This window comes from Capricornis sumatraensis, chromosome 3, assembly GCF_032405125.1.
Source record: "Capricornis sumatraensis isolate serow.1 chromosome 3, serow.2, whole genome shotgun sequence".
Taxonomy (NCBI): Eukaryota; Metazoa; Chordata; class Mammalia; order Artiodactyla; family Bovidae; genus Capricornis; species Capricornis sumatraensis.
In genome coordinates, this window is record NC_091071.1 from 22131909 (window position 1) to 22196593 (window position 64685).

Below are 64685 nucleotides of genomic sequence, written 5' to 3' on the forward strand. Positions count from 1 at the left end.
ATTCTTCAGCATTTTTATTCTTTTGTTTCACTTCCTGGGAAATTTCCTCTACTTCATTTTCCAGACCTTCTATTAAGTTACTCATTTCTGTACGTTATATTCCGTTTACAAGAACTCTTTTACTGTGTGAGTTCTTAGAATCCCATCTTGTTCTTTTTGCATGGATGCAATATTTTACTAAGGATATTGATAGTTTTTTTATTAAAGTTTTCTTCTCTAGGCATATTGTTTCCTCAAAGATGCTGTTTTCTGTTGGTTCTGTTTGTTGTATGAAATACCTTCTGTATATATGGATCTTTGGGTGGCTGTTCAGGTTTAAGAATGGGGCTCTAATATGTTGTCTGGGAATTTCTGTCTGTGTGGTTGTGGGTGGGACTTGATGGGTGAGACTTTTTTTGTGAGGTGCTCTGGCCAGCCTGTTTTGTTAGAGGGAAGTACTTTAAGTCTTTTATCTTAGGCTGCTAAGATTTACAGAAAAATTTTCCAGTTGTCTGCCCTCCACGAGGAGGGACAGGGTCAGCTGGCAGTGTGCCTGGGAGCACAGGGGCAAAGAAGGCTGGTGGACACTCTACAACAATACACAAACTTCCACAACCCTCCTTTCAGGACAGCAGCGTTGATAGGGCCAGAGTAGATGGACAAAAGTAGGTAATTAAATAGTTAATCCCACTAGAGAATTGTAAGTAAAGAAAAAGTTTGGGGAGACCCCTGTAAGTTGATGATTACTCAAGAAAGTAGGTGTGCTTAACCACAAAACCAAGCAGGCTTGCTTAGCAACAGAATCATGCAGAAGTATGAGACACGCCCCAAAACAATGAAACAACGGGTGCATGGGACCAACATCCTGCCCACTGGAGCTCAGACATGCTCTCTACACACATAAAAAATGTTTGGGCCTTCCCTGGTGGTCTAGTGGTTGAGAGTGCCTGCCAGTGCAGGGTACACAGGTTTGATCCCTGGTCAGGGAAGATATGACACGCCATGGAGGAACTAAGCCCAAACACAACTACTGAGCCAACGGTCTAGAGCCCATGAGCCGAGCCCATATGCCCCAACTATTGAAGGCTGCGTACCTACGCTCTGCAACAAAAGAAGTCAGGACAATGAGAACCTGGCGTACCACAAAGAAGAGTAGCCCCTGCTCATCACAACTAGAGAAAGCCTGCATGCAGCAACAAAAACCCAGCATAGTTAAAAAGAAATAAATCTTAAAAAAAAAAAAGCCAATAATTTATGGAAAGGTGACATTTCAAAGTAAAGACCCTCATTGTGCTGAGACCTGAAATAATTTTTCCATAATGCTATGATAGTGAGTCTGAGTGAACTCCGGGAGTTGGTGATGGACAGGGAAGTCTGGTGTGCTGCGATTCATGGGGTCACAAAGTTGGACACGACTGAGCGACTGAACTGAACTGAACTGAATGATAGTCCCAGCTTGACCACGTAGGGATAAGAAAACTCCTCTGCCCAACCTGACAGGGGCTGATGATGGAAGAATGAGGAAGAAGGTGGTCTTTTTTCCTTCCCCGCTTTTTCTTTTGATTATAAACTGTAGCCCACTAAATTCTCAGGGTGGCACTCTCTTGCCTGCCTGGTTATCAGCCTCACAGGCATCCTATTTTAATGTCACTTTCTATCACTTTGCCTCTCACTGAATTCTTTCTGTGCTGAGACACAAAGGACTGGAGCTCCTCGGAGCCCCCTCAAAGTGCCACCTAGCAGTTCAGCCTCTCTACTCTAGCTGGTGTCCTAGGCTTCTGCAGGGTGATGAAGGAGCAGATGACTGGCTACACAGGGGAGATGAGAGGGTCTAGAGGTCTGATGCTTGAAGTCTTTCAACTGAACCTACATTTTTAGCACCATTTCCCTCCCACCTTCCAGAGGCTCCTGGTGCCTATTGCTTATCGTTTTGGAGGTGTCTTCAGTAATGAAAATGTGGTTCTCAGATTTCTCTACAGCTGACCTAGGATCCAGCTTTCTTGGGTCTGCTAATTCACAGTCCATCTCCCTTCCAGCATCCAGTGTTTTGTTGTTGATGATGTCTCCTCTTCATCCTCATGGGCTTACGCCATTAAGAAAATTTCTTTCCTGTCATTTTAGTTGGAACTTAAGAGCAAATGGACCAAAACATGTGTGCTCAATATACCATGTAGAGTTATGCTAATGTTCAAATTTCTTAATATTCTTAAAATTTTAAAATAAATTCTCATTGAATTTCTTAAAAAGCAATTAGCTTGAAACCAAATGATCATGCAAATAAGCAACATTTTTTTCAAGTTTTAGATCACAAAACATCTATCACATGCATTTTCTTTGAAACTGATGACAACTCTATTGGTAAAAATTATTGTTTTCTAAGTCAGAAAAATAAAAAAAAAGAGAGGGGTACATCCTTTATATAAAGCAAATGGAAAACATGTGCCAAATCTGGAAGCTTTTTGGTAAGAATTTATTAGAAATATTAAAAATTGAGAAAATGTGCATTTAAAAATCCAATTATCAGCAACTTGAAAACCTGGAAAACGGGGCAACATTGAGCCCACAATCTCCATGGAGACAACCATCTGAAGCTGAATCTGAGCTGCTCCTTTCAGGTGGGACTAAGGCCTCCAATCCACTCTGTCTCCACTCAGCTCCTTCACTCATCTGTTACCAGAAGACACTTGAATTTGAGACCAGAAAGAAAGAAATCACTTTATTTGGAACAGCAAAATTGAACTTAATACATATGCAAAAATAGATCTATAATACAAGCCACTTCTCTGGGTCCCACCCAGTGTCCACCTTGTCTGGGTTAAATGGTTACCTCAAAGATTAGAAAAAATGAGTAACAGGCACAATTGCAGAGAATATGCATATTCTCTCTCCTTCCCCCTGCCCCAATCTGCACATACTCGTGTAAACATTTTGTTGATTTGTAAAACATGTCTAGTACTGCAGGCAAATGTGCTGGGATGAAAGGAAAGGAAGTCATTAAAATAGCAACAACAGGAAGTTACCTGGCTTGATTCAGCAAGGTTGCATTTGATGATAAATTCCCACAGGGCCTGAGGTGAGGAGGGAATAAGGACATCCAGCTGCACTGGGGCTTAGGGATTTTTTTTTCCTACTTCCATCCATAAAGCCTACTTTTTTTTTTCTTTTTAAACCTATAGCAAAACTGAGAGACATTACACTCCAGTTCATTCCAGTCTAATTTTAAATTTTATTCCCAGGATTCTCTAACTAAGAGTAGCTCTCAGATCCTGGCTTCAGCTTAGCTTCTACCCAGCAGGTTATTTGGAAAGAGTCTACCTTTCAGAATCTTGGATTTTCCATCTGTGATTGAAGATACTGATTATATCCTTGACTCTCTTCATCTCCTGGACCTCCACCTGCTTCTTGTACTTGAAGATAGTCTCTGATGTCTTCCCAGTTGGGCTGGAATGTCCTGAGGTTTTTTGCTTTTTGGATGCCCAGCATTTGTGGAAAAAGAAAATGCCCTAGCTAATTTTAGAAGGCAATTTTGAAGGTGGAGTAAGTTCTGTTGGTTCAGAAGGATTTGTGTCTTGCAGATCACTTCGCTCTCACTGGTCCTTAAAGAAGCATTTGATTAGCTGTAGTACATCCAGGCCATTCCAGTCTCCTACAGGAGAAGGGGACCACCTGCTGACATTAAAGCCATATGGATGGGTGGAACTGCACAGGTAACCAAGCCATTCCAGACAGGCTGGAGGAACCAGAGCCACAAACACTCCATTTTTTATGAATTTACTGAGTGCTTACTTGGTGCCAAGGCACTGTGTTTTTAAGCATTAGAGATTGAAGAAAAACTGAGGTGACGCTCAGCTTCAGGGTTTAATATAGTAACTCTTAGTCAGGATTAGAGCAGGGGCTGGGAAACTATAGCCCAGGCAGGCTGTTTCTGTCAATAAAGTTTTATTGGAACACCAGCTACACTCATTCCTTTAGGTATCATTCACCAATGTTTCTGCACTACAACAGCAAGTCTGCGTAGTTGCAACAGAGACCATAAGGCCCACAAAGCCTAAAATATTTACTATCTGGCCCTTTAGAAAAAAGTTGCCAATCCCTGTGTTACAGAAAAGCACTGACATGTAACTAAGAAATGAGACAGGTGGTCAGGGAACGCAAGTGATTTGCCTAATAAAATCTCAGAGAGCGAGGAGATTGGTTGAACTAACAACAGCAACAACAAAAGCATCAGTTAATGAGGTCTGATAACTTTGAAAAGTCAAAGTTGCTTCTAGCTTACATTTAACAAATGCAAATTAACTATACGCACTGGTTTAAAACACACAAACAACTTAAGGCAAGCCAACTACTTGATTTGTGCAAACGGCAAAGGGTAATTAAGTTCCAGCTTTTGGAGGAAACTGGTTATGGTGAATCCAAATACAAAAACAGGGGTACCCGTCATTTATAGGTGATCCAAAGGACTTTTCAAGGGTAATTTTGACTCTGCTTGATTTTTCCTTTAGGGCACACTCTTAACTTTGGAACCAAATACATGCAGAGGGTCATGACTCCACAGTACTTAACACTAACATGCTGAAGGACCTGTCTTAATGAACTGGTTTGTATGTTACGCTCTGTTGTTGTTTTTTTTTTCATGTTTTGATTTTTAAACAAAGAGATGTTGCTTTAGCACTTGGGGTTGATCAAAGCAGTCTGTTTTCTTTGCTATTTGAAACATCAGTTGAAATCACACTGATGTTAAATCTGCAATCCTTCTAAAAAGAACACTCATTAAATACAGATAGCCATAGCCTGGCCCTGGGGAAACCACTGGAATTAACGAGTGTTTATAGTTCTTGCCCTCTCATTCTCCAACAGCTTAAACAAATCTCAAGGGACTGCTGCTGAAAGCATCCTACTGCAAACGACAGGAAAATCAGCCAAGCTTCAAGCAGAAAATGCTGAGGATGGGGGTTGGGAGTAGATTTTTCATAAGAACGTCAGATGCTAAGAAAATACAGAGGAATACTGTACAAGGGGTACTTCAGTCATATTGTGGATGCTGCCACTGAGATGCAGAGTACATGTCTGCTTGGAGGAAAGGCTTCAACCTTCCAAGCCGCAGCCCTTACACATAAAAGCTTTGAGGTGCACCCACTTCCACACGAGCTGAGGCAGGAATTAGAGGTAGTAAAAGTGTGCATATAGAAATCAAACCTGTTTTGTAAAGCCCATTGTGGAAAACACACTTCAGAATGTAATTTGGCTGTATTCCACAAAATCAGTTGCATTTCAGGAAGGAAATTAAAAGATAAGAGGACAGTGTGTGGGCCCTCCCCCATGGCAGAAGGGGGCCTGGGAGATGTACAGTCTCAAACACACCAAAAAATGCCACACACATTCTTCCAAATGCTCTCAGAAAGACGGCTTTGCTCTAAGACATGACAATACACACCTCATGGAAAGTTAACACGCAGCTCTGCTCTTTCCTACCTCATCCTGACTCAGGAAACACAGGCTCTGTGGGCCTGAGATTTCAGCCCAGCCTGAAAAGGCTTGACGAGCAAAGCTTTAATATTTTCCATCCTGGGCAGAAAAGATACATTTTCTTACATCTCATGACAAACAACAACAACAATAACCACAACAAAATACAGAAAAAGAACCTCAGAAAGATACATTGGTTCATTAGGCTGCTTTTTCAATCCCCAGTGCCCTAGGGGACAGCTGCAGTCTCCACTGGTAGCAAAGACATTTTCAAGAGTTAAAAAATAACATACAAAAGTTGATTTACTAAAAACATCTGCCCGCTCCAGCCCTCAAACAACCCTAAATAAGAAGTCTTTTTCTTTCCCCCTCTCCTAGCCCTGTAACTTGGGGCTGGCTGGCAGTGGCTTTTTCCAGCAAGTTATTCCTCCATCTGGGCCCAGGCCTCCTCCGCTTTCTCGTAGTACTGGTTGGCCAGCCGGCCCTTCATGGCTTCTATCGCTGCCTCGGCTGCCTGGGTGTACAAGTCACCTGAAAGAAAGCAAAGGAGGGCACAGAGAGGTGAAGAGCCTGTTGTTTTTGCTGCCCGGTATCCCCGACCCTGCTCCAGGAAGATCACACTGAGGTTACTCCTTCTGGCCTATCCCTGCACATAACCTGGGTGAGGCTCTGAGTGTGCATGCGATCCAAGCCGGGTCAATCAAAGTACCTTCCCTGTTCTTCACCAGGCCACAGGGATTGGTCAGGACCTAGGCACAGCCACCCAGAGTGAGCCACCCAGTAAGCACAGTGATTGGTTTAGGGGCCATGGGTGATTCCAACTGAGTCACTGAGAATCAGGCTGAGGACTTCTATTGGACAAACTGGGGCTATATGAAAGTGGCAGGGATAAAGTATCTAGATGGGTTTGGCCACCAAATGAATTTGTGGAGAACATATAAAAACACTTGGTTTTCAGTGCTTTTGGATTTAGAGTTTCAAATAAAAGATTATAGAATTACAGTATTAGTTGCTTGATTTTGTTATACTACCTTAAAAATACTTTTAAACTTAGCCTCACCCTATACCTGCAAAACCAGGAGTTCAGCATGTCTATCATGTTATTTAATATATGTAATGTGCATTAACTGATGAGTGAATGAACAAAATGTAGTATCTATAAAATGGAATATTATTCAGCAGTAACAAGGAATGAAGTACTGACGCATGCTACAACATGAATGAACCCTGAAAGAAGGAAAACACAAAAGGCCACATACTGTGATCCCAGTTATATGAAATGACCAGAACAGGTAAATCTATACTTTAGGTTAGTGGTCGCCAGGGACAGCAGGAAGGGGAAATGGGGAGACACTGCTAATAGGTACCAGGTTTCTTTCTGGCATGATGGAAATGTTCTGGAATTAGGTAGTGGTGATGATGGCGTAACACTGTGAACATACTAAAAACCACAGAAGTATACACTTTAAAATGGTGAATTTTATGAAAATGTCAGCTCAACTTTTGCATTGCAAACAAACCTCCCAAATTTCTAACATGTGACTATCAAAAAGGTTCATCTGCATACCAACTTCATATAGAAACCCTTTCTAAGCATCATATGGGTAGCCAGCCTTGCACAATACAGGACCAGTATGAATCTTTCTCCCAGCCAGAATGGAAAGAAGAGACTCAGTCTTGCATCTTGTTGTGATTCCCAATGAGAGAGGAATCATGTCTCTTTCACTATCCAGCCCTGTCCCACCCCAGGGTCAGGTCTGCCAGGCGCTACCTGATCTCTGTGGGTCCTTCTCCAGCCCGCAGCCGCCTGTGAACAGCATCTCCGCCTCCCTGGCCAGCAGCATGTACCGGGGTTCGTCCTGCATCCCATCATACTCCCCACCCTCATCACAGTCAGTTGTCTCCAGGGCAGTGTTGTACCAGTGGAGAGCCTCTGGCCAGCTCTGGGACCTTGCCAGGAGATACAGAGGAAAAGAGGAAGTTACCATGGCAACAGGGCAGGACGGAGGAGGCCCATCAGCAGGAGAGGCAAGTCAGGGACCACAGTGCGGCCACCACCTATGCTTCAGGACCCATAGTATCCAACGCCACCACATCTAAGGGCTGTCATTCACATTGTAGATCTATATATTTATTACAACAGAGGTCAAGTAGTTTTCCCTAACAAAAGTGGTATAGTACAATAAGTTTCCAACAGATGGAAGTCGAGCATCTTGAGGAAGGCGAACATTTTTCTAGTCTGCATAAAATCACCCTGCAGGAATTCCCTGGCAGTCCCAGTTAGGACTTGGTGCTTTCACTCCCATGGCCTGGGTTCAATCCCTGGTTGGAGAACTAAGATCCCACAAACTGCACAGGGTGGCCAAAAAAAACACCCAAAAAACAAAACCAAAAAATACCCTATGGGTTTGCATTAGCAGTGGGTGGTGTCCCAACCAATTTGCCCTATAACTCATGCAGGAGAAGAGGTAGGTGGGGTACCCTTCACCAAAGCCCCCAGAACCTTCTGACAGCAGTCATTCAGCTCTTTCTTTCTCTGCCTCTGCTGGCCAGCTCTGGCTTTCCTCCAGAAAATGGAGGGCTTATTCCAGAACAGCTGACTTCCCCCTTCTGACTCTGCCCTTCACTCTCAATTATTTCTCCTACGGCCACACAGTGGTCTAACCCCCAAAGGCAGACACAAGTTCCAACCCAATCTGAGCAAAACAAAATAAAGAGTAAACAGGGCAGTGGGCTCTTTTCCTTGGGGTGTACTAATGCATATTACCAAACACGTGAGTAACTATAGGACATCAGGAAAGAGCAAAGAGAGACGCAGAAAGAAGGTCTACGTGCCCCATGAAATGTTCCTGGAGCTACAGCTGTGTATATATATACACACATATATGGACCTGGCTTCACCCTCCAGTCTTAGCTCCTGTCAGCCATGCCAGACTCGCTGGGTCACTTTCCCCTCCTCGAACTTGCCAGCTCCTGTCCGCCCTTGGGCTTTTGCACCTGCCGCTCCCTTTGCTTAGAACATCCTTCCTTTAACTCTTCCCATACCTGGCTCCTCATCTCTCCAACCTCAGCTCAGCTTCTTCAGAGACGCTGGCCCCAAATACTCCATTTCTTACCATTACCTCAAACTGTAATTCTCTTGTTTACTTATTCACTTGTTTATTACGTTTTTCCCAGGTAGAATGTAAGCTCTAGGAAGGCAGGGACCGTGTCTGTTTTATTCACTGCTGCATTCCCAGGGCCTAGCAAACAGCACAGACTCTGTAAATGTCTGCTGAAGTGGCTGGCTGGGATGGTGTCAGGAGATAATCTTGGCTCCATTTTATTTTATAAAGAAAGGAAGTTGTTTGAAAATTATTTGTGGCACATCCAGAAGACTGGGGTTTGAACAGTGGACTGGAAATCACTAAACTAGTTGATCTCAATTCTTTCAGCTTTGGCCCTCTCTGGTCTTGAAAGGCAAGGCAGAACTGCTTCCAACACATTAAATGTAAAAGAAGGGAAAAGGTCTACTCTCTCCCCACGCACCCCACCCAATTCCACACCCAGTGGTTAGTATGTCCACCCTGCCTTGAGATTTCCAATGACTTTTTCTTCTGCTATGAGATAGTAACTTCTGAGGGGGTCAAAACCCCTTAAATGCAAATAGCTGACTCTCATTTATGCTCCCTGAATGGAAGAGGCTGGGGCTGCTTGGAACGAGGAAGAAGAGTAAGAGAATGACTTTGGAAGATGTTATGGAAGAAAATCTTGATTGATTTAACCACACACATATTAAAAACCAGCAAGTTCCCAGACTCAATAGTCAGGGGCACTGTGTGGCACCTATTCTCCCTGCTGCCCCAAATCTATGGAAGCCATCTCTGAAAAAAGGTTTTAAGTCAACTCATTTACCAAAGAGCTAACAGCCTTAAAGAAATTTTTTTTACAGGGAATTCCCTGATGGTTCAACGGTCGGACTTTATGCTTCCACTGCAAAGGGCATGGGTTTGATCCCTGATTGGGGAACTAAGATCCCACATTCCACAAGGCCAAAATATATATATGTGCTGTGCGTAGTCCTCAGTTGTGTCCAACTCTTTGTGACCCTATGGACTGTAGCCCTTCAGGCTCCTCTTTCCCTGGGGATTTTCCAGGCAAGAATACTAGAGTGGATTGCCATACCCTTCTCCAGAGGATATTCCAGACCCAGGGACTGAACCCTGGTCTCTTGCATTGCAGGCAGATTCCTTACCATTTGAGCTACAGAGAAGTCTCAATGGGCATCATAGATGTTGGTATTTGATCTTGGACAAAATCATTTCCTGTTTGTTTTGTTTACCTCCCCTCCATGCCAGTGATTCTGAGCCCCTAAGAAGCAGGCTAATGTACAGTCCACTGGAGAAGAGATGAGAAGACCTAAGTTTTGGCCCTGCTACTTACTGGCTACTTAACTGCAGACAAGCCCCTTCACTTCTTAGAACCACACATCCGTAAAATAAGCCCCTAAATGCTGCCCAGTCTGTGTCAAAGAGATGTGTTGATTCTTTCATTCAAACAACTACTGAGCCAGGTCCTGTGCTAAGCACTGGCACTGAAGAGATGCAGGAAACCCAATTCTAGTTCTCAGTGAAATAAAATCACAGATATGAAAGCGCACTCAAATATAAGGAGTATTACAGTTACACAGCAGGTAGCTGACACACGTTTGCAGGATATGTAACTCAGACATTTTAGACCCTGAGAGCTTGACATGACAGAGCCACAGTCTTGACTTTGCTTCTAAACTCAGTGAGGGAGATGAAAACATGACCCACATAGGAGGCAAGTGCCACGCTGCCCCAATCCTGGAGGTTTGGACACTGTCCCTTCCAGAAAGCCACGGGTGCCTGAGAAGAAACGGGGAAGCTGAGATCCACTGGGAGCCAGTGAGCAACAGGTCCTACTAAGAACTGAATTCCCTCAACCGTTCTCTGCTCCTGGACTTCTGGGACCTCCCACCAGCCAAGCCAAAGACCCAAGATGAAGCTGCCATTCTCCTCTCTTGCCACCGGAGAATCCAATCCTGGCATCTCTGCCAGAGGCATAAGGGAAAAGCTATTAACACCTGTAGGGTTGTAGCTGTCAGAGATTTCAAAAAAGTGAGGAAAAAAAAAAAAAAGAGTCAAAGTGTTAGTTGCTCAGTCTTGTCTGACTCTTTGAGACCCCATGGACTGCAGTCCGCCAGGCTTCTCTGTCCATGGAATTCTCCAGGCAAGGATACTGGAGTGGGTAGCCATTCCCTTCTCCAGGGGATTTTCCTGACCCAGGGACCGAACCTGGGTCTCCTGCATTGCAGGCAGATTCTTTACCATCTGAGCCACCAGGGAAGCCCAAATCACTCTGGAAAACTCACACCAGGACTGAACTTCCCCTGGAGTTCAGTTCCCCTTCCCTCCACTCCCTCTTAGAAGTGAAAACACTAAAAACAAAAATAGGAAGAGTCAATTAAAATCACCCCTAATCCCATCATCTAGAGACAACTGGCTCTGGACCTGATGCTACACATCCCTTCAGACTCTTTCTCAGACAAATCTTTACATAAAATGGCTAAGATGCCATTTCTCTCTCTATGTGCCAGTGAAATTACAGGCATCATCTCATTTAACCCTCACACAAGCACACATTACCGCCCTAGGGTGCAGGTGCTATGGGTATTCTGATTTGACACGATGAAGAAACTGAGGTCAGGGAGGTAGGCCTACTTGCCCACGGTCACAGGGCTGGTACTCGGGGGAGGCACACCTGGAACCCGGGTCTGTTCTGATTCCAGAGGGGAGGCTCCCACCTGCACCCCAGGTTCCCACCAGCTCCACCTGAGCCACGGCCACAGTACCTGTCAGGGCTGAGGTTCTGGCCAGTGTCAAAGGCTCGCGCCACCAGAATCATGCACTGCCTGTCACCAGCTTCGGCTGCCTTCAGTAAGTAATCAAATCCTTTGGTTTTGTTCGCTTCTGTCTCCTGTTAATACAAACCAAAGAGGGGGAGAGAGAAAAGTGAGCTGTGAGGGGCTGCCAGAATCTCAATCTTTTGTCTGTTTCTTGAATTGAGAGCTTCAGGTTGGGGCTGCTGTAGAACTGCACATTGTGAGAAAGAGAATAGGGCTTACCCTGCTGCAAAGAGCTCTCTGGCAGTTCCCATCAGGCAGGGAGAAATGGAAGCTTAGTCCACTCCCACCTCTATCTGATGTGATTCTGCCAGAGACCACATCATCTATCCACTTCCAACAGGGGCGCCCAGCTTCCAATTCTTCTAAATTTTTTAGCAACTTTATTGAGATATAATTCATATAACAACTCATTCATTTAAAGTGTACAACCCTCGTAGCTCAGACGGTAGCTTTACCTGCCTACAATGCAGAAGACCCGGGTTCAATCCCTGGGTCAGAAAGATCCTCTGGAGAAGGAAATGGCACCCCACTCTAGTACTCTTGCCTGGAAAATCCCATGGACGGAGGAGCATGGTAGGCTACAGTCCATGGGGTCGCAAAGAGTCAGACACGACTGAGCGATGTCACTCACTCACAGATTGTGCAACCACCACCATAATCAATTTCAGAATATTTTCATTAAGTCAAAAAGAAATCAAAACACCATACCCTTTAACTATTACCTCCCAATTATTCCCCATCCACCCCTACCCAGCCCTGGACAACCACTAATCTACATTCTGCTTCTAGCGATTTCCCTATTCTGGGCATTTTATATAAATGCAATCATATAACAAGTAGTCTTTTGTGCCTGGCTTTTTTCACTTGGCATAAGGTTTTCAAAGTTCATTTCATACAGCTTCTATCAGTGTTTCATTCTCATTTATGGCCAAAAAACATTCCATTGTATGAAGATACCACGATTTGTTAATCTGTTCATAATTCATCAGGTGATGGGCATTTGGCTTGCTTTCATTTTATAGCTATTCTCTATGAACACTGTGTACAAACTTTTGTGTGGATGTATGTATCTATTTTGGGGGGTTATATACCCAGGAGTGGGCTTCCTGGTGGCTCAGTTGGTAAATAATCTGCCTGCAATGTGGGAGATCTGGGTTCAATCCCTGGGTTGGGAAGATCCCCTGGAGGAGGGTACGGCAACCCACTCCAGTATTCTTGCCTGGAGAATCTCTGTGGACAGAGGAGCCTGGCAGGCTACAGTCCGTGGGGTCGCAAAGAGTGGAACATGACTGAGCAACTAAGCACACACACCAAGGAGTGGGGAAGCCCAGGTGGCACAGAAGTAAAGAATCTGCCTGCCAATGTAGGAGCCACAAGGGATGCAGGTTTGATTCCTAGATTGGGAAGATCCCCTGGGGTAGTCAAATGCTTGGTATCTGACTCCAGTATTCTTGCCTAGAAAATGCCATGAACAGAGAAGCCTGGAAGGCTACAGACCAGAGGGTTGCAAAGAGTTGGACACAACTGAGCAAGTGAGCATGCATACACAGACCTAGGAGTAGAACTTCCGGGTCACATATGACTCTACGTTTAGCCTTTTGAGGAGCTGACCATTTCCCACAGTGGCTACACCAGTGTATATTCCCATCTGCTTTTATTATGTTTCTCCAAGATCTATCCAGAGAGAGAATTTAAGCTCAAGTTGGTCATATTATGCTATCAAAGCTGCTCTAGGACTTCTTATCTCACTTGGAGACAAATACAAAGCTCTCATATCAGTCTATGAGGCCCTTCTCAACCTTCAGGCTTCAGGAAGTGTGGCAGGGACTACCAGTTGTCTCCCATATCCATTGAAAGTGAAAGTGAAGTCACTCAGTCGTGTCCGACTCTTTGCGACCCCATGGACTGTAGCCTATCAGGCTCATCTGTCCATGGGATTTTCCAGGCAAGAGTGCTGGAGTGGATTGCCATTTCCTTCTCCAGGGGATCTTCCCGACCCAGGAATTGAACTCAGGTCTCCTGCATTGCAGGCAGCTGCTTTACCATCTGAGCCACCAGGGAAGCCCCTTATCCCCTGCCATATTTTTGCTGGCACATGGCTGACCAGCTAAAAACTACATTTCCCAGCCTCCCTTGCACCTGGAATCAGTCTCTTAATAACAAGTGGCCTATCCATAGGGACTTCCCTGGCAGTCTGGTGGTTAAGACTGTGCTTTCACTGCAGGGGGGACAGGTTCAGTCAGGGAGTCAGTCAGTTCAGTTGCTCAGTCGTGTCCCCATGGACTTCAGCATGTCAGGCTTTCCTGCCCATCACCAGCTCCCGGAGCTTGCTCAAACTCATGTCCATAGAGTCAGTGATGCCAGGATGTTCAGTCAGGGAACTAACATCCAAGAAAGGAGGCCTATCCACTTACTCATTCCCTGTCAAATTATCCCATCTCTCACTTAAGAACAATGCTTGGCACAGGAAGTACTCAATAAAGGTCAGTTATTTTTACTTCTGTTGGAAATATTTTCATTTGTTAATTATGACCTGTATTTACACTCTTTTCCATCTGAAAGGTTGGCTGTTGTCAAAAATAACCTAGGACACTGCCCAGAGTATAGGAGCGCTCAAAAGTATGTGCTGGATGAGTGGGCTTTCCAGGTGGTGCTAGTGGTAAAGAACCCTCCCGCCACCACAGGTAGACATAAGAGTCAAGGGTTCGATCCCTGGGTCGGGAAGATCTCCTGGAGGAGGGAATGGCAACCACTCCGGTATTCTTGCCTGGAGAATCCTATGGACAGAGGAGCCTGGCAGGCTGCAGTACATAAGGTCACACAGAGATGGACATGACTGAAGCAACTTAGCATGCACTTAGCATGGATGAGTGAATGTCTTAGCAAGATAATACGAAAAGGTCCAATGGGGGCTGTCGGGAAAGTGGGAGACGGGCTAGCAGCTTTTCAGGGCACTTGGCCATGTTTTTTTGGCTGCCAGAGCCGGTCCTAGAGAGAAAGGCCTTTGAGATGGCTTCAGATAAGAAAACTGAAATAGCTTCTACATCCCTTTACGAAGGGGCTTGGGTGTGACTGGTGTAAACAGCCTGAGATCATAAGAAGAGTTACCAGGGGGTCTCAGAGAGAAGGTCTCCCCAGTCCTGGCCCCTCACCACTCATTCTGGGCCTCGGCATTCCTTTATTTAGACCTCAGACACTTCTAAGTGTCCTCTCTGAGCCAGATGCTGGCAGAACAGGCGACTAGAGCTGGCTCTACAAGCTCGTGAAAAATGATGAAAGCAAACCAGTCATAAAACACAGGGCTGCTGCTGCTGCTGCTAAATTGCTTCAGTCATGTCCGACTCTTTGCAACCCCATGGACTGTAGCCCACCAGGCTCCTCCGTCTATGGGATTTTCCAGGCAAGAGTATTGGAGTGTGTTCATAAAACACAGACTTTATTAAAAATTAAATTATGTTAATTTACAGTTAAATGAAAGGTGACAAACACCCAAAGCTCATCACTTCCTAATTATTTTACTCTGCTTTACTGTTATCTATGCTCTTGAGGTTATTAATATCCATTGCAGGGCTTCCCAAACTCAGCACTAATAACATTTTAGACGGGATAATTCTGTTGTGTGGGGACTGGCCTGTGTGCTGTAGATATTTGGTGGCATCCCTGGTCTCTGTCCACTAGAAGCCAGCTGAACTTCCAGAGTTGTGACAACCAAACTATCTCCTGACACTGCTAAGCATTCCATGGAAAAGCAGGAAGCAAAGATGCCTGATTGAGAGCCACTGGCCTATGGAATCTGCATAGTGGAAATGCTATATAATGGGAATGCCATGCATTCCTTCCAACTCCGTGCTCAGTGATGTCATGTTAGTACCTGGACATTGGCCACAGTGGGAGCATTTACACCAAGAGATGGCAAAAATATTAATAGTGCAGATTTATTTAAAAGTATGCTGTGTCTGTAGCCATTACATTGAGATGAGTGCAAGAAACTGGAGTGTCTTCGATATTTAAACTATCATCTGATTCAGCAAAGGAGTCTTGCTCATGTCAGCAGCAAATAAATGAAGCTCCAACTCTGACAAAGAGCTTGCTTATTTCACTTCCATTTTACTCATGAAAGTAAGTGAAATTATCAACCAGTATCCACGTCACAACTTTACTCCTTCATCAACCACAACCAGAGGGAGGCTACAGATATGAGCACCACAAAAATTAGCGAAAGAATTCTGTGAGGATAAATTGACCATATGGAATTCACAATAGAATATTTTTATTATTGTTTGTAAACTGTATGCTCCACTTTCTTTTATCACTAACTGTCTAATAAGCTTATATACATATATGAACAAACATTCCCTCCCTACCTGCAAGAACCAGTCATTAAGCATTTGCCAGCATACCACTGGCTAAATGAGATACGTTCAATCCAGCCCTCAGGGAGCATGGAGACTAGAGAATGAGGGACAATTCACCTACCTGTCAAAACCCCCTCCCCTCAACCAAACTTGCTCTTTCACCATCTAAAACAGGAAATAAAAATGGGTGTAGGGGCTTCCCTGGCGGTCCAGTAGTTAAGAATCTGCCTTGCAATGGAAGGGACACTCGTTCCATCTCTGGTCAAGGAAGATTCCACATGCCGCAGAGCCACTAAGCCTGCAACCCACAAGTACTGAGCCCATGTGCCGTAACTACTGCAGCTCGCACACCCTAGAGCCTGTGCTCCACAAGAGAAGCCACCACAATGAGAAGCCTGCACACCCCAAAGAAGAGTAGCCCCCGCTCACTGCAGGTAGAGAAAGCCTGCGTGCAGCAATGAAGATCCACCATGGCCAAAAAATAAAACAAAGAAATAATAAATGTATCTTTTAAAAAGGCTTTGAGTTATATCTGTGCATGCATGCTCAGTTGCTTAGTCGTGACCAACTCTTTGCAACTCTCTGGACTGCAGCATACAGGGTCTTTCCAAATAGACAGATTTAATTAGTTAAGATGAGGTCATACTGGAGTAGGGTGGGCCCTAAACTCCACAGGACTGTCTTCATAAGAAAAGAGACACAGAGACACAGACACACAGACAAAAGGCCATGTGAAGATGGAAACAGACTGGAGTGATGCGCCCACAGACCAAGGAGGACCCCAGATCGCCTCTCCCCACCAGAAGCTAGAAAATCATGGGTATGTCAACACCTGATTTTGGACTTTGGCATCTAGAACCGTGAGAGAATGAATTTTTGCTGTTTCAGGCCACCTAGTCGGTGGTTATCCCTTATGAGAGTTCTAGGAAATGAATACCCTCTTGGAATTACATGTGAGGATGAAAAGATGGAGGAAAAGGTAGGAGGGGGCTTTTTCACTGTAAACTTTTCTATATTAAAAAACAATTTTAGCCACAGGGCTGTCTTCCCATACCCTCTTCCAGTCTGAGACCCACGACCCTCTGGGCCATGGTCAGGCCCACAGAGAGGGCCTGGTACCCTGTGCCCATGACAAGCCCAGGCTCATGCAGCCACAAGCCCACCCTACATGACCGAGAGGACGGGGACAGATAGCTGGAAGCACACGCACACCAAGGGCCTCTCACCTTCTCCAAGGACAGAATCACACTCCCTAGGCCTGGTCAGGTCCTGTCCACTGTGCTCACAGAGCAGGGGGGCCAAGGGGGAGAAGACACCCTCATGATTCCTATCACACCTGTCCTGTCTGGGCCCCCTCTCTGGCCTCATCTGTTCACCTCCTCCTCACACCCCATGCTCCAGCTACACTGATGGCCTCCTGTCCTCCAAACCCCACCCTGGCTGTCTCCCCAGGACCTAGACCCACGCTGTTCCCTCTGCACACACTGCACCTCCCGCCCTGTGCCTGGCTGACTCCACTGGGTCTTCAGGTCTACCTTAGGGATCACTTCTTTCATTCGTTCCACAAATGAGTGCTGAATATGGAGTCTGTGCCAGGTCTGTTCTAGCCACTAGGGCATAACAATCAGGAAACCCCAGCTAAGGCCCTTCCCTCATTTGTTTGGAGCAGCATCTTCTGTTTCTCCCATCGCACCAGGTTGCAACTGCCTGGGAACATGACTGTCATCTTTACTCAGTCCCCAAGGCCAGAGACCAATTCTATCGGTGTCAGCTAACTTGGAAGTACCGGGGCCCAAAGTGATGCTCAGGAAATTTCCCGGGCATAAACCCAGGGAGGGAAGGGTGATGGGTTGACTTGACTCCTCTGTCCATGGGATTCTCCAGGGAAGAATACTGGAGTGGGTTGCCATTTCCTTCTCCAGTGGATCTTCCTGACTCGGGGATCGAACCTGGATCTCCTGCACTGAAGGCAGATTCTTTATCATCTGAGCCACCAGGGAAGCTCACAAACCCAGAGAAGGAAGGGTGACGGGTTGACTGAGCCCCCACCCGCTCACCTTCAGAGAGACATCTGCCAGGATGTGGTGGGGCAGCTGCGAGTACATGAGTCCCAGGCCCACAATGGCCTCCAGCTCGCCCAGGTCGGCTGCATGCTCCAGGTGGAAGACTGCCGACTCCCGGTCCCACTCCTCGTCCTTCTCACAGAAGCGGCCGGCCTCGTGGTAGCGCACCATGGCCAGATGGACCTGCCATACAGACGGCGGGTGGGCCTGGCTGCCTGCAGGTCGCAGCCACAGCCCAGGGCCCCCTGCCAGCTGGGGAAGCTCCGGGTTAGTGCAGAGACAGCATCACCATACCTTCCCCAAAATGGACTTCCCGATTTTCTTCTCGAGGTCCAGAGCGTTGAGCCTCTGCACTTCCAGGGCCACAGCTGAAGGTCTCGGCAGGTGGAGGCGGGAGGAGTTGAAGAGATTCCACTTCTCCACACAGACCTGGGGAGGAGCGGGCACTTACAGGCCAGAGAAGTGAGGGGCTGGGGATGGACGCACCCTCCCAGCGATGAAAGCCGGCCTGGCAAGTTAGGGGGCATGGACCCATGTGGTATCAAGTTTTCTTGGACAAACGGGGCCTATTTCCACTCTCCCGAATGATGCCAGCTTGTGGGCACTGAGGCAAAGCTGAAGCAACAGGACGCAGAGGCTAGCACCACACACAGGCAGTTTGGAGAAGGGTCCCCTCACTTAACCATCTGAGTCGGTCGGGGAGGTTCGACCCTGAGCTGCTCCCCACACAAGGCTCCAGAAGAGCCTGACTACAGAGCCGGCAGCAAATCCACTGGGCTTTCTCTGCACAAGCCCAGGGTGCCTCTGCTGCTGGGCTGAGAAAACACGCCATGTCTCCCAGCTAAAGACACCCTTGTCCCAAGCTCTCATAGGACAGAGCCAGGCTGCCTGGTGTGTGCATACGTGAGTGTGTGTGCACGCATGAGCTAAATATCATACAGTGCCCGGGGTAGCCCCCACAACAAAGAATTACCTAGCCCAGAGTATCAGCGGTGCTGTGGTTGAACAACCCTGACTCCACACCATGCTGCGGCCTTGACCTGATTGACAGGTACCTCGTGGTAAGTAAATATTGCATGTATCGCATGGGAAGTAAATGCCAAGTGATAAATAATCTGTGTTCTGGAAGCAGCAAGAGTCAAGCCTGCCCTGGTTATCAGGGAAGGCCTCTGGGGGAGGTGCCACGAGGGTCCAGCCCGGGAGAGCAGACAGGCTTTGAGGAGATATAACCACAGAGGAGGAAGGACCTTGCAGGTGGAAGAGACTTGCCTTAGTAAAGGCTGGAGGGCCAGAGGTTCAAAGTGTGGCTCAGAGTCAGCTAGAGAAGAAGGTTCCCAAAGCTGGTCTTCCCCACACTTCCCTGATGATAATCACCTGAGCTGCTGCTTAGAACTATTGGCCCGGTAACCTGGGGAGAGTTGCTTAAGACCCTCATTTTCTCATATGTCAAAAGGGGACGAATAGGGTTAGCCTGTCTCACTGGGTGGCTGCAAGAAGTGTTCATAAATTAATGTACACTGGAAGGAGCTGAGGGGCGTGGCCTCCAGGACAGGCCATCCTAATCTTTAATCCTCCCTGCAGATCCCTCAGCACCCCACCCAGGGCAGGAGCTCGAAAAGTATTTGCCAAAGGGATTGGCTCCTTTGCAAAATCTTCTTTTAGGAGACATATGAATTGCCCGGGCAGGCAGAAATGATGTGACACGAAGGGGGAGAAACAGAAAGAGAGCCTGGAAAAGATAAGCAGCAGCCACGATGAGGATTCCTGGGTGTGCATTACCCGTCCGGAGCTGCCCAGGCTGTCTTCATCCGACTCGTACCTCCGGTTACCGTTTGAGTGGCCCTGATGGAGGCAGAGATTAGACTGATCCAAACAGCGGCCCTTCCTTCCAAGAGCTGCTTCCTGGGGAACTGGCCCAGCCCTCCCAGGGGGCCCTCCTCAAGGAACTGGCTCAGCTTCCCCCCAAGGAAGCTGGCACATTTGTCAAGCAGAGAGGATGCTGGGAGACAGGCGGGACTGATGCGCTGGTCTCACATGCACATGGATGGAATGGATTCAAAGGCACAGGATCCTGGTAGGCAGGCACTGAAAAAACTGGGCCAAGTGCTTCTTCCCTTAGCCAAAGCTCCCATCACCAGTCTATATCCACAGTATCAAAGCTGAGACCAGAGGCTCCCAGCAAGGCTGCCTTGATGCCCATGTTCCATTCTGGCACTGGGCAAAACCTAAGCAGCTGATACTCCCTAAAATCGCCCTCACCTGAATGCTGCCGGGAAGACAGCTTAGGGCATTCTCCATTTTCCGGAGCCCTTCCGAGGGACTGCCGGAATCCTGTGCCTTTGAGCTGGGCCCGCCCACCTATACCAGCACCATTCTGGCCCACTGCCTAGCATCCTCTCTGCTTAGCAACCAGAGGTCCCAGCTTTACCATGCGATGTGTCCACCATTTTCAACCTTGTGTCTAATCCCCCATGCCTGTTCCCTTACTAAACTTACTAGTTCCCATTACCTGTTTTATCTTCTGCCCTGCATTTATCTGAAATGATTTATATATTAATTTACTGTATGCTCTTAAGACCCACTCACATTCCCCCCTAGTTCTCTATCCCTCTAGACAACTAGGCAACAGGGGACTCTGTTCTCATTTCCTGGGGGTTCCTTACATGTTCTCTGGGCTCTGGGTCATCCAGGTCACCCCGCTTCTCACTGGGGTATCCACTGTCCCCACTGTTCTCAGAGTCCTGTGGAGAGAAGATGGTCCTACGGTCTCAGAGGTCCTCTGAATATCTGGTGTTGATACCTTGAATCTCATCCATTTGCTCTCTCTCCTTTGCCCCATCTCCTCACTTAACATTCTCTTCCTCCTACTTGTGTTGGCTGGGTAACAAGGGAGCAGTAAGAAATAGTGGTGAAGAATGTGGGCTCTAGACGCAGACTCCCTAGGCTCAAATCCAAGCTTTGTGACTTGCCAGTTGTGACCCTGGACAGTTGCTCAGCCTCTCTTGAGCTTGGTTTCCTGAGCTGTGGGAATTCATGATAGCACCTATATCAAGGGGCTCTGAGGATGAAATGAGGTGTCACACTCAGAGTGTGGATCATATTAAGTGCTATTATTAAGTGACTCACCCATTTCACAGGCAGAAAAACAAACACTCGTTTAAAGGATAAGATCCAAGGATAAATCCAAAGAATGCTCAAACTACCGCACAATTGTACTCATCTCACACACTAGTAAAGTAATGCTTAAAATTCTCCAAGCCAGGCTTCAGCAATATGTGAACCGTGAACTTCCAGATGTTCAGGCTGGATTTTGAAAAGGCAGAGGAACCAGAGATCAAATTGCCAACATCCACTGGATCATGGAAAAAGCAAGGGAGTTCCAAAAAAACATCTATTTCTGCTTTACTGACTATGCCAAAGCCTTTGACTGTGTGGATCACAATAAACTGTGGAAAATTCTGAAAGAGATGGGAATATCAGACCACCTGACCTGCCTCTTGAGAAACCTATATGCAGGTCAGGAAGCAACAGTTAGAACTGGACATGGAACAACAGACTGGTTCCAAATAGGAAAAGGAGTATGTCAAGGCTGTATATTGTCACCCTGCTTATTTAACTTCTATGCAGAGTACATCATGAGACACGCTGGGCTGGAAGAAGCACAAGCTGGAATCAAGATCACCAGGAGAAATATCAATAACCTCAGCTATGCAGATGACACCATCCTTATGGCAGAAAGTGAAGAAGAACTAAAGAGCCTCTTGATGAAAGTGAAAGAGGAGAGTGAAAAAGTTGGCTTAAAGCTCAATATTCAGAAAACTAAGATCATGGCATCTGGTCCCATCACTTCATGGCAAATAGATGGGGAAACAGTGGAAAACAGTGGCTGACTTTATTTTGAGGGGCTCCAAAATCACGGCTGGAGAAGGAAATGGCAACCCACTTCAGTACTCTTGCCTAGAAAATCCCATGGATGTAGGAGCTTGGTGCAGGCTACTGTCCATGGGGTGGCAAAGAGTCGGGCACGACTGAGCAACTTCACTTCACTAAAATCACTGCAGATGGTGATTACAGCTATGAAATTAAAAGACGCTTACTCCTTGGAAGGAAGGAAAGTTGTTACCAACCTAGACAGCATATTAAAAAGCAGAGACATTACTTTGCCAACCAAGGTCCGTCTTGTCAAGGCTATGGTTTTTCCAGTGGTCATGTATGGATGTGAGAGTTGGACTATAAAGAAAGCTGAGTGCTGAAGAATTGATGCTTTTGAACTGTGGTGTTGGAAAAGACTCTTGAGAGTCCCTTGAACTGCAAGGAGATCCAACCAGTCCATCCTAAAGGAGATCAGTCCTGGGTGTTCATTGGAAGGACTGATGTTGAAGCTGAAACTCCAATACTTTGGCCACCTGATTGGAAGAGCTGACTCATCTGGAAAGACCCTGATGCTGGGAAAGATTGAGGGCAGAAGGAGAAGCGGGTGACAGAGGACGAGATGGTTGGATGGCATCACTGACTCAATGGACATGGGCTCCGGTGGACTCTGGGAGTTGGTGGACAGGGAGGCCTGGCGTGCTGCGGTTCATGGGTTCGTAAAGAGTCGGACACGACTGAGCGACTGAACTGAAAGCCCTCTGCCAAAACTGCACAGATCAGTTGGGCATATTTTTTATTCTTCTAGATCTGAATTCTGTTGTAAAAAGGAATCTGGTATAATTCAGAATTTCTAAAACCTCAGTCATCTGTCTATCACTGTTGAGTTGTGGTCATATCTGCACGTCACCTGCATCACTGTTCAGCTAAAACTTTTATTTTTTTCCTTCTTTATTCCACTTAGAGACATTTCAAGTGCACCTATAAGAATAGACATTCTAAAATGAACTCCTGTGCCCCTGTTGCTAAGTTCCAACAGCTCTTAACACTAGGCCTTAGTTACTTTAGATCTCTTATTTCTAAAAGGAATTGAAACTTTTCTGTTAAAATGTAGACTTCTTATGAGTTTCCTCCTGACTCTGTTCACTTCTTCCTTGAAATAATAAAACTCCTCTCAGGAATTCATACTTCTCTTTTATCATTCTTCCTTAAATAAACCGTTTTATTTTACTTAATATATTTTTAAAAGCAGCTTGGTATCACTACCATGAATGTGAACCTTGGATCAGTCTCCTAGACAGATGGGAGCCGTGGGACACACAGTGGAATCCTTGGCCTCTGGTTTGGCCAGGAATCTGCTCTACCCCAAGGAGCTGTGTTACCCTAAAAAGGCCTCTGCTCTGGTTTCCAAGCACACCCCAGGCTTCCCACTGCCCTCCCCCAGGCCTTGCTCTCTGTGAGTCAAATAGCTATTCTATTTTTTTTTTAACTATTTCAATTTTAAAAATTGAGATGTAACTTACAGACAGCTAAACTGAAGTGTTCAGTGTGCTGAATGAAAGGCTATTTTTGAAATCAGATCACAGGCTATACTCAAAAGCTGCAGGCAGCCCCTTCCTCACACCTACTCTCTGCAAGACCTTGGGCTATGTGTCCCATCCTTGGTAACCACCCCTAAGCCAGGCAACAGAGTGCCTTACTCAAACCCCAGCTCTGCACTTGCCAGCTCTGGGACCCTGGGCAAGGCAGCCAACCTCTCCAAAACACAGTGTTCTCATCTGAGAAATGGTGGAGAATAACATGAGGGACAGCAGTACGCAGAGGGTTCAAGGCCAGATGGCCTGGGTTTGAATGCTGGCTCCATCGCTGATTGACCAGGAGCAAGGAGCTTACCTTTCTGTGCCCCGGTTTCCCCATCACTAAATCAGGGATAATGAGAGCACTGCCCAAGCAGAGCTGGGGACAAGCAAGTGGCTGAGGCAACAGGTGGGAGGGAGTCTTTTTACCTTGCTAATCTTCTGAACCTTTTCCTTTCCAACCTACTCTGAATTTCTAAAATTCATCCTGATTCTAGAAAGAAAAGTGAAAGTCGCTCAGTCATGTCTGACTCTTTGCAACCCCATGGAATTCAGTCCCTGGAATTCTGCAGGCCAGAATACTGGAATGGGTAGCTGTTCCCTTCTCCAGGGGATCTTCCCAACCCAGCGATCAAATCCGGGTCTTCCACATTGCAGGTGGATTCTTTATCAGCTGAGCCCCAAGGGAAGCCCTAATCCTAATTCTAATTCTATAGTAAAACATAAAAGCTATTCTGAGAGAAGTAGCAACTATTATCTACCTCACAAGTTATGCGAGAATTAAATGATAATTATCTACCAGACTCTTAAAACTGTCTGCCTATAGTGACAATTCCATATGTGCAGCTCTTTCTGCTTTCTTCTGTCACTCAAGAACTCTGCAAAGCAGTCAGGAGTGAAGCTGAACCTTCGGAGCTGAGAGGGCAGCTTAAGGTGCTATTGGCCTGTGCAAGTGTGACATTTCTGCAAAGTCTGTTTTAAAAATTCTGATGAACTTCTTTTTTCACATAACTTCTTTTTTTCGTATGTCACATAACAACAGGCATATGTGAATCTACTCTTTCAACTGTAAATTCTATGAACTCCAAATGCAGAATAATTATTTCTGATGAAAATAAAGGGTTTTGACTGAGATATGCTGCTGCTGCTGCTGCTAAGTTGCTTCAGTCGTGTCTGACTCCCATAGATGGCAGCCCACCAGGCTCCCCCCGGGATTCTCCAGGCAAGAACACTGGAGTAGGTTGCCATTTCCTTCTCCAATGCAGAAAAGTGAAAAGTGAAAGTGAAGTCGCTCAGTCGTGTTTGACTCTTAGCGACCCCATGGACTGCAGCCCACCAGGCTCCTCCGTCCATGGGATTTTCCAGGCAAGAGTACTGGAGTGGGGTGCCACTGCCTTCTCCGTGAGATATGCTAGTCAGTGTAAATTATTCACTGGATTTCAAAGACTTAAAAAAAAAAAAAAAAAAACTTTTATTTCTTTATTTTGGCCCCATCATGCAACACATGGGGTCTTAGTTTCCCAACCAGGGATGGAACCCGTGTCCCCTATGGTAGCAGTGTGGAGTCTTAACTAACCACTGGACTGCCAGGGAAGCCCCTCTAATGAATTTTTAATTTGACACTATAACATATGTTCCTCTGAATGCAAATATGTCATCTACAGTGTCTTACAGCTGAATCACGAAGAGGCTGTAGGAAACCTGTTCTGCTCATCTGACCTGGGAGCGTCACGGCTGCCCGTGCTGTGCATTGCACACTGGACACCCAACATAGCTCCTTTCCCCCCAAGACACACACACATGGCAAATCAAACCCAGGCCCGAGCCCAGTGTGTACCAGAAGGTCTCACAGGAGCTGATTTGGATTCTCTGCTCTAACCACCTCCGGAAACTGAAATGGACCCTGCTCTTCCCAGAGGCTTCTGCCTGTGCCCTCCTGCCAGTGCCCCCAAGCAGACCTGGGCTGCCCACCTCTGAATCTGCCGACTCACCCTCAGTTCCCAGAGGAGGGCGTCCACTCCTACCCACCCCTGCTCCCCCAGCCCCTCCACTCACCCGGTGGTTGTCCAGAGGGTCCTGGTCTCGAGGTGCCATGTTATCGAGGTCGCTGAACACAGGCCAATCTGGGCAGGGAGAAGACAGAGCAAGGCAGCAGCTGCATGGCTGCAACAGTTCACAAAGTCCATCTAAGCCGTCTACAGCTGCCACCAAACCTTTCTTAGTTTAAATTTATATTTATTTTTGGGGCCACACCACATGGTTTGCAAGATCTTAGTTCCCAGCCCAGAGATGAAGCCCAGGCCCTTGGCAACGAAAGCACAGAACCCTACAGAAAGCACCATTGAAAGCACCACTGGACCCCTAGGGAGTTTCCAAGCCTTTTTTATTTGACATTTATAAAGTACAAAAACGGGAGAAGAATGTTGTTGGCACTTGAGAGGCCACAGTTCTCTGAGAATTTACCCGGACTCTCTACTTGCCAGCTGCCTGTACTTGTCCTGAGCAAGCAGCTTAGCTGCTGCGCTGCCTTGGGGTTTCCATAAGGCAAATAGTGATACAATTGTGTAACGTACTGATCAGCATCATGTGCTTGACCTATGGTCAGCTGTCAATGAGGTGTAGTTGTGAATGAAAAAAGAGGCATTTGTCCATTTGGGGTACAAATGGGAGAAGCCTTAGATGGTTTAAAACCCAACAGTTTCCTGGCAGATTCCAGTCTTTATCTCCTGTCCCAAACTCCCACTAACCAAATCTGGCTTGTCTGCTGTTTTTATGCTTTTTTTAAATAACCTTTTCTTTTTTTTTAACGTATTTATTTATGTTTGGCTGTGCTGGGTCTGTGGCCGTATGCGGGCTCTTTCTCTAGTTGCTACAAGCGGGGGCTACTCTCTGGCTGTGGAGGGAGGGCTTCTCCCTGCAGTGGTTTCTCTCGCTGTGGAGCATGACCTGTAGGGCAATCAGGCTTCGGGAGTTGTGGCGTGTGGGGCTCAGCAGTGGCGGCTAGCAGGCCCCCAGAGCACAGGCTCAGTAGCTGTGGTGCACAGGCTCAGCTGCCCCGGGGCATGTGGGATCTTCCCGGACAGGGATCACACTGGCTTCCCCGGCACTGCAAGGTGGGCTCTCAACCACGGGACCACCAGGGAAGCCCTCTTAGATAGTTTTTAAGAAAGGTTTTCATATTTTTAAATGGTTGAAAAAAATCAAACCTACTTTGTAACATGTGAAAATTACATGAAATTTAAAATTCAGCAACCATACAGTTTTTTGGAACACAGCCACACTGATTTGTTTTAAATATTGTCAATGGTCGTGTTTATGTTGCCCACATAGAATAAAATATTTACTCTCTGGCCTTTTAAGAAGGAGTCTGTCAACTCCTGCTCCAGACTATTCCCAAGGCCTTTTGTTGGTGATGTACGGGCTTCTTTAAAAGTTCGTCCTCTCCTGCTCCCCTGGGGCTTCTTTCAGCTGAATGACTGACCAGAGTCCTGCCAGTTCTTCAGCTCAGAACCATGGAGTCAGTCTTGCCTCTCCTCTTTCCTGCTGTTCCCACATCCATATCATAAGTAAAGTCTGTCCATAACATGAGTAAACTCTGTCACTTCAGCTTCAGAAATTATGATTGCTGTTTTTCTCCTGTGACCTAATCACATGATACTAATTGGTTTCTGAACCCTGAACAACCTTCAGATTCCTGCAAAAGCCTTCTTTGGCTGTGACAGACTTTAAGATACTAGTCTTTATTTGCTAATATTTTATTTAGAATTTTTGCCTTGTATATTTATAAGTGAGGTTGGGATAAAAGTTTTCTTTTTTGGTGTTTTGTCAAGTTTTGGTGTAAAACTTTTTGCAAATTTCAATCACTCTGAAAAATGTTACCTTGTTTTCTACAATACAGGTGGTTTTTACGGCATTTGGAGGGCTGTGTCTTGAAAGTTTATTAAAAGAACTTATCTATAAAGCCGTCTGGGCCATCAGTCTCTTTGGTTGGCATGTCTGATTTTCTAACAGAGGTGGAAGCCAGTTTAGCCCTGTTCTACCTGGTGCTTGCCTCCTCCAATCACAATGACCAGGGGGCAAACCATCACTTACGGAGGTGGTCCAGTTTCTGGCTCTGTGGCGTGGCTGAAGACGGCGAGGAAGGGAGAGAGTCAAAGGTCACGTCGCTCATGTTGTCATCTCCGGAGTTCTCTGAGAGGCGAAGGAGCAGTGGGGGCCGGCTCCCTGAGAGGGTCCTCACCCGGGGGCTCCCGCACTTTTCCTCTGTACCCCTTAAGATGGTCTTGGCTGACTGCTGGAAAATTAACAGGGACATGCACATCACATAGGCACCTTTTGGGAACAAGGGGTTCTTCCTGTTGCCTGTTGGTCCCTCAAAACCTGAGGCCCTTTCAGCCATAGAGACCTTAGGGACTGGCAGAAAACCTAAAAATAATCAGTGGGGGATTAATCTGAAGGCCTCTAAGAAGGGGCATCTGGAACAGGAGCTCAGAGGGCCAGCACTCCCAAAGCAATGGCCACCGTTCATGGCCCTGAGCTGGGGGATGTCCTGCAGAATCCCAAGCTGGTCTTTGCCAACATGGTCTTATATCTGGTCCACGTACTGGGGGTGGTAATGGGGGTACAACAGGGACACAGAGAGGTGCTCAGTGAGCCAAGTTCAAGTTTCATTTGTCAACACATCAGACAAACCACATACCACACACCCTACTCACTATCTGTACACACCTGGTCCCCTCACTGTGGGCAAAAATGGGCCTAAATCAAGCAGACCCCAATTCCTCTATTAGTGGGGCTACTTAGGAGGGCTGTGTACACTGGCTCAAAAGGGGTGAGGGACACAGATGGGACTAAGATTCTTCCAGCCACAATACTCTTCAATTAAGCACCGCAGGGCCTGGGCCACCAGCGCACAGGAAGCACACTTTTCTGGTCCTGCAGCAGAAGGGCCCTGCCAGTCCACACATGCTCATACTGGGTACCTACCAGCAGCTTGGTGTTCTGATTCACTGCATCCCTCTCTCTTGGGGACAGGTCAAAGGGAGCGAGGCCCATGCTCTTGCAAATCCGGTTGCAGGCATGCGAGTGGAAGAAGAGGGCCATCCCGCGGACACCTGAAGACACAGTGGGGGATCTGGAGCATTGCTCTGCTTTGGGATGGGGGCAGGGCAGCGCTGAGCACCCTAAATATGGCAAGGGCCAGACATCCCAGGCTCCCATCTCCACAGTCTAGGGCAGGCCCATATACCACCTTGGCCTGCTTGCCCAGGTGAACAAAAAGCCTGGAAATTTTGCAGGAAAGCGTGGTCTCTGAGGCCATGCTGGCTTTCCTGGCCTACCTAGATTTCCATCTCCAAAGTCAGTGCCCCTCTCAGTGTGGATCTGTGGGTCGGTGTAGAGATCACCCACACCCTGGATGTCCACCACAATCAGCTGGTGGCCGGAACGCTCAAACGTGAAGTGGCTGAAGGCCTGTGGGGCGAGAAGGAAAAGGTGACTGCAGAGACCAGGCTGTGGGCTGCGTGGACACCGGCAGGCACTGCTCTGACGGGCTGCGGTATCCCAGCTCTGCCCACGTTGGGGGCCTTTCTCTGGAGGGAGGAGTGTACAGAGGCAAGGACAAAAAAGGAAGCCCTACTGTAATTTGGAGGGGCCCAAGGTCTGCTGAGATGGGACACGGGGCTCTGCAGGGGCCTACCTGCGGCGTCAGGCGCACGTTGTCATCACGGACGAAGCCTGAGTTGGAGTTGTACTTGATGTACTTGCCCTCGATGTAGTGTTCCAGGTGGAACAGCGGCCGGCCCGGTCTCTCCTTCAGCTCTATGACGCACATCTGCATGATGTCCACCTGGCGGGAGGGCGGGAGGAGTCAGGGGAAGGGCAGGGCCCACCGGGCACCCTCCTCTCATAAGAGGCTGGAGCAGAAAGGCTGAAACTGCTGATTGTCCCCAGAATCCATTCCCCTTTTTCTTTAGAATGAAAACCCCTGCTATGGCATGAATGGATCCCTCCAAATTTCATCTGTTGAAATCTCAAGGCTCACAGGTGATGGTATTAAGGAGGTGGGGCCTTTGGGAGGTGATAGGGTCAGGAGAGAAAAGCTCTTGTGAATGGGATTAGTGCCCTGAAAAAAAGAGACCTCAGAGAGCTCCCTCACTCCATGCAGACTGTGACAGCAAGAAGGTGCCAGCATGACGCTGTAAACCCATTCTCCTGTATTTTGGACTAAGACAATCTGAGTTGTAACACGATGCACAGCCAGCCAGCAGCGATGGCATGGCTTGGCTTCCCTTGCAGCTAGATGTGGCCATGTGACTAAGCCCAGCCAATAGGAAGTGAGCAGCAGGGATGATGCAACTCCAGCCTGCCCTCTCCTTCTCTGGCCTTCCTGAGGCTGTAAGGTGGACATCTGCCAGTGAGCCAGAACTGACCATGCGGTCCAGGGCAACTCCTGGCAGATGGCAAACAACAACACAGAAGGAACCAGGCCTCTGGATGACAAGGAGGTGAAGCAGCAGCCCACCCTGAGCCCCATCTAAGTGAGGCTACTCGATGAGATGGAAGGAAAGCATTTTGAGTTAGCACACAGATGTGAATCTGCCTGCTAAGCAACTTAGCCTGCACCTTGTGCTAATACAGAGAACTTGGGCAAGTTATTTCCCCAGTTTGTGCCTCAGTTTCCTCATCCGTGGAATGGGTGTAAGGATGCAATCTGTTGGTACAGGAAACAGTCTGCCAATGTTTGCTGATGTCATTATCATCAGCAGACACAATTCTAGAGTGATACATACCAAATCATAACAACGGTTCTTTCCCTATAAAGGGAAATCACTGGGAACTCAGACATTCTCTGCTAAATTTTGCACCAAGAGTATGTTTAATTTTGTACTCAGAAGAAACTGTGTAAGTACTGTGCATGTTTGTAATGTAGGATAGGGAAGAGCTGGGACTCTAACTTTGACCTGTTACACAAGGTCACACACATGGTACCTTGTCCCCATCGAAGCCACCCACAACAGGAGCCACGTCTGGGTTTCCCAAGGAAATGACCACCCAGGAAACTATTTGGCTGGGTCAAGGAAGACAACAGCTGCAGAGGCCAAAGGGGTCCAGAGCTGGGAGCTGAGAACCTCCCCAAATGTGGCCTCAGTTCTGAGAACCAGCCAGAGGGGAAGGAGCAGCTGGTTCCCAGTGGATTCCTGTCCCCAAAACTGGCTCTATCCCTACAAGAAAGCATGCTGCAGGGCCACTGGCTTGGCCAGGAGGCAACTGGGAGAGGGTCAGTGGCAGGGACACATCCTCAAGGCGACGGCCAGTTCCTCCTCAAACCACCACATTCCTCTCCCTTCATCAGTTCAACCACCTTATTATTCACTGAGCACCTCGGCACTGGGATAGAGCAAATAAGACAGATAAAATCCTTGTCCTCAGGGGAGAGAGGCAACTGAAGTATACATGAATAAATACATGAATAAGACTCTTTCAGATACTGCCAACTGCTCTGAAAAAAAGAAACCAAAACAAACAAAATGACATGTCAGAGGGTGCAGCAGTGGAAGGGTTACTTCATCTTCATTTAGGATGGTCTAGCACAGCCTCATAGCTCAGTCGGTAAAGAATCTGCCTGCAATGCAGGAGACCCGGGTTCGAATCATAAGTCGGGAAGATACCCTGGAGAAGGAAATGGCAATCCACTCCAGTATTCTTACCTGGAAAATTCCATAGACAGAGGAGCCTGGTGGGCTACAGTCCATGGGGTCGCAAGAGCTGGACATGACTTAGCAACTAAACCACCACCACCAGCACAGCCTAGCTGAGGAGGTGACATGAGCTGAAACCTGAAATGTAAGGACTGAAGGGATCCAATGATGCAGCCTTGGGGCACAGCCAGTTCAAAGGTCCTGAGGCACTAACAAGCTTAGGGAAGAAGGGAAAAGGGGCCAGGCCTGAGTGCATGGAGTCACAGCCCCTGAGGGTGGGAATGTGGCTTCCTGTGTTCACACCAAGTATGCTTAATCAAGGGCTCTGCAAACACTAGGCACTCAATAAATTCTGCTGGTTGCCTGGAAATACGGCTCTCCTGAGGCACTCAGAAGATGGTACCTTATAGCTAGCAGGTGCACCAACAGTAGGAGAGCTGAGCTGTGAATTTAGGCAGAGCAAAGGCCTAGCTCTATTTTCTAGCTATTTCCTCAAATGCATGCAGGCAACAGGAAATTCTGCTTGGCCTCAGGTCACCAATACCCTGGGGGCTCAAGTGAAGAAGCCAAGAGCAGGGGCTTGGAAAGTCTGAGCTTTCCAGGAATAAGCCCTGGCTCCATCCCTGCCTGTTTGGGCAAGAAACTTTACCCCTTTGTGCCCTAGGTTCCCCAGGGACAGATAAGGAATCCATTCCCCATGCCCTCTCCTGCTTCTTCTTGGGAGACACCAATCTCAGCCCACCTAATCTAAGAGGAAAGGAACCATAACCCTGGCTCTAAGGGTGGATACAAGGCTCAGGCCTGCCCAATCTGCATATTCCCACCTCCTGGCCATCATGATTGGCTCAGTGATAGGCATCTAACCTAATCAAGCCAATGAAATCCAGTTCTGAGACTTTCATAGAAACTTATGGGAAAACATGTCATTCCATCAAGGTTGCTAAGAAATAGAAAGGGAGCCTGCAGCTACTGGGGTCAACATGTCACTGCAAGTTGAAAAGTTGCCTAAGTGATGCCAACACAGAAGAACATTGAGGCTAGAGCTGGAGGAAGACTCCCAACAACCTCAATTTGGTCCTGGATCCAGCTGCGTCTGTGTGTATGCATGCTAAGTCACTTCAGTTCAAGTTTAGTCGCTCAGTCGTGTCCAACTATTTGCAAACCCATGAACTGCAGCACTCCAGGCCTCCCTGTCCATCACCCAAACCCTAACCCTAACCCAAACCCATGTCCATTGAGTCAGTGATGCCATCCAACCATCTTATCCTCTGTCGTCCCATTCTTCTCCTGCCCTCAATCTTTCCCAGCATTAGGGTCTTTTCAAATGAATCGCTCTTCGCATCAGGTGGCCAAAGTATTAGAGTTTCAGCTTCAACATCAGTCCTTCCAATGAACACCCAGGACTGATCTCCTTTAGGATAGACTGGTTGGATCTCCTTGCAGTCCAAGGGACTCTCAAGAGTCTTCTCCAACATCACAGTTCAAAAGCATCAATTCCTTGGTGCTCAGCCTTCTCTATGGTCCAACTCTCACATCCATACATGACTACTGGAAAAACCATAGCCTTGACTAGATGGACCTTTGTTGACAAAGTAATGTCTCTGCTTTTTAATATGCTATCTAGGTTGGTCATAACTTTCCTTCCAAGGAGTAAGTCACTTCAGTCATATCCCGTTCTTTGCAACCCCATGGACTGTAGCCCACCAGGCTCCTCTGTCCATGGGATTCTCCAGGCAAGAGTACTAGAGTGGGATGCCACGTCCTCCTCCAGGGGATCTTCCCAAACCAGGGATTGAAGCTGGGTCTCTTATGTCTCCCGAATTGGGAGGTAGGTTCTTTACAACTAGTGCCACCTGGGAAGCCCCAGCTGTGCCTGCAGTCAGCCCTGTTTCTCAATTATAGGAAGCAATCCATTCCCCTTTTGGATTAAGCCTGTTTGAATGGATTTCTGTCATTTGCAAACAAAAATCCTGACGAATAGACCCCATGTGTAAATGAAATAAAAATATTCCAACTTCCACCAACCTCAGAGCTCAGGGTTTTTTTAATTTTCTTTTTCTCCTATTTTTTGGCCATACTGTGCAAGCATCCAGGATCTTAGTTCCCTAACCAGGGTTTGAACCCACGGCCATTGCAGTGGAAGCATGGTGTTTTAACCACTGGACCACCAGGGAAGTTCCAGAGTTCTGTTTTTAAGAATAAATAACTTTTGGCATACAGAGCACTTGACCTGTCAGGCTCCATAAACAATGGGTTTTATTAGCTGCTGCTAAGACAGAAAAGAAGGGGGCCTGCTGACCAGCACCTCCATCACCCTCAGCTCCAGATCTGGGCTGCGCTGGTGTGGGAATGTGGAAGGCAGGGGTGCCACACACCTGCTTGGGGGGCTTGTGCCGATTATATTCCTCTCCCCAGAGCTTGGCCTCCATCTGTAGACGCACGTCCTCGAAGTACACATCCCTGTCCACGGACTCGATGTAGCGCTTTGCCACGTAGTTGGAGGCCCCCTTCCACTGCTGGGTGTGCAGGAAGTTGGAGAGTTTCTTCCTGAGGGGAGAGGCATCAGGGAGCCTGCCTGATGGGGCTCACTGGGAACCCAGTCCTAGTCCTCAGGATGGGGAGACCCTGCCTGATCTGGCTGACAGAGTCAGGAATAAAATGCAGGAGGTGGGAGGGGCTTCCCCACCCCGCAGCATCCTTCAGAGATCTGGGAAGGGGGCTCAAGGGACAGACTCCCTGTTCTGCCCACACCCATCCCTACAGCCTGGCCCAATGTGTGGTCCAAGAAGAGAATGTCACAGAGCCCCTGCTCTCAGGAGCCTGAGGGCATCTGGGCAGGGCCCCCCAGAGGCAGGCTGAGTCACTTACGTCCTGAAGCACTCCCTCATTGCTCCCCGGCCGAAGGGCTGAAAGACATGACGCAGATATGTACAAACCTCATGGACAAAACGGTGAGCTATACATGCACTGTATGTGTATGGAGCTGCATTTATATGGAGTACAAAAATAGGGAAACCAACCTCAGGTAACAGAATTCAGAGCAGTGCTTACCCTTGGGAATAAAGGAGAAGTAACTGGGGCTGAGAGGGTCTTCTAGGGGTGCCAGTGATTTTCAGTGTCTTGATATGGGTACTGGTTACATGTGTGTTCACTTGGTGAAATTCAACAAGCCATACACTTTTCTGAGTGTGCAACACACTACAAAATGCTTCACAAATCAACCCTGGTGCTTCCTATGCAGGAACTTCTCTATTTTCTAGTTGATTCTTTTTTTTTGCAACCTACTGAGTTCATCTTGTTAGATGAACAGTATTAAGTGGTGACTTGCAATTTTTGAAAACTGATATACACGTTCACAGTTCATTGATTTTCAACAAAAGTGTCATGAAGAATCTTTTAATATATATGATCAATATATGAAATGTCCAGAATAGGTAAATAAACAGAGACAGAGGTTAAATTAGTGGTTGCCCAGGGCTGGGGAAGATGAGGGAATTGGAGCCTGATTGCGAATGGGTATGTATGAGGTTTCTTCTAGAGATGGTGAAAATGTTCTGGGACTGATCAGGGTGATGGTTGCACAACTCTTGACTATACTAAAAACCACTGAGCTGTACACTTTAAATAGGTATGTGACATGGTGTGTGAATTATATTCAATAGGGCTGTTATAAAAGATAAAATAAATACACAACAGAGAGTTCCCTAAAGCTTAAAAAAAAAAAAGAAAGGATGTGGAGGAGAGGGAGCGGGCACTGCAGCTGGTCAGCCTGGACCGCACTGGGCTCGAGGCTCTGCTCACCTGAGACGCCATCTTGATTAGGACTTCATCCTCCACCCACTCGCCGGTGACAGCATTGTACCTGCAGAGACCAGAACCCAGCCCAGGGCGCAGTGTCCATCACCTGATCCTGTCACTCACTGGCTAAAAGCAGACTTTTCTGGGCTTCCTGTTGCTCTCAGGATCAAGTCCACTCTCTACCTACAGGCCCAGCTGACCTCCTGGGTTCGGTCTGTGGACACGCTCCCTCTGTCCCGGGCTCCCACAACACTGACCTCCTTCCCTTTCCTCAAAGGCAGCTGTTCCTTCACCACGTCCCCCCCGCCGCACCCCTATGCTACTGCTGGGCTGTGGGTAGGCTACGGCTACCCCACTGGACTATAACTCCACAAAGACAAGCCATGTCTGTGCTGTGTACTGTAGGGCCTGGTACTGGGCTTGCTTAATAAATGCATGCTGGATGAACAACTGAATAAATAAATTTCTTTATTATAACTGGTCTAGATAATGAATGATGTGTCCCAGGAAGGAAGGCGGCAGCACCCTTGGTCTTGCCACTGTGAGGCCCAGCCCAGGTTGCTGGGCCAGTCTCCTAAAGCCTGTCCCGGTGCAGACAGCAGTGGTGGAGGGTCCTACCTCTGAGTCCAGCCAGGAAAGGGGCTGCTGGCTACCCAAGACAGAGAGGCATGGAGAGGGTTCCAGTACATTTCCATCTCTCTCTTTCCCAGGGATCCTCTTTCCCAGAGCAAAGTTGCCGCTAGGCCTAGCTGGGCCTTAACAGGTTTGTCTGGTAGAAAGCTCTTCAGTTCAGTAAATCCCAAAAATCTAAAACCTCCCCAGGGCTGAGGCGTTCTCAGCTCTAGCAGATGCCTCCCTCGTCCACCCTTGGTGGGGACAGACTCCAGAACCTCCCAGCTCCTGAGAACAGCCTCCTCAGAGCCTGAAACCTCTACCAGGAGAAACAAGCAGAGGCTTGGCAGGTAAGCTGCCCCAAGCCTGGGGGGTGGGGTGGGGGAGGAAGGCTTGTCAGAACCGCATACCTGCTGGCAACAAGCTCATGGCAAGTATTGTCTTCAATAAATAATGGCCATCATTATTATTAATTTTATTACCAGGTAGGTGCCAAGGTAAAGAAAACAGTCTTCCCTCACTTCCAAGTAGACTGAAAGCTGAGAGGCACCCAGAAGGTGGGGGAGGGTGGAGACATGCAACACGGGAAGGATCTTAGCTGTCCTTCACAACCACTGACCTCATAGAGGACAGAGGCGCTCTAAGTTCACTGAGCGTTCACCGTATGCTGAGTGCTTACACGGAACTCCTCAAGAACCACCACTCAGCCCAGTGAGAGCCATACAAATACTGTGTTCACTTTCCAGATGGAAGAACTGAGGTTCAGAAAGGTGAAATAACCTTCCTGAGAGCCAAGATTCAAACCCAGATCAGTTTCAATTTGACCTTTACACTTAACCAGTCTGGGAACAACTCACGTGAATAGGAAATCTGTCCCACTAAAGGGCCAGCTTGCAGCAGAGCTCTCTAAAGACCAGGAGTGGAGGAGCAAGCCTCCAATCTAGAAATCTCTGGTCATTCTGGGCCTCAATGTCTGACCTCCCTCTGCTGGTAGTCAGAGCAGTTGAAATCAGCAGGTTTAGTTAGGATATCAGCACAGTTTGGTGTGGCCCCTGGTCCCTGTTCCTGGGGAGCTTTGAGATACACAGAACTAGCCCAGCATGTGAGTCCTGCTTCCCAAGGGCCTCCCTGTTGGCCTGGTGTCCTCAGCCTGGAAGCCACAGGTCACCAACCAGCCACCACACTGCCCTTATAGGCAGGAAGAAACAGAGTTCCCATCCTGGCCTTCTGGGGCACCCACAATACCCAGCTGCTGGAACAGACCCCAGGGCCTGCTAGGTCACCCTCCAAATGGGGAAGGGGTGCACGCCAGGCTCTGAGCCATCTCCTCACAAGGTGTGAGCAGGAATATGTTGCAGAAAGGTGGAGAGGACCCCACTGTTTCTGCCTGCCCAGCATCCACTCTTCTTTCTTCTGGTAACAGAAGCCCAGTTTTCCTTTGGGGAACCACCATCCACCATTCTCAGAACATATGGACTGGGTGGAGCTGATTCCCCAGCACCTTCTGGTGTGTGGTATGTGACCTAGACTTGGCTAATCAAAGCAAAGCTCCTGGCACAATGACTGGTTTAGTGTTATAACCAAAGCCAGGCCAATGAGATTCAAACGTTAAAAACTGAGTAAGATTCTTTTCCATTTGGTGAGATGAAACGTGGGGCTCCCAGGGGCCATCAGTACCATTAATGCAAAAGAGTCTATCTGGTGTCAAAGCCAAAAGCATCCTTGGAGCACCTGGAATAAGCTATACCTGAAGTCCACATAGATAAGTCAACCATTCCTCTTTGCTTAAGCCACTGTGAACTGGGTTTCTGTCACTTGCATTTGGGCTATTTGTTACTGCAGCATAGCTCACCCTAGCCTGTTGAATACTGTCTTATAGGAACACTGTGAGGATTAAATGAGATAATGCACAGTGCTTGTCTGTGTATGTGTGTTAGTCTCTCAGTTATGGCCCGACTCCACGATCCCATGGATTGTAGGCCACCAGGCTCTTCTGTCCACGGTATTCTCCAGGCAAGAATACCAGAGTTGGTTGCCATTTCCTCCTCCAGAGGATCTTCCCAACCCAGGGACTGAACTCAGATCTGCTGCGTTGCAAGTGGGTTCTTTACCGTCTGAGCCTCCAGGGAAGCCCTGCATGGTGCCTAAACATGTGTAAATGCTCAAATATTGACCAATATTATTATTATATTCCCTTTTCCTTAATCTCCAGGGGTACTTAAGCCTCACTGATTACAAGCAGAAAAAGGTCCTAACCCCCAAGGACCCCTAGAGAACTGGGGTCATACAGCACCTGCAGACAAGGAACTGACCTGTGACGCGTGGCGCATTCCGTGGCAACGTCTTCCAGGTGGAACTCAGCCCAGGGATCAGGCATGTGCTTGGCTTTCTCGATTGCATGTTTCCAAGCTTCCTGCAGAAGTAATCAGGAGTGTTAGGCTTCTGGGACAGTGCAGGCCAATTCCTCCCGCCATGCGATTTCCCAAGTGTCTCCAGCCTCTTGGGAGGCAGACAGTATTACTCAGTCAGAATTATAATCACCTATTATCCTTGTAGGAACACAGTTCCCAAAAGACCTCACAGGGGCATAGCCTTCCCATGGCCAAAAGTGACCTGCCTCAACTATAAAACTGAAGAAGAAAACGTAATACCCATAAAAAAACACATACTGCTTTGCTTGTTACCAAAGAGTTGAGAATGAAAATATTATTCCCTACCCCTTTGTTCAGATTGGAAGACATTTTAACAGCTCATAACCAGGAGTCTGACCAGGATGTGGGAAAATGAGTTCTCAGATACCGTCAGCGGGTATAAACCTCTTCTAAAGGTGGCCTGGCAATGTACTAAAATGGGAAAAAAATGCATTCCTTCGTTTTTTTAATTAATTAATTTTTGTTTTTGGCTGTGCTGGGTCTTTGTTGCTGCAAGCAGGGGCTACTCTCTAGTCGTGGTGCGTGGGTTTCTCATTGCAGTGAGTTTTCTTGTTATAGAGCACACGCTCAGTACTTCCGGGGCTCAGGCTTAGTTGCCCTGCCGCATGTGGGATCTTCCTGGACCAGGGATCGAACCCCTGTCCCCTGCATTGGCACACAGATGCTTAACCACTGGGCCACCAGGAGAAGTCCCTATATTCCTTTATTTTGATCCAGCAACCCTCTATCTAGGAATGTACCACATAGGAAAACAAACATAGGGACTTCTCTGGTGGCCCAGTGGTTACGAATCGATCTGCCTTCCAACGCAAGGGACCGGTTGGGGAACTAAGATTCTACATGCCACAGGGCAACTAAGCCTGCACATCACAACTAGAGAAAGTCTATGCACCACAAGGAAGAGTGCATATGCTGCGACAAAGACCCAGAGAATACAAAAAAACAGAAAGAAATGCAAACATAAGTGTGCACACTTGTGTACGAGGGGTATTGTGATTGTACCAAACTGAATTCAATCCAAATGTCTGTCTGTGGAGATTGGTTAATACACTTCGACTATATTCATTTAAAATGTTAAATAGCCCTGTGGTGAGAATTCTGGACTCTTACCTGGTCCAATGTCACTTTTTTCTAAATCATAAATACACTCTATAAATCATAAATACACCCCATTTTACCACCCCCAAGGAAATTTATAGACAATATAAGCTTCTCAATCTCAAGAGTATATCAAACTATGCAAAATATACATTGCCTTTTACATTAACAAAAAGGTAAATTCTCAGTTAACTATGAACAGATTCCCAGGAGACGTTCCAAGGTCCTGGGGTGCAGGACCACTTCTTGTGCAGATCTGCTCTGCTGTTCCAGGGTTTAGCATCCCTGCCCTCCACCCATCCAGTGCCTCAGTGCCCGCCACTGTTGCACTGCCCAAAAACACGTGTCCCCAAATGTTCAAACCCTGTTGAGAATGGGGCCTCTTGAGCACTAACTGGGAAAGATGACCAAGGCACATGATGGAGAGAACACACTGAGTATCAAAAGCATCACAGTATGGCTCCACCTTTTTTTGTTTTAAAAAGCTCATTTTACCGCTTTTATAATCCCAAGGCAGAATCCTTTCCTTTCCCCTCCAAACAAATACTCTGACACTCAAAGTGATAGTTATCCCCTCTCCATCTTTTCCTAGAGCTTGAACTTCTGCCTGACAGCCTCTACAGAATCCATGAGACCAAAACTCCCTTCCACGCCACAGGTCTGAACCACAGGAAGGGGCTGGATACTGTCTGGGCCAGGCAGATTCTAGACCTCCTCTTCCCACAACAGCCTCCCTCAGCCTCCTGGGCCAGCTCTTAGGAGCTCTTCCATGGATTTGGGTTCAAACAGGACAGCTCCCCAGCCATGGCCCCGCCTAAGTTCCACCCCTGGGAGTTGCTCAGAGGATGGGAGGTAGAGGGGCTGAGCTCATAAGAAACTCATACAGAGGGACTTTCCTGGGGGTCCAGTGGCTAAGAACCCGCCTTGCAATGCAGGGGACATGGTTCAATCCCTGGTAGGGGAACTAAGATCCAACATGCCTCAGAGCAACTAAGCATGTGAGCCCTAACAAAGATCCCACGTTAAAATCCAACACAGCCAAATAAATAAATATTAAAAAAAAAAAGAAACTTGCACACATACAAGTACATACACACACATAGCCCAGGGCCCCCTTACTGTGGCTTTCTAATCTCTGCAAAGTCTAAAAACTTGGAAGCTAATATTTCACACTTAATGAAAACTCTTGGGAAATAAGAAAACAAACAAAATTCAAATTTGCCACAGGCCATCCACTCAGAGCAACTGTTAACATCATCAATGCTTTGGAAATTAGTTCTTTTCCAGATCCCTTATGTGCATTTTAAAATAAAATTGGAATCACACTGCAGATATAATTTACAGCCTTTCAGGAGAGTGTTCTGCATCTTCCTTTTTTCTCCACTTTACACCGGATCTTGGATCCAGTCTTTCCATGTCATACGTGCAGACAGGCTGGGGTGACCTCATTTCCCTTCCTTGGTTGTAGGATATAATATAATTGCATAAATGTACCTTAAGGTAGGGCTTCCCTTGTGGCTCAGCTGGTAAAGAATTCGCCTGCAATGAGGGAGACCTTAAGGTATTTCTCAGACCTCAGTTGATGGCTCAGAGAAGGCAATGGCACCCCGCTCCAGTACTCTTGCCTGGAAAATGCCATGGATGGAGGAGCCTGATAGGCTGCTGTCTATGGGGTCGCTAAGAGTTGGACACGACTGAAGCGACTTAGCAGCAGCAGCAGTTGATGGCTATTTGGATTCTCTCCAACGATCTCTAGTGTAAACAGTGCTGAAGGGAACATTCACTTCTCTAAATCTCTGTGCGCTTGTGCAAGAGCTCAGCAGGACATATTTCATGGGAATGCAATTGAGAGATCACATTTAAAATTTAGAAGTTTGGAGTTCTCTTCCAGAAAGATTCTCCTAGGTTATACTCCAAGAAGCGGAGAACAAACCACTCAAATTTTTTGACACAAACATTACATCATGAATTTACAAGTTAGCTGTAACAGCTGCATAGTAATCCACTGCATGGGTTTATCATTATTGACTTAACTGTTCATTCACTTGTGGTTCTCCACAGTGAGACTTTGAGCTGGTCACTGATTTTTCGCTCTTATACATAACCTTGCAGCAGACATGTTTATAAGGAAAGCAGTTTCTGGATTTCTGTAATTTAAAAATGTGCCACAGTCCCCTCTTGTATTCCAGCCGCTGTGAACGGCAGGAATGGCCTTCTGATCCCCGCAGCTGCCAAGAAGCCCGCAGAGTTCTGTGTAGTCTGCAGGCTACCCTTCTGGGCACGTCAGGTGCCCTGTCCTCTGCCTGAGACACACAACTTTCCAAATGTACTTCTCTCAACCGGTGACTAAGACATGCCCTAAGCCACCTAAGACAGGCCCCTCAAACAACGAGGAATATCAACAGAAATCACGTGCTGGCTGGGTGCTGTGGCATGAACCAAAAAAAGTCAAAGAAAAAACTATTTCAGAATTAGAGGGCATGATATGTCACAAGGTCAAAATCACCCTTTAAAAAAAAAAAAAAAAACAAATCCAGAAAAGAGTCAAGCCACACCTTACTGGCAACAGGTATGTTTAATGTAACTGACTTTTTTTTAAAGCACAATATAAAAGGTCCTATACTAAGACTCAGTTCCCTGAGTTCTGGTTCCAGCCCACTGCTGACCCACTGGGGGAACTTCCATCTCCTCATTTACAAAAGACAGGGAAGAATGTTTTGACTACTAGTGGTCAACTTCTTTCCTGTCCCCACCCTGGGGACAGACATGTTCCCACTAGAAATAGTGTCTCACTGAGCCCCAAGTGATCTTTACAGGTGAACAAACTCAGCTGAGCTGAAATCACTGGTCCTGCTTAATCCCATCATGTTAGGAAAAACAGGTGGTAACTGTGGCCTGGGAAGTGAGTGCTCTCAGACACTGTGAGTGGAAGCAGGTACCGCCACCTTTGAGGGCCATCTGCTTATGCTAGATGGTTGGCCAGCAATAATGAACCTTCTTCATTGACTTCTGACCCACCCATTCTGACCACCTAGCAGGTGTGCCCAGCTGAGCCACCCAAAGATAGCCATAATGCTATGTAACAGGCAAACACTGAGAACACCCTGCTCATCCACAGTGGGATAATCACACACACTTGGCAAAATCCTATGCAGCGTTAAAAAAAAGACGATGGCACTGATAGGGGCAATCTCTAAAAGCTATTGTTTGAGTGGAAAAAAACAAAGTGCTGAATAAAGCAAGCAGTATGACACCCGTTTACTGGTGGAGGAAACCACTAATCAATACCATAGCTTTCTTAAGACTCACAGACAGAGATCAGACTTGTGGCTGCCTAGAGGGAGGAGGCGGAGAAGGCAATGGCACCCCACTCCAGTACTCTTTCCTGGGAAATCCTATGGACGGGGAGGGGCCTGGTAGGCTGCAGTCCACGGGGTTGTGAAGAGTCGGATATGACTGAGCGACTTCACTTTCACTTTTCACTTTCATGCATTGGAGGAGGAAATGGCAACCCACTCCAGTATTCTTGCCTTGAGAATCCCAGGGACGGGGGAGCCTGGTGGGCTGCCATCTGTGGGGTCACACAGAGTTGGACACGACTGAAGGGACTTAGCAGCAGCAGCAGCAGAGGGAGGAGGGGAAGAGAAGGATGATATGGGACTTTGGGGTTGGCAGATGCAAACTATTACATTTAGAAAGGATGAATGACAAGGTCCTACTGTACAGCACAGGGCATTACAGCCAATCTCCCGGGATAAACCCTAACAGAAAAGAATATATATAAAAAAGAATGTATATATGTGTATAACCGAGTCACTTTCCTGTACAGAACTGATTAGCACAACATTGTAAATCAACTGTATTTCAATAAAATATATATATGTGTGTATGTGTGTATGCTGCTGCTGCTGCTGCTGCTAAGTCACTTCAGTCATGTCCGACTCTGTGCAACCCCATAGACGTAAGCCCACCAGGCTCCCCCATCCCTGGGATTCTCCAGCCAAGAACACTGGAGTGGGTTGCACTTCCTTCTCCAATGCATGAAAGTGAAAAGTGAAAGTGAAGTCGCTCAGTCGTATCCGACTCTTAGTGACCCCATGGACTACAGCCCACCAGGCTCCTCCATCCATGGGATTCTCCAGGCAACAGTACTGGAGTGGGGTGCCATTGCCTTCTCCGGTATGTGTGTATATATACATATGTATATATAACTATATGGGCTTCCTTCATAGCTTAGTTGGTAAAGAATCTGCCTGCAATGTAGGAGACCTGGGTTCAATTCCTGGGTCAGGAAGATGCTGTGGAGAAGAAAACGGCAACCCACTGCAGTATTCTTGCCTGGAGAATCCCATGGACAGAGGAGCCTGGCAGGCTACAGTCCATGGGGTCACAAGAGTTGGACACGACTAAACCACCACCACCACCACGTGTATGTGAATATATATATATATATAAAATACTATCAGATTTCTAAGGATGGGTATGTCTGTAGATAAAAGCAAAAATGTACATTTATATATAAATGTATTTTAAAAGGTCTGAAAATCGTACAGCACAGAGAATATGGCCAATATTTATAATGACTTTAAGTGGAGTATAATCTACAAAAATACTGACTCATATGTTGTACACCTGAAATACAATATTGTAAATAAACAATACTTGAATAAAATGTTTAAAATTTTAAAAAAATTTAAAGGTCTGAAAAGTTATTTACACTAAGTTGAACAACGGCTGTCTCTGGGAATAGAACAGGAATAAGAGGTTGAACAAGGTGAATTCAGCTTCATCTACATTGTTTGCATTTTTTTACCATGAGAATGTCTTCAGGCATTGCAGATGTAAGTCAATGTTAATAAACCAAGATCACTGGATTAGATGATCTTAAGGTCCTGACAGCTCTAACATTCTCTAGTTGCAAAGATCCTAAAACTCAGTTGAGTGGACTAATTACTCTTACATAAAACAGAGGCCTAGCGGTTTTCATAAAGAGGAAAACATAGTCCTGGAAAGAGAACAAAATGACTTTGGTTCCTCAAAGCGTGCGAGTACAAAGTAAAAATAAATAAATACAAATATAATGATAATAAAAAAAACTTCCTGCTGTGTGGATAATGTGTTTGTACAAGCGATGTTATCAGCTACTGCTGCTAGGTTTTTTGTTTTTGTTTTTTTAGTATTTACTGACTGTGCCAGATCTTAGTTGTGGCGCTCAGAATCTTTGCCTTACCCATATTCACATAGGTTTTTCTCTATCTTTATTTTTAAATTTTATTTTACTGAAGTATAAATGAAACTGTAAATAAGCTGACTTATAATTTGCGTTAATTTCTGCTATACAGTTAAGTGATTTCGTTATACACACATACATTCTTTTTCATATTCTTTTCCATTGTGACTTAGTACAGGATATTGAATAGAGTTCCCTGCGTGAAACTTTGTTCTTGAAACAACTGCTACATTCACTAAGTGTTAGTCCATCAGTCATGTACGACTATATGTGGCCTCATGGACCGTAGCCCACCAGGCTCCTCTGTCCATGGGATTCTCTAGGCAAGAATACTGGAGTGGGTAGCCATTTTCTTCTCCAGTGGATCTTCTTGACCCGGGGTTGAACCCAGGTCTCCTACACTGTAAGGCAGATTCTTTACCGTCTGAGCCATCAGAGTGAGCATTAAAAGAATGTTATAAAATGTTTTTTTTCCCCATCATCACTTCTGTAGACTTTAAGCATATAGGCCTTAAGTCAGCCTTACTTGCCTCTCCTGACTAATAGTAAAAAAAAAAACCTTAAAGCACAGCCAAGGGCAAATAAAAGAAGCAGGAAGAAGTGGGGATGCACAGTCACACTCCATGATGGGAAGAGGCCTCTGTGCTGTGTGGCTTGCCTCACTCTGGGCCACACGCATTTAGAGGTTTCGTGCAATTTCCATGGAACCCAGCATTGACTATAACAGCAAAGACTTGGAAACTGCCTCCGGGTCCTACAAGAGAAAAGGCTTAAAGAAACAATGGGTTGCCATGGGGCCACTAAAAAAATAATGGACTAGATCCACACTTCCTGATGTGGAAAAATATGCATCATCTCTTGTTTGCTGAGGAAAAACTGTTATTAGAAAGCATACATGGCATAATCCTGTTATTGTAAGAAAATGTCCCTGTTTATTTAGTTGTGTCTGTATATTGAAATACACACTAAGACCTTAATAGCAACTGTACTTTCATTGCTTTCTGTAAGGAACATTCATTACTTTTTTAAGTAACCGAACAAATAAGTATAAATGAAACCAAGTTAAAAATCCTCAAGGAATCTTGGTTGAAAACAGTAGCGTTAGTTCATCTCCCCTGACCAGTGGGATTCAGAGAGGACAGGATGAGAAGGGTGGGAAAATAACCAGCAAAGTCATAACATGCCCTATGATTACAAAATGCCCTATTCTCCTGGAAATCTTTCCTTAGACAGGCATCCTGGCCGGCACCTCCTGACAACCTTGCCAAGGACGGACAGATCGGGTTAGTTAGTTTTCTGATCCACTGATGAGGTACCCAAGGCTCAGAGAAGATGGAAGAAACTCACCTATGGACCTGTAGTAACCACGAAATGGCAAACCCAGGACTCAAATCCAAGCCTGTCAGGCCGCGGTTGCAAGAAGGTGGACTAAACACAGAGTTATCATATGCCAGCCACTCCATTCCCAAGTACCTACTCGACAGAAATGGAAACATGCCCACACAAAGACTTGTGTAGCATTATTCGTAAGAGCCAAAAGGGAGAAACAACCAAAACGTCCATCAGCTGACAAATGGATAAACAAAACTGGTGTATCTATCATCTAAAAAAGGAATGCAGTACTGACACACACTTCAACATTGATGAGCCTTGAAAACACTATGCTGGAGCTTCCCTGGTGGCCCAGTGGTTAAGCCTCCGTGCTTCCAAAGCAGAGGGTGTGAGTTCAATCCCTGGTCTGGGAACTAAGATCCCACGTGCCATGCAGTACAGCCAATAAATTAATTAATTAACAGATTTTAAAAAACACACAACCATAAAACTATGCTAAGTGAAAGAAGCCAGACACAAAAGGCCACATATCACATAATTCTATTTACATGAACTATCCGAAGAGGCAAGTCTACGGAGACTGAAAATACACTAGTGGATACTGGGGTCTGTGTGGAATAAGACGTATGGGGTTTCTTTTAGGGTAATGAAAATGAGCTAAAATTGGTTGTGGTGATATGGATGCATAATTTTATAAATACACTAAAAGCTACTGAATTGAACATTTTAAAATGGTAAATTGCATGGTATGTGAACTGTATTTCAGTAAACCTTCTAAAAAATTACAAAATAAAGTTAAAGAAGGGGGACTCCCACTAATGAATGTCTGGCATATTTCCATAAAGGGTCATGTGCTTCTGAAAGATGAGTCCCTCCGGCCAGTTTCGACTCTCCTCAGCCTCTTCTCGTCTTCCAGACGCCAGGTAACCGATTGCCAGAAGCAACCTCTTTTTGCTTCCACCACCCAGCAGGCCCTTGTTTTGCTGGAAGTCCCAATCTTTGTGGACCCAGGACACACCTAAATTTCCCCTTCCAATTCTGTATTCCCGGAGCAGTGGGCGGAGCACCTAAATGGTCACCAGCTCTTTGTATGCACAGAGCTTCCTGCAGTCAGCGGCCAAAAGCTGCCAGGCGAGGGCCTTCCAGGGCTCTGGTGAGCAGGGACATCTCTCTTCCCAGTGAGTCATCGGACGTTCATCTACCTCCTTCTGGGGTGATCAGTGTACTTTGACCAAGCTGCCAGAGCCACCCTGGGTGGGTTGAAAGTATCAGTTTAATCAGAAGGGCGTGGGAAGCAGGCGTGCCCATTATCATGGGAACACCAATGCCAGTGCAACCTCTTTGAAGGGCAATGGCCAACACTCAGCCAAGTTCAAACCCACGAAGCATTTTCTCCAGCCATTCCACCTCTGGGGATTTACCCGGCAGGTGCACCCTGTGTAGGCAACCAGGACACACACACACACATAAGAGACACAAATAAGAGATGCTTATGGAAGCACTGTTTGTGGTAGCAAAAGCTTAGAAATGACCTTTACACCTACTCACGAGGGACTGGCTAAATACATGACAGTGCTTGCAGATAATGTCAAGATATTCAGCCATTAGAAAACTAAAACAAAATAAGCAAGACAACATACTGCCCTCAGGAAGGGCACCAAGCAACTAAGATCTGAGAACCTCGGGTTTACTATATGTCAAAACATCAGTCATAGGACTGCTGCACAGATTCAATGGGTTGATATGAGTAACCGCATACAGAGCAGGCCTGCTCGACCCACAGAGCCGGTTATGTAAGTTCTAGCTGATGTCAGCTTATATGTGCCAACATGGGAAGACGGCACAGGAGTGCAAAACAGGTAAAATAACATTTCTGCGAAAAAGACAAGGAAGAGATTCACATAACGTACATATGCTTATATTCACAAGAGCATTTCTGGAAGGACATTTCCCAGGGAGACAGGGTCAGAGGTGGGAGGATTGCTTTTCACTGTTTATCATTTGTCCAAGTTGAATTATTTCTACAGAGTAGGTATATTATTTATATATTATAAAATATATGTATTTCAAAGTTTTCTCAGATATACATATAGGAGATTTATTATAACACTGTAATAGAAAAAAAGGGGAACAACCCAACTGTCCCCTAAGAGGAAGGGCTTCCCTGGTGGCTCAGACTGCAATGCAGAAGACCTGGATTTAATCCCTGGGTTGGGAAGATCCCTTGGAAGAGGGAACAGCTACCCACTCAAGTGTTCAGGCCTGGAGAATTCCATGGACAGAGGAGTCTGGCAGTCCATGGGGTTGCAAAGAGTCGGACATGACTGAGTGACAGGCTGGCTAAATAAACCCCTGTACATCAAGTGATGGAATTCAATTTAATTCACAAAAAAAAAAAAAAAAAAAAAAACAGGTGATGTCTATATTTTGATAGGAATAATCTCCAAGATATTCTCAGACCAGGAGAACAATTCTTTTAAATACAAATTTCCACTTCATTAAAAAACTGAAAACATAGTATATGCTACATGGGTTAATGCTAGAAAATGCAGAGATTGTGAAACAGAAGCAGAAAAGGAAAATCCCATCCAAAGACAATCTCTATTGGCATCTTGATGTACTTTCTTTTTTTTTTTTCTCTTCTACAAACTTTATTAGAGTAATTGAAGGGAAGTTAGAAAAAACTCCAAGTCTCTTCCAAACAAAAATGTCACATAGAAATGATTTTGAATTATTGGTAAAATATTTGGAATATATTTTAGAGCAAATGTTTTATATTATATGAGTAAATCTGATTAGTAAAAGAGGGTCATTCAGAGTTATGAAAAAAAATTGAATGAGAACTATGAATAACAAACATAAACATTCAACAAAACAAGATTACAAAAACAAGTCTATATGCAAGTACCTGTGAGAGCACATATGTTACCATATGCATATATACATAAGCATACATCTATGCATGTGAAAAACAGCATATATACACATACTGTGAGCAAAAACTGGAAGAAAAAATATATTCAGGTAAAAGTACTTATATAATATTGTACGCAGAGACTTGATGTACCTTCTTTTAGGGTTTTGCTCTGTGTGTGTGTTCATAGAGGTATAATCATACTCTATTCCCTGTTCTTTAAAATTAACTCCAGAATGGAAGCACTTTCCCATGTTATGATAGCATCTTCTATAAACATCCTTTTGTTGGCTGTTGGATATTCTACCCAAGGCAGGGCCCCCTGAGCGAGTCTGCTACCATCCCCCTGGGGATTCAGGCAACATTCCCTGGCCTTGACACCAACAGACTCAACAGTTCACAATACACGCCTGGTACCTGCCAGGGTGGTGCCACCTTGGAGGAACGCCAGGCGGTCATTTTGATTCAATAACCCAAGTTGCCATGTCGACAGTAAATGAAAAACCACGTTCGGTTTGTTGAGTGCCAGGGAGAGTGAGGTTTGGAAAACTGAGCTGCTACCTCCCTCTGAAGTCATCACTGGCAACAAGAACCCCATAGAGCCTGCCTTCTATCACCTAGGAGAGTGGGCAGCCAAGAGCTACATCTTGTCCTTAAATGGCCCTTCCGCTGAGTACAGGGATGGGAAGTGCAACGGGACACAGGCCCTCGCCTTGCAGTCAGGGGCTGACTCATAAACAGAACAACATTCAAGAATGACAGATGTACAGAAAGGTCTGCTATGAGCCTCAGAGAATGTGGAGGAGATAGCCAGGGTAGGATGCCACGGGAGCCAGACCAGGAGCCCGGTCATTTTAAAAGACCCATGTGTCAGCTGAAAGAGGTTTCAAGCAGAGGTGAGAAAAGCAATGCTTGTTGCAGGAGCAGGGAACGGTGCAGGGTCCCTGGAGGTCATGAGCTCCCATCCTCAGTGAGGATTTCTACTTGCACAATCTCAATTTTGTGCTCACTCAGTTGTGTCCAACTCTTTCGTGACCTTGTGGACTGTGGCCCGCCAGGGTCCTCTGTCCATGGGATTTTTCAGGCAAGAATACTGGAGTGGGTTGCCATTTCCTCCTCCAGAGGATTTTCCTGACCCAGCCAGGGATCAAACCTGAGTCTCTTGCATTGCGGGCCAATTTTTTTTTTACTGCTGAACCATCCGGGAAGCCCATGAGTTTTAAGGACAGCCAAATACTGATGTTTCTTCGGGGGAGGAGTGGTTACCTGGTTGTGTTGCTCTCTTTATTTTTCTTCTTCTAAAACTTCCTTTTGGGTACACAAGTAATACATACATGTAGTTTTATAAGTTTCAAATGTTTTAAAATGTATACAATGTAGGGACTTTCCCAGCGGTCCAGTGGTTAAGAAACAGGTTTGATTCTTGGTCGGGAAAGATGCCACGTGCTATGGAGCAACTAAGCCCACGCACCATAACTACTGAGCCTGTGCTCTAGACCCCAGGAGCCGCAACTGCGGAAGGCCACACGCCCTAGAGCCTGTGCTGTGCAACAAGAGAAGCCACCGCAAGACGCCGCTCCACCGCCTAGAGTAGCTCCTGCTGATCGTAACTAGAGAAAGCCTGTGTGTAGCAACGAAGACCCAGTGCAGCTAAAAACAAATTAAAAATTTTAAGTAGCATCTGTTTAAAAGATATAGATACAAAATATTTATATGCAATGTATTATAATAACCACAGTCCCCCTCAAGATCACTCTCTCCCCCAGAGAGAATCACCACTGATTCTCTGTTGGATATAAATTCCCTCTTCTCATTAGTAATTTTTAAATTTGTTTACAACATAAGTGTTTGCTAAGAAAATACTGATATATGTGTATCTATGTTTTCTGATACAATAGGAATCATATTATATATTTCAACTTGCTTTCTTACTTCTCAGCACATAAAAATAAAAATAGCTAACATTTTGTTCTTATTATGGACCATCACTATCCCAAGAGCTTTTCATGGATTTTGGTTTCACCCCACAAAAAAATATATCTTGTGTATATCTTGGCACTGTTTCAAGTCAATTCACATAGAAACGTCTTTGGTTTAATGTAAATAAAGCATTTTGCTACTGACCATGGTCTATAATTAAACAGGCCCCTCCTCAATGGAATATTTTAGTGGTTTCCATTCTTTGTTTATTACAAACAATATTGCAAAACACATCTTTGAATATGTAAGCCTCAACACTTGCACAAATGTTTCATTGCTTGTTCTCAGCTGAGGGTGGTATTCTCTCATGTGGCCTTAGCAAATGTACGGTGGGGCACATTCTGGGTCGTCATAATAAATAGGGAGGAATATAACATAACGAGTAGGCAGGAATCTGATGTTTAGTGAGCTGGGATGAGACATGCTGCAAGTCCTACAATATAAGGGACAGTCCCACCAAATAAACAATTGTCCCCACCTGAAACTAATAGTCTCTGTTTACTATAACTCTGACATAGAAATACTTTTTACTTTAATAATGATTGTCAAATGGCCCACAGAGATTTCTGTTTTATGTAAATACCATCTATCTGTCCTCTGATGAGACAGCACCCACAGTAAAGTGAGTTTAGCATTCATCCATCTCTTCACTGATTCCAGATGAAGCAACTACTAAGGGCACGGCACTAGGGATGAGTGATGAGCAGGCCACAGGATCCTGCCCTCTTGAAGCTACCTTCCTAAGCCAGACCTATAGACAAATAGGTCTGGATTTGCCGGATCACTCACCTGTGTTTCCTTTAAAGGATTCACCAGACTGCATTTTGGGGTCACACTGTCTGAGACCCTCCAGCTCTTGGGCCCACAGGCAGCTGCTGAGGGCAGAGCCCTTCTGAGGGGTCTGCCCCACTAGGAGGCCACCAGGATCCTGCTTCTCTGGAAGCAGCCCCCTGTTCTGCGATCCCCACCCTGTGCCCTGGGCCAGAGGTGAATGGACCAGAGACAGTGGACGCCTGACTCAGGCCGGACCGAACAGGTTTTCTCCTCTTGCAGCTGGGATGGAAGAGGGTCAAATCCATCTTTACATGTGGCTCTGTCTGTAATAAAGGGACCCTTGGGGATCCATTTTCCCACCATGTAGACTGAGGGGCAGAGAAGAATCAAGAATAGACAAGGAGATGGAGGAAGGAGCCAGAGAGGCAGTCCTGTGGCCTTCCAGGCTCCTGGATCTGTCCTCAGAGACCAGACATCACTTCTGCCCCTCGGTCTCAAGAAACACTTATTGACTGTTAGAACAGATTTCCTCTTTTCCCCCTTGAGCTAGCATGAGCTGGTTTCTGCTTCACAAGCCCTGACCCCTCTAGGCCCCTCTGGCACCTGGATTCCCTTGCACAGGGTACAGGAGCTGCAGGGATCAGGGTTTCCGTGTGCCTTCCTGACTCACGCGAACAGACCAGGGGCCAGGCTGCTCTCCCGTCTTCCCACGCAGCCCTCTGCGGGTGGAGTGTGTGCTTCAGAAGCTGCCTTAGGACAGGAAAGCAGGGCAAGCCGCAACCTGACCCTTCAGGGGCCCCCCAACCTCAGAGGGGACCCACAGGCCTATTTCTGGAGCTGCCTGCTCCTGAGAGACTTAAGCTAGAACTCTGGCCTGAAAGGAAAAAGTATCCAACTGTCTGAGAACTAAGACCATTAATTTTCTAAAAACAGATTAATTCTGCAATTAGAGAAGAGTGACTCCAATTTCAAATCCCAAAGTGGTAATAGGCCTTCTGCTCACAGTACAAACTGATACTTATTGTTTGCGAGGATTAAAAAAGGATAACAGTATTGTATTTTTAACTTTTTCACCACCAGTTACTATACAAAAGTCCAACAATGTTTGCCTTTCTCCTTCATCTCTATAACCAGCTTTGCCAGGGTATGAACACAAATTCCTAATAAAATAAGCACCCTATTCCTCAATCCAACCTATGGATCCAATCCATCCTCTGCTTAGGATGTCCAACCCTAAGCTGAGGCTCTTTTGACCACAACCAACATAAAAAACTACATTTTACCCCCTATCTCTGGACCCATATACACACACACACGGAGGAAAAAAAATACTTAACATCCCTTATGTCATGAGAACCTGGTTATCAACAACCAGTTTGGTCACTGCATATGTGTGTGTAAAGGCATGTGTACATGTCCCTAAAATATTATCACGACTGTCAGAGCTGATATTTTTTTCCCTCCCTCTTCCCTCTCCAATAGTTTCTACTCTGTTCTATTCTGGGTCTTAAAAAAACTGGCCAAGGTTCCCACAACCCACACTAGTGGGCCCAATGCAGATATTGGTAAAACACTGCTTGCTGGAAAGGAATGAAACTCATATTGAAACAATGATTCAAGGATTGAAACAAACAAAAAACTTGTATTGAAATCTTCCCACTTAACAGACACTGCCTCAGATCTAGAATTTAGAGCATTGGCAAGAGTCTGGAAATGACCTCAGCCAGCGACCTCAACTCCCCATTCCGCTCACCTGGGGTGGAGAGGGTGGCACCAGTGACCACTCACCTTGAAATGGAAGGAGCCGGCCGGGGACCCACTGGAGCCGTAGCGCTCGCTTTTTGCTAGGTTGCTGTGGCAGTTATTAACCTTGAAGTTGACATTCTGGTGTGCCCCGGGGTCATCGGTGATGGAGCAGATGAAGTAACCCTCCTCATCATCGTTGCTGTCTGTGTCTGAATCACCAGCCCGGGAGGCTGGGCCGCCATCCACGCCTTCCAGGCGGAAGATGAGGTCTTCTTCGGCCATGGTGCTGGGGTGCCCGTCTTACCCGAGGGCCGGGCGGCACAGCCAGAGTCACGGGGCAGATGCAGAGGACAGAGTCCTGTGAGAGAGGCAAGAGAAAGGGGGGTGCTGGGCCCAGGGGCTGAGAGGCGGCTGGGCACCTCACCCCAAATACCACTGGCACAAAAGGAGCCGTCACCCTCAGACAGAAAAGGACAGCTAGCAGGGGAGACACTTGGCAGGCAGCAGCGAGGAACATGTTAAAGGTACACACACCCCTCCACCCAGTAATTCCACTCTGAAGCGCTCAGAGCTTCAAACAGAAAATAAATGCTTCTTAAGTCACAAGGCTGATCTTTTCAGAACATAAATTACATCAAACCATTTTTCTGCCTAACACCCTGCGGCAGCTTCCCTTCACATTCTTAACAAAACCCAAATGCCTTTTAAGGCTACAACGCCTGTGTTAGGCTGGCCCCTGTCCACTTCCCCTTTGGCCTTGGCGGCTCTCCCAGCCCACGGGCTTTTTCTTCGTGTTCTGTGAGTACTGGGCACCCATTCCCACCTCAGGGCTTGGGTACTTGCTGTCCCCTGTGCCTGGAAAACCTTCCCAATCTCCCCACAGTGGGTCTTTCTCATCATTTGGATCTCAGTTCAAAAGTCACCTTTCCAGAGAAATCTTCTCTGATTTAATTCAAAGAATCCCTCTCAAACGCACATCCAGTCACTCCTTAGCACGTCACCCTGTTCTGTTCTCTTCACAGAGATTTCCCCAAGCTGAAATCCTCTCATTTACTTCTTTATCATCTGTAGCCCTGGTGCCTTAAATAGTGCCTGGCAGAGAGCAGGCCCTCAGCACATGTCCCCGGAATGGATGAGTGGTCTGAAAAAGTGTTCTCTGTAGCACAATCAGTAACAGCAAAAAGAGGGAAGAGCCCACAGTGACCATCAATGGAGGCCTGTTACATAAGCTACAGTTTTTCTACACCATGGAATACTATGTGACTGATACCAAGAAAAAGGAATCTAGATTTACAAAGACGTCCAAAGACTGTCAAGAAAGAGTTTAGCAACACTGTAGGATACAAAAATCAACAGTATTCCTAGGCACTAGCAATAAAAACTCAAAAATGAAATTAAGAAAACAACTTCACCTATAATAGCATCAGAAAGAATAAAAAGCTTGGCTAAGGAATTCCCTGGCAGTCCAGTGGTTAGGACCCCATGCTTCCATAGCAGGAGGTACGGTTTGTTTTGATTAAGATTCCAGAAGGCACTCAGCCAAAAAATTAAACCAAAAAACCTGACAAACAGAAGTGGACTTGAACAGTGAAAAACAAAACACGTCAGAAGAAATGAAAAAACAAAAGACTGAAGTAAGTGTAAAGATACCCTGTGTTCACAGATCAGAAAATTTAACATAGCTAAGTTTGAAATACTCCCCAAACTGATCTACAAATTCTACCCAATCACTATCAAAATTCCAGTGCCTTTGTTGAATAACTTAACGGACTGGTCTTAAAGTTCATACGGAAATTCATGGGGCCCAGAATAATCAAAAGAATCTTATAAAAGTTGCAAGAATCATACTTTCTGAATTCAAAGCTAAAGCTAAAGTAATTAAGACAGTTAGTAGTGGCAAGAAGACAGACACAGAGATCAACGGAATAGAATTTAGAATCCAGAAATGAACATTCACAGCCAATTGATTTTTGAAAGGGGTGCTAAGACAATTCAATGGGGAAAGAATTATCTATCCATTAGGACTTTTTTCATTTTTGCTACACCACGTGGCATGTGGGATCTTAGTTTCCCAATCAGCAGTAGAACCCAAATCCCCTACATTGTAAGCAGAGAGTCTTGACAACCAGACCATCAGGGAAGTCCCAAGAATAATCTTTTCAACAAATGGTGACAGACCAAGTGAACAGACACATGCAAAAGGATGAAGCTGAACTCCTTCCTTATATTATACAGATTAACTCAAAATGGATCAAAGGCTTAAACACAAGAGCCGAAACTCTGGGAAGAAAATACAGGAGAAAATCTTTGCAAAGCTGAGTTAGGCAAAGCCTTAGGATACTAAAATTACAAGCAACAAAAGAATAGATACATTGGACATCATCAAAATTAAAAACGTTTGTGCTTCAAAGGACAGCACCAAGAAAGCGGAGGGACAACTCACATATTAGAAAAAAAATTTTTGGAAATCGTATGTCTGATATGGGACTATGACTCATACTATTGTTGTTGAGTTGCTAAGCCCTGTCCAACTCCTTTGCAATTCCACAGACTGTAGCCTGCCAGGCTCCTCTGCCCATGGAATTTTCCAGACAAGAATACTGGAGAAGGTTGCCATTTCCTTCTCTAGGGGACCTTCCCAATTCAGGTATCAAACTCGTGTCTCCTGCAATGCAGACGGATTCTTTACCACTGAGCCGCCTGGGAAGCACCAGGACTCATACTACTTAACAATAAAAAGAAAAATAACCCAAATAAAAATGGGCAAAAGATTTGAATGCACATTTCTCTAAAGAAAATACACAAGGCCAATAAACACATGAAAAGATGCTCAACATCATTAGCCATTAGGGAAATACAAATCAAAGTCACACGCAGTAGGACAGTCCAGTGGTTAGGCCTCCACACTTCCACTGGAGGGGGCAAGGGTTCAATTGTTGGTCAAGGAACTGAAATCTCACAAACTGTAGGGTGCAGTCAAAAAAAAATTTTTTTTTTAATAGAAAGTGACAAGTTTTGGTGAGGATGTAGAGAAACTGGAAACCCTCATACACTGTTAATAGGAATGTAAAATGTTGCAGTCACTTTAGAAAAGTCTGGCAATTTCTCAAAATGTTAAAACAGAATTACCACTTGCTCCAGCAATTATGTCTGTGTGCTAAGTTGCTCATGCTTGTGTACGACTCTTTGCAACCTTATGGATCACAGCTGGCCAGGCTCCTCTGTCCATGGGGTTTTCTAGGCAAGAATACTGGAGTGGGTTGCCATCCCCTGCTCCAGGGGATCTTCCTGAGCCAGGGATCAAACTCATGTCTCCTGCATCAGCAGGAAGGTTCTTTACCACTAGCACCACCTGGGAAGCCCTCCAGCAACTATACTCCAAGATAAAATATACACAAGAGAAATGAAAACAGGTCCACAACAAAAACTTGTGACATGTGTTTCACAGCAGTATTATACAAAATAGCCAAAAGGGAAAACAACCCAAATATCCATTAACTGATGAACAGATAAATAAAATGTGGTCTATCTATACAACAGAATCCTATTCAGCCAGGAAAAGGAATGAAGCACTGATGATACTAAGTGAAAGAAGACAGTTCAAAAAAAGACGATAAACTGAATGATTCCATTTACAGAAAAATTCCAGAAAAGGCAAATCTATAAGAAAGTATATGAGTGGTTGCCCAAGGATAGGAGAGGGGAGAGTTGGGAGGAAATGAGGAACAATCTCAAAAGGGTTTCTTTTGAACTGATGGAAATGTTCTAAAATTGATTGTGTTGGTTGCATCACTCTAAATAGATTTAAAACCACTGAACTGTACACTGTAAATAGGTGGGCTGGAAGGTTTGTGAATTATATTTCAATAAAACTAAAAGTTAAAAAAAGAAAAAAAATAAGATAGACAAGAAAAACCATTAAATTTAAAAAGCAAGTTGCAGAACAGCAGTTACATTATGGTGACCCTATCTGTGCTAAAAGAAAAGGTACATTTGTAGCTCTGTTAAAACTTCCCTGAAGGGCCCGTAAGAGCATTACCAGCACTGGGATGGGCAGTGGGACTGGGAGCTGGGGGTGGAGGAAAGTTTTTAACATTTTGTACACCTCTATACTGTTCTAACTTTTTATAAAGCTGGGTTGCTGTCAATATAAAATAATAAATAAGTGAAAGACAAAAAAAATGTTTTAGATCAAGTCAGTAATTCCAGTTCTTCTTAACAGCTCTTTCCATTAGCAGGCAGGCTTACTGACCTGAGGCTTCAGCACTTTTTCTTTTTTTAAAAAAAAAAAAAAAAGATGCTTACTTAAATATATTTTTATTCATTTATTTTTTAGCTCCACTGCACTGCACCTGTGATCTCAGTTCCTTGAGGAGGGGTCAGACCTGTGCCCCCTGCCATGGAAACAGATTTTTAACCACTGGATCACCAGGGAAGTTCCCTTCAGCACCTTCTTGACAGTCATTAAGAAAGAAATTTATATTCTAACCCAGTCCATACCTACAAAATGTAAGTTAAAATGTCAGGAAACTGTACTTAGCTTTACTCTGTACAATGCACTCTGCTATTTTCTATTCTTCTTGTTTTGCTTTTTTCTTTCTTTTTTACTCTTTATCCTTAAAGCACCACCCACACTGATTTCTCAACTCAGTTTGAAAATCGCTGCTCTGGGTGTCAACTGCCGACTTTGTCTCTGACCCTCTGGGCAAGACAGTCAGCGCCTGGATCCGATGCCAGAGCCACCTGATCCTGCTTGTTACCAAAATCGTCCCCAGGCCCTGTGCCCACTTCTCTCCACCCTCGGCCACTCCCAGCCCCAAGGCCTACTCTGCCCTGGTCAGCCCTTGGCCACGGTCCCTGCTGACCAAGACAGATGGTTGCCTGGGGCTGCACCCAGCCAGGGCACTGGCCTCTGGGGCCGCACCCGCGCCAGGGGAGGGGCCGGAACCACAGCTTCAGCTTCAGACCGCCGGGCAGTGTAGCCCAGCAGTTAAGAGCCTGGGCTCAGAAGCCAGGCTGCCAAGGGTGCAAGTTCCAGCTGTGCTGCTGGCGACCCGGGCTACGTTAATTCATCTCACTAACTCCCCCATCCATGAGGACAGCTGAGTGGGAAAACGGCCGGACTGAGGTTCCACGGTGGTTCACAGGGGAATTCGGACCATCACCCCAGCCCTCGGCCATGTCCCACAACCGATCTGACCTTTTCCCGGGAAACAAAAGCAGACAAGCAGCTGTGACCCTGGCTGGCACAGTGCCTTGTACTCGGCAGGCACTTGATAATGGATTCCAGAACTGAGTGAGGGGGATCTGCTTTAAAAGGCTGTTCGGTGATCATAAATTTGCTCTTAAGGCAGCTGTGGCAACGCCTGCTAACTGCCCCCTAACAGCTCTTCTCTCCTTCATAATAACAGAACCATGGCTTTTCAGCCACGCATGTGGCCACTCAAAACAAAGTCTACATTTACCAGATTCCTTTGCAATTAGGGGTGACCATGTCACCAAGTTCTGGCCAAGGGGGTATGAGCAGAAGGGCTGTATGCAACTTTAGGGAAGGGTTTTTAAATTTTATTTTATTCAAGTACAGTTGATTTACAATGTTGTGTTAATTTCTGCTGTACAGTAAAGTGATTCAGTTATATATAAAAATTCTTTTTCATATTCTCGTCACAGGATATTGAATATAGTTCCCTGTGCTACACAGTAAGACTTGCCTGGTGGTCGGGGGGGCGGTTAAGACTCTGCATTCCCAATGCAGAGGGCCTAGATCAGGGAATCAGATCACATATGCCACAACTAAGACCCAGCACAGCCAGATAAATAAATAAATATTTTTTTAGAAAAATTAAGAGAAACTATCACAACACTGTTAACTGGCTATACCCCAACACAAAATAAAAAGTTAAAAATAAATAAACAAATAAAAATGTTAAGAGAGGAAGTATACCTTTCTGCTCTCTCTCCTTCCTGCTGGCTGGAATGAAGGTATGATGGCTGGAGCCCAAGCAACTACATTTATCCATGAGAAGGAAGCCACGTGCTGAGGATGGCAGAGTCATGAAACAGGGAGAGCCTGGAACAGCATAATCTTACATCATGGGGAGCATAATTATCCTGGACTCACAATCTTCAGAGTTTGCTATCTAAACTTATATAACATATTATAGTTTTCTTTTTTTCCTACAAGTTGCTAATTCTATCTGGTCCAGGAGCCCCTTCTCTTCCCTGTCATAAAAAGTCATATCATATCTCTTATGACAAACTGATGCCTGGGGAGGTCAGCCTGCGAAAACTGTGGTCTCAGTCCAGAGTCCTAACGTGGTAGCTGCTTCCACATCTGCCCATAAAGACGGAGCCCCTGGAGGATGTTGGATTCCCGTAAACAAGCAAGGAGCCCTCCCTGGCCCATAACTCTGCCCCACGATGCCTGTTTCAACACCTACCCTCCTAGGAATCTCCATCAAACCTGGGCTTTGTTTGGCCCACAAAGGGCTTCTGTGTGAGCAGAGAGACTGAGACCAGGAGCAGAACCTCGGTTCCCAAGACATCAGGATTCTCAAGAAGCTCTCCTCTGTCCTCACTCAGACATCCACATCTTTCCTTCCTAGCCCGTGACACATCCTGGGAAAATACTTCTATGGCGAGGCAGCTGAGCAGAGCTCTGAGTCAGGCCTGAGTTCAAGTCCCAGCTCTGTCACTTCCCAGCTGTGTGACCTTACCTCTTAGCCTCAGGTTTCTCACTCTAACCTGGGATGCAGAGCTGCACTCACCCCTCTAACTGTACAGGGCTGGCACAGGGCAAGCATTAAGACTACAATTACCATCATCATTTTTATTACCATCACTAAACAGGGCCGAGTCCTGGGTCCCAGCCAGACTGGTGACCTGGATGCCTGGTTAGCAGCCAAGCCAAGCTTCTTCAGGGGTCCTCAGGGAGCAGGCTATCTTAGGCTCTGACCGCCGAACCACTGCTCACTGTGTCCTGCCATAAAGGGCTTCTCTGGCAGCCACAGGGGAGGAAATGATGACTGCAATGCCTAGGTCAAGTCCTGTGGGCCAGGCCACAGTGACACCAGCCCGCCCTGGGGCTCCCCTCACCCCCTGGAGCTGACTTCCTGCCATAGAAATGAGCTGGAATCTTCCACCTACCACTCCTGGGAGCCAGCACCCCAGAGCCAACATGGGCCATGCTGAGCTGCCAGGATACCCACTAGTATATGCCCAACACAGCAGATCTCACCAGTCCTTAACTGAACCACAGTGGGCCGGGTGACTTGTGGGTCAACTTATGTCATACAACTGTTTCTGTTTGGGGATCTGCTTGTCCCCAGCTCTCAGGTCATGTGGTTGGGGTTGGGGATTCAGCCCCAGGTAACAGAGTATGTCACATGACCCTGCTAAGCCCATCACAGCATGCATGTACTGTTCAAAGCGACTGACTCAGGGATGGGCATGTGACTCAAGTCAAACCACTATGGCCCAATCCCAGGTAAGCCTGGGGCTTTCGCTCGAGCAACTAGAAGAGAGGATCAATCATTTTCTGGAGCATGTTAATCTGAGACAAGGGCTGAAGTCATCAGAGAACATCTGGTTGACATTTGGTGAAGCTGACATTTGGTGAAGAGCAGAACAAGACATGCAGAGAAAAATGAATAGTGATGATACCATTTGAGATCGTGAATCCAAACATGCTTGAAGCCAAACTGCCTGCCTGGACTTCTGAATTATATGACACAATAAACCCTTGCCCTTTGGGGTATGTGGGGGCCAATCTGGCTGAGTACACATAGATTTTGTGTCATCTGCAATAAGAAAAGTCCAAAACCCAACCAGGACTTAGGGTCACTGTATGTTATTAACACATAATTTTAAAAACTCTTTCATTAAAACACTGGAGAAGGAAATGGCAATCCACTCCAGTATTCTTGCCTGGAAAATTTCACGGAAAGAGGAACCTGAAGGGCTACCGTCCATGGGGTTGCAAAGAACTGGACATAACCGAGCACACACACGCACCTTAAAGCACAGGGGTAGAAACGACACCCCCTTCCTGTGAGGGCCACTGTGTGTGAGCACACAGGTTAGGTATGCTCAACTCGAGTGAACAACCTGTGCAGCAGCACACCGGCAGCTCTGCTTCCCACCTCCAGGGGCAGCCGCTTCCAATTTTCTAGACGTGACTCTTGGTAGATAACACCATCTCTCTAAGTAACATGCTTTCTCTGTTATTTCTTTTCTTACTTTTAATTACTTATTTTTGGCTTCACTGGGTCTTCGTTGCTGGGACAGGCTTTCTCCAGTTGCACCATGTGGCCTTCTCACTGCGGTGAATTCTCTGGGTGCGGAGCACAGGTTCTACAGCACACAGACTTCAGTGGTTGTGGTGCACAGGATTAGTTACCCTGTGGCATGTGGGATTCTCCCCAACCAGGGATCGAACCTGTGTGCCCTGCCTGAGCAGGCAGATTCTTGACCACTGGATCACTAGGGAAGTCCTCTCTGTTATTTGCTATCTATCGATTTTCTGATGTGATAAATCAAACTGTAGTTCCACTTCCCCTCATTACTTCCCTCCCCCACTCTGCCACTCTGACTGGTAGGTCTTTTGCTGCTTTCTTTAGAGACCATGCCAAGAACTCTCTCTTTTAAAATTATTATGAGTATAGCTGATTTACAATATCGTGTTAGTTTCAGGTACATAGCAAAGTGATTCAGTTGTACATATATATTCTTTTTCAGACTCCTTTCCATTATAGGTTATCACAAGATACTGAATGTGGTTTCCTGTGCTACACACTAAATCCCTGTTGTTTAGCTAGTTTATATACAGTAGTGTGTATCTGTTAATCCTAAATCCCTAATTTATCCCTTCCTTCCCTTTCCTCTTTGGTAAGTGTGTTTTCCATGAGAGCTTATTTCTGTTTTGTAAATAAGTTCATTTGTATCTTTATTTTAGATTCTACCTATAAGTGATTTCATATCATATTTGTCTTGCTCTGTCTGACTTACTTCACTTAGTATGATGATCTATAGTTCTATCCAGGAACTCTCTGTCTTATCCCACTAACCAGAAGGAACGACGGGTTTCTCATGAGTTCATCCTACCCAAGACAGATGTGGTTTTTATGCTGCAAATGAGTGATAAGAAAGCAGAAGAGGCCTTTGCTCCCACTGGCCACAAAAATGCACAATGTTTACTGAACTAAGACAGACAAGTAACACATGTGGACAGCTTACGGTGTCCAAGGCACCATGCTAAGCTCTCAATGTGGACTCTCCCTTCTGGCAATGACAGGTGACACTAGGCAGAGAAATGACTGCCCATCTCCAACAGGGCCACTCCAGGGAGGGAAACTGAGCAGACCCAGGTTGCCCTAGACTGCTTCTGGCTTGCTCCAAGGATGTCCTGGGCTCTAGCTGGAGTTCTCAGTTCCCTTCAAACAAGAAACACAAACTTACCTTGGTGCATTCCCGGGTTCACTGCAGCATTATTCACAAGAGCCAAGATATGGAAACAACCTAAGTGTCTGACACATGAATGGATAAAGAAAATGTGGTATATCTATTTGTTGTTGTTGTTTAGTCACTAAGTCGTATCTGGCTCTTTGCAACCCCACGGACTGTAGCATGTCAGGCCTCCCTGTCCCTCACTAGCTCCTGGAGTTTGCCTAAGTTCGCGTATTATGTACACAATGGGATATTATTCAGTCTTAAAAAAGAAGGAAATCCTGTCATTTGCAATAACATGGAGGACATTATGTTAAGTGAAACAAGCCAGACACACAAAAATATTGTATGATCTCACTTACACGTGGAGTCTGTAAAAGCCGAACTCAGAGAAGCAGAGAGTAGAATGGTGGTTGCCAGGGGCTGCGGGTGGGGTGGGGGAAATGGAGAGAGAATGTCAAAGTGTACAAAGTTTCAGTTATAAGATGAATTAAGGCCTGGAGATCTAGTGTACTGGCAACTATAGCTAATAATACTGAATTGTGTACTTGAAATTTGCTTAAGAGAGTAGATATTAACTGTTCTCACACACACACACAATCAAAATAAAACAAATGGTAACTATATGAGATTATGGATGCATTAATTAGGTTGATTGTGGCAACCATTTCACAAATATATGTATATCAATTCATCACATTTTATACCTTAAATGTGTACAATTGTTATTTTTTAATTATACCTCATAAAGCTGGTGAAAAGGCACATAGGATGCTCAACATCACTAATTGTTGGCGTGTGTGTGTGCTTAGTCACTCAGTGGTGTCCAACCCTTTGCAACCCCATGGACTGTAGCCCACCAGGCTCCTCTGTCCATGGGATCCTCCAGGCAAGAATACTGGAGTGGGTTGCTATACCCTCCTCCAGGGGATGTTCTCAACCCAGGGATCGAACTCGCGTCTGCTAGGTCTCCTGCACTGCAGGCGGATTCTTTACCCACTGAGCTACCTGAGAAGCCCAATCATTGGAGAAACACAAATAAAAACAACAATGAAGGATTCTTCCAGTGGTCCAGTGGATAAGAATCCACCTCCAATGCAGGGAACGTGGGTTTGATCCCTGATCAGAGAACTAAGATCCCACATCCCACAGGGTAACACAGCTCACCAGCCACAACTAAGACCCAACACAGACAAATAAATAAACAACTATTTTTTTAAAAAACCCACAATGAGATACCACCTCACACCTGTCAGGATGGCTATCATCAAGAAGCCTACAAATAAAAATGTTGGCAAGGATGTGGAGAAAAGGTACACTTTTGTGTGGGAATGTAAAATCACCAATTTGTAAATACATAATACAGTATAGACTGTATAAATATGGAATACAGTGTAGACTTCCTCAAAAAGCTTAAAATGGAACTGTAATAGGATCTAGCAATTCCACTCCTGGGTATATATCCAAAAAAAAAGAAAACAATTCAAAAAGATACAAGGACCCAATGTTCAACATTCATAGCAGCACTGTTTACAACATTTACAACAGGCAAGATATGGAAGCAACCTGTGTCCATCAACAGGTGAACTGATAAATAAGATGTAGTGCGTGCGTGCGTGTGTGTGTGTGTGTGTGTATAGTGGTGCTGGTTTAGTTTCTAAGTCAAGTCCAGTTCTCGTGATCCCATGGACTGTAGCCCACCAGGCTCCTCTGCGGAGAGGATTTTCCAAGCAAGCATACTGGAATGGGTTACCACTTCCTTCTCCAGGGCATCTTTCCACTCAGGGATCAAACCCAGGTCTCCTGCATTGCAGGTGGATTCTTTACTCCTGAGCTATCAGGGAAGCCTATATAAATATATAAAAACATACACATGTATCCATACATATTACACAATGGAATATTACCCAGCCACAAAAAAGGGACGAAATTCTGCCATTTGCAGTAAATGTGGATGGATGTAGATATTATTATGCTTAGTGAACAAGTCAGAGAATACTGTATGTTAGCACTTATTTGCGGAATCTAAATATAACAAATGAATGTTTATAGGAAAACAGAAACAGACTCACAGACACAGAAAACATAGTGGGGACAGGGAAAAACAGAGAGGCACGTTAAAAGATCCAGACTGCTGTGTATAAACTAGACAAACAATAAGGATACATTTACAGCACAGGGAATTATAGCCATTCTCTTGTAACAACTTTCAATCATCTATAAAAAAAACATTCAATTACTATGCTGTACACTTGAAAGTAATACAATACTATAAATCAACTATACTTCAATTTAAAAATAGTTGGGAAAAAACCAAAGCTCAGTGTCGTGCCCAAGACCCTGCATTCTACAGTCACAGGACCCAGCTTGAATCCTGGCTCCCCAGCTAGGAGCCTGAAGTGCTCAT

General features: G+C 45.9%; 1 protein-coding gene across 1 annotated transcript; it reads right to left on the reverse strand.

Annotated features, from left to right (window-relative positions):
* Positions 1 to 2597: 2597 nt before the first annotated feature.
* Positions 2598 to 53116, reverse strand: EEF2K (eukaryotic elongation factor 2 kinase). Its single transcript, XM_068967093.1, has 17 exons — positions 52877 to 53116; positions 37641 to 37741; positions 34720 to 34780; positions 33787 to 33824; positions 33294 to 33465; positions 28917 to 29066; positions 28558 to 28690; positions 28205 to 28332; positions 27311 to 27512; positions 25274 to 25341; positions 20435 to 20512; positions 19551 to 19613; positions 18066 to 18200; positions 17766 to 17954; positions 11300 to 11424; positions 7217 to 7395; positions 2598 to 5976 (listed from the first exon to the last, which is right to left on the reverse strand). Exons 1-17 carry the CDS (start codon positions 53114 to 53116, stop codon positions 5867 to 5869), a joined length of 2172 nt encoding a protein of 723 aa, XP_068823194.1. The 3' UTR covers positions 2598 to 5866.
* Positions 53117 to 64685: the final 11569 nt, after the last annotated feature.

Bases quoted from the DNA above. Each gene is read 5' to 3' on its own strand.
- EEF2K (XM_068967093.1), bottom strand. From the start codon at position 53,116: ATGGCCGAAGAAGACCTCATCTTCCGCCTGGAAGGCGTGGATGGCGGC. The intron at 33,825-34,719 runs GTGAGCAGAGCC...CATGTCTTTCAG, and splicing joins TAATCAAGATGGCGTCTCAG to CCCTTCGGCCGGGGAGCAAT. The intron at 28,333-28,557 runs GTAGGCCAGGAA...CTGTGTCTTCAG, and splicing joins CTTTGGAGATGGAAATCTAG to GTGTCCGCGGGATGGCCCTC.